This window comes from Colossoma macropomum, unplaced genomic scaffold (genome assembly GCF_904425465.1).
Source record: "Colossoma macropomum unplaced genomic scaffold, Colossoma_macropomum, whole genome shotgun sequence".
NCBI classification, from domain to species: Eukaryota; Metazoa; Chordata; class Actinopteri; order Characiformes; family Serrasalmidae; genus Colossoma; species Colossoma macropomum.
In genome coordinates, this window is record NW_023494791.1 from 14,812,610 (window position 1) to 14,871,846 (window position 59,237).

Sequence of the window (59,237 nt, forward strand, 5' to 3'; positions counted from 1 at the left end):
CAGATCCTACTCTGTCAAGTCTTCCTACCAGACTGCAGCGGTGAGGCCTCAAAGAAATGTTCAAAACCTCAGTTCCAGTAATTAACACCTCATCTTCCCCAGTCTTCCTCATGGTTAGAGACAGTCCATCACCCTAAAGACGGGGCTACCAACAAGACAGCTCCATGCTCAATTACAGCACCTGTCATTCTAGTGTATGTGCACTGGTCTTTCTAAAGGGTGCAGGCTTGTTGGCTGTTAGAGAGAGAGACAGAGTGAGGTTACCCTGCAGTAGAATGAACACTCCAGTCAATCACCATTTGGACTCAACTGATAATATAGTGTGATACAGAAAATGACTTTTATTCTCATGTTAATGTCTTTAACAGCTCATACAAATCACATTCTTTTTTTAATATTGAAAATCCCAATTGTGACAGTACCTGTCTTCTAGTCATTGCTCCTAAAACAACAAGCATGTTGCGTTGAATCCCTCTCATTTAGATCTTTGTTATCTATTCAGAAAACAGTTAGACGTGAAAGTCACTCAAACAAAATGCCTAATTTCAACCCAATAGTCAACATATGGACTGATTTTCCTTTGAGAAAATTGTGCAATAAGAAATCCCTTTTTAAACGAGAATGTAAATAATGCAGTGTTTCTTTTTTTACTCATTTAAGAAGAGGCAATTAATGAAATGTACGGAACATGAGTGATACACTTAAAAGAATATTAATCTTAAAGTAATAAGTATAGTACCTATTTTCAACCTCTACTGGAAACCTAAGAACAGCTATTGTTTAGGGTCCATAACATTGCAAGTGCAAAACAGAAATAAAAGAAACTGACACATTGAATTTTGGCACAATAACTGGTGGGACTACTGGTCTGAATGAAGGACATGACTGTGCCTGCTGAATAAAAAAAAAAAAATTAAATATACATGTAAAATGACTAACATTTCAACAGTTTTAGCCTAAGAGACCTAATTATATTTACCCTGCATCTCTTCCTTCCATGATGTTTTGCAGTGGGTACATATAAAAGTGACTGACGAACAGAGAAAAAGACAAGAGAAATACAGAACATGCTTATATCTGCTAAGACCTGACTGAACACCTGCTGCACTCTCCTAGGCCGGTAGCCTAGTCAAAATACATTTAATATATTTATATTTATATATATAGATCTATATATTTCGATGAGTTTGCATACGTACAGGTTTAGTGTGCCTGTACTTCAGTATTGTATGCATGAGTACAAGTGTGTTAGATTTCATGTTCTCTTTAAATATATATTCTCCTCTATGAGAATGATAACACAGTGGTCTGTCTAGCCCTGGAGTGCAATCTGAGGAGTTTCAAACATCAGCCTTTCACCTCAATAACATGCCATTGTCATACGCTCAGTAGATCTCCAAAGGCACTTCCATTTGGCCCGTAAAAATCCGCTTAGTTGCTGTTCACCTCAACCCAAAATATAAGCACTATGATGCAAACCAACAGTCATTATTACATTTAAACAAACAATCTTACAACAAGTTACTCTTCACCCACAATGAGTTTTCAGTCCTTGAAGTGATGTGTAAAACAGAGAGATACACATGCCATTTTGGTAAAAGTGGGTTGAAATACAGGGCTGGTTTTAGGCTGGGTGGGAGAGGGGGTTGTGGGGGGTTGTGGGGTTGGACAAGGTATGACTTCATTAAGATAAGGGGACAGTACACATTCAAGCAGACATTAAATAACAAATCACGGACTGATTCTTCTGTAAACAAGTGTCTTAGATGCAGCATTACTAATCATTAGATGTCTGTCAGGAAGACCAAAGGAAAACAATGAAAACTTCAGTGCTATAATCCTGCATCTGCACACACACGGACACATGCGCGCACACACACACACACACACACACACACACACACACACACACACACACAAATAAGAGGCTCTGTTACAATTAAACATAAAATGTTACAATTAACCAGAAAATGAATCATGAGAGAAAAACGGAGGATCACTATATATCCGCGATGCTCACTGTAGTGTACCTTTGCGTGTAGTGTGAGTGTAAAGCATAGTGTTTGTAAGCTCAGGTGTGAGAGGCAGTAAGCGGAGAGCACGCGCTCGGCCACCTAGGGAGAGCCCAGCGGAGTCCACAGGACTTTACTCTGCTCTTGATCCACTATAGTCACGATCTGAGTGCAAATGTAGGGCAACGTGCCTCCTTGGACAATACCTGCAAGAGAAACCATCAGCTTATAAAGAGTACAGCTATTCATATCAAAGTTAAAAATAAATAAATAAATAATAAAAAGCTAGAAGAGAAGTTCATGAACAATATGGAACCAAACCCAAACCTGTAAAGAATTTGCTATACTCCTGCTCTATCTTCTGTGCAACCTCAAACTGCTCCTTGGAATGTTTTTGAGAGACTTTATCCCGCAGATATACCGGATCTTTCAGCTCTCTGCACAGGACACAGACAAAGAGGAGATGCTGTACTGACATGTCCATGATTTTAGTCATTAACACTAACATCAATGCTGTTAGCACTCAAAACAGTTAAATAAAAACGAAAGCTTAAAGCTGTCACAGTGGAGCAGAGACAGTCTTTTGAAGAGAGAACATGTGGCTGGAGTTACAACACTTTGGACAAATGATATTACATAAAAAAGACTTGTAAAATGGACCAAAATTCCAGCTGTTGGACATTACATAACTTTGTGTGTGTGTGTTTGTGAGTGTGTGTTTGCGTGTGTGTGTGTGTGTGTTAGGTGTTTCCTAAGGTCAGAAAGGATTACAAAAATATATAATATAAAGTCTGCTGCGTGGCTACACATACTCTAGCTTTCAGTAGCCTGTAAGGGCTGCTCTCCTTTAGTGTTATAGTTAGTGCTATTTAGCGGGTCATGAATGACAGGCATTATTCCCAAGTTCAATACAGTGAAGAGAGAAGGCTCCGTTTTTCACCTCCTGAGAATTCTCCAATTTGCGCAGCTCTACTGGGATGATTTTTCACCATTAGTTATCTATGTCACTGTGTATGGCCATAATAAAATTGAAAGGCACACTTATAAGGGGTGTATAACTTGGCTTTACATTCATTAAACTCCTTGAGTCCTGTCTATGTACTGTGCAGCCATGACACACATAGAAGCCCACAGAGTCAGCTTTCATTTTCTTCTCGGGATAAAACAGGCCCTGGATCACCGCAAAGCATTCTGCAGTGCACAACCTTGAGAGTGGCAGCCGCCCACTCACAGGCTTTGGTTTAGGAGGCAGCGTATATCTGTTTTACATAAAGAGCTAATACAGCCATCCACTTGACTGCAGCAGCTCCCAGTGCACTGCCAAGGAAAGCACAGTAGTTTCACACTGTACCACTGAAACTATCCATTTCGCAAATGACTCCCAGTCTCTATGGGAGAGTACAAAGCCTCTTTGGAATAAAATGCCCCAAAAGGGCTCTTAGCACCAACTGGGGAGGTAATTTGTCACTTTCTTAGGTCTTACGAAACTAACAAGGACATGTACTACACTCAGTGTCACATACAGACTAGCAGCCATTCTTATTGGCTCATTCTCGAAATGTAAAGACCTTGTTAATAGGAGTATGTAAGGGCCACTTACTTTATTTGCTTTGCATTTTTGTAGCGAATGAAAATGACGATTGGGTAAATGTGAACGCTGTGAAGCCGTTCGATGGCGTGAGGTGCAATGTCAAGCAAACAGTGACAGTCCTATGAGAGAGAACGACACAACACAGAGCAACTTCAAGTCATGTTACATGAACAATGAATGGCCGCAAACAGAGGAACAGTGGATGTTAGAGAGAATAGAACTGGCACACTTAAAACCACAATCAGGAGCTTCAGAACAGCCAAATGGCACTCTCAGGACTACATGTTCTAACACTGAAACGGGTAATACTCTTGAAACTCAGACCTTTGAGACAAGAATAAACTAAAATAAAGATCTAAATTTAAAAGGTCAGACGTTTGCTTATATTTTAATTAGGGGTCGACCGATACATTTTTTTCAGTGCCGACACTGATATTTGATGTTTGCAGTGTGAAAATTTACAAAAATTACAAAAAATGAAGTGCTTTGAGCTAAAATATCTTAAAAATAAATATCTTAAATAGCTCTGTGATGTTCAATAATGACATTTGAAAGAAAGTTGGAGCTCAAAAAAGGGGCTCAAAAACTTTAAACTCAAAATTATAAAAATATATTTATATATAGTAAATATATATATATATATATATATAGTAATATATATATATATATATATATATATATATATATATATATACATATATATATATATATATATATATATATATATATATTATTTATATTATTTATACATAAAAGAGATATACAGTATGAGTCACTGACAATGATCAGTATATAGGAGCATGTAAGAAAGCCTAGATACAGGCCAAAAACTACAGCCTACACTGACCAAGTACATAGAACTGTAAATGCGACACCAGTAAAAATATTACAGTAAGGATCTGAGCAATCATACAGTAAAAACTGTTGCTACTTTGTAAAAAGCAACAGCATTGATGGTATATGAATGTTAACATTATTATTTCATTTTGTGGTTCTACCAAAAAATGTATTTCATGTGATAAAAAGCAGGACTTGCTGGATGTGTCAGTAGTGTCCTGATTGGCTCTTAAAAATGCTCTGCATTATTCGATGGTCTAAGCAGAGCAGTGCAATCTTTGGAAGTAGGAAGCTGCAGCTGTCTGTACTTTTAATGAGCAAAAATAGAAATTAAAAAAAAGACAAGAAATAATGTATAACTTATTTGTTGTTTATTTGTTTACTGCTTTCTGGAGGCTTGTCTGCATAGCTATAGCTCTGCTATAGACACACATATTCCGAACGCTGTGGAAGCAAAGGCAGCGCTGATTCTTTCCTGCGAAACTCACAAACACTGAAAAGCACTGTGGGCGAGACATAGAGACAGACCACAGAAGTGCTGGTTGGTTGTACTCAATACGTCATCCACATATCAAGTAGTCCAGTAACACTGCAGGAGTGTTTTTTTTTATTTTTTTTTTTATTGTGGTTGTGTCAGATATGCGCATTTATAACACAAACCTCTTTTATCGGCAAAGAAGCAAGTTCAAGTGCAGATTCTGATAATCAGAAAAATGCTGAATATTGGCTTTGATAATCAGTCGACCCTTAATTTTAATTATTTGTATCATTAATACAGTTTATATTAGGGACCTCTAAAGAGTAGGGCTTGGACCACTTATTGCTTTAACAGTAAATGTTAAATTGTAAAAATAAAAAATATATATACTTAGCATTCATTTTGTCCCAATTTGCAGGTATTTCATCGTCCCAGCCCAGCCCTACTAAAAACATGCATACTTGCAGAGTTTGTTAATACTGCATTTTTTTGGATTCAGTGAGGGTTAAAGTAATGCCCTCTAAACCTCAAAATCCAAAATCCAACAACCTCACATTTCAACTGTGCACTATATCGTTGTGTCCATCAACACTGTGGCCTTGTGAGAATACAGACGTGTAATATTTTCCTGGTGTCTGTATCAGAGATTTTCTGTGCGTATGTAAAAAATTACTGTCAGAATCTGGCGGAGCCCATGCACTCCATTTTTGTGTTTTCAGAAACATCTGGTAAGCTAATTAGTTGGCTGGGTCCCTAAGACATGGATTTAGAACCACTGGTCTATCAATATTCAAATTTACCAGTCTGATTGCTGCCATAAGTGCCTCAGCTTACTTTGATAATTAGGCTATTACAAGCACATATCACATCGTCTACACACACAAATGTTATATGATGACCCGTTTCTTTTTTTTCCCTCGACATGATGGGCAGTCATGAGATTATATCAAGCCTGTGTGTGCAATGCATTTTACATAACATTCCATCTAGATTACATGATTATATGGTCATCTACATTTTTTTTTTATATAATGAAATATTTATGATCATCGATTCATGAGCAAAATGCTTGAGTAAGGCACATGCGTTATGTTGTTCAGCCCTGAAATCAAAAACAAAAAGATATTCTAATTCAGTTTCTTGGTAGACTAGTGGTTCTTAATCAGTGACAAAAAAAGTAAAAAAAAAGGTTTTTTTTTCACCATAATACATTTCACTGTAATAGAAAGCTAAACTGAAAAAGACTAACTGGACAGACCTTGTCTGTGATCTCCTTGATGGAAGCAACTGTTGTCACATCAAAGTGGCCACTCCTCCGTTTGTAGTCAATGAAGAGGCAGTCCTTCACCCCACGTTCAATGGCTTGCTGAGAGGCCTTCATCACCTCTGCATCACCACACATGACAAGGTCAGCTTTTGGTCATACTGAACATTGTAAGGCTAATAAAATCCCACCATAAGAAAAATCTTAAGACCGGTATTAGTGCTTCTATTGTGGGCACTCACCAAGTATACATCTGCTGAATTTCCCTGGAGACTCTTTAACCAGCATGTCTTTAACAGGATCCACGAGTGGGCCCAGGATTAGCACTGGCCTGGGAGAGGTGCAGTCTACTTTCTGCACCCTCTGATAGGCTAGGCTCACACATTCTGACCAAACAACACAAAACAATAATAAATGAAAAAAAAGCAATAAACAAAGCGATAAAAAAGAGATTAAAAAATTAGAGCTATAAAACTGACTGAAACAGGCAAAAGAGCATAACTCACAAAAACATCTTCAGAAACTCTCTGAACTAAACCTGAATTAGTGTGTTACAGTGTCTGAACTACAGCACATCATTGTTGTAACCTACTGCTGGGGATACAGAAGCTTCTCTCACCCTCTAAAAATGGTATGGAGTCTGTGCTAATGGCATCCAGGGCTAGCAGGTCTTTGCCATCTTTGGAGCTACTGCGTTTGTGCTTCTGTTTCCTGCGGAAGAAGGACCTGCGTGCAGCTGCGGAGAGAGTTTTACTGGAGCCAGCCTCATCCTTCAGTTCTGTCATGCTGTGCCTGCGATAGAACTCCTGATCCATCCTACACATTCAACCAAATGCAATTCAGTCCAAAGACCCCAAAGAACAAAGATTACCACCACCAACAAATTATTAGCAATATTTTTTAAGATCCTACACATAGCGTCATATGCAAGTCACGTCTGTCAAATTACATGTTTTGTTGATTTCTTAGGGAAAATAATACATCATCTACAGGAAACAAACCTAAATACATTTTTTCTCAAATTTTACTGCACATTTTTTGCTGCATTTAACATATTTAAAAAAATAATAAAAAATAAACTTTTGCATAGATTTTATGTTTTCCTCCAATATGTTACATCCAGCAAATAAACAGTAACTCTGCATTCAAATGCGCACAAGTGTGTGCTCTATAGAGGATGTGTTAACTTATCTTCACTTAGAAAATAAACAAAACATGTAATTTGACCAAGGGTGCCCAAACTATTGCATATGACTGTACTAAACGAAATCACATGACTTCACTCACATGTATTTACTTGGGATTTGACCCCTTTGCATCTTTTGTGCATTTTCATCAAGTTGCCAAGCCAACCAGGTGCCGAAGTTGCCCTTCGGGAGTGTGTCGTCCACATAGAGAATGTCATCCTTCTTAAAGGAGAGATCCAACTCTGTCTCAGCCACTCGGTCATAAAGTGCTCTAAGAAAGAGGGAGGAAAAAAAAGAAAAATACAGAAAGAACAAATAAGTGTTTCATGACAGTGTAGCAGCTTTCAGTGGGGGTGCTATGACTCCTCAGCCCTTCTCATTTCAGAACATATGGACTGGCAGAGATTATTTACTGCAGATGACATCATGAGACAGTGGGCAGGCAGAGTGCCTGCAACAGCTGCACAATGAAAACTTCCATTTGCGAAGACAAACCCGGCTATTTCTGAACACCACGCTGCCATTCTTCTCATCACCGTTGTACTCACACAATGGCTCTGTCTCAGACCGTCTCATTATGACAGCCACTATTAGAATCTACATATGGCAGACACTTAGACCCAGCCTTTACAGTGGGATCCTCAGCCTTACACATAATTGAAAAGATTAAAAGCTTTCCATATAGGCGAAGCTTCAGCGTACTGTACCCATATTTAGACCGGTCCACATGAACAGAGACACTGGCATTTGTCTACAAAGAATTCACTAGGGGTTTTATAGTATTGTCACATAGGGAAAAGTAAACATGCTTATGTGATGATGGTCTACTGTACCTGATATAGAATCCATCACAAGCAGTATCCTTCAGCTGATTCAACTCATCCACACAATGCTGGACTTTAAATGTGATCATTTCTGATGGCTTGAGCATTTCCAGGTAAGCCTCCTCTGCAGTCTTATTCTTCATAGCCACCGAGTTATACTGGACAAAAGGAATGATGGACACATAGACGGACAGAGAGATAAACTGGTATGGCGGGTGAGAAAGAAGACAGACAGCTTTTTTCCTCCCCTTCACTAATCTCTGAACACATTTTGAGACAGACACCAACAGAATGAAAACGTTTGCACTTTGCTCTCTGGTACATTAAGTGCCCCATGATCGATTTCCATCTGAGGCTAAATTGAATGTGTTTTGAGATGAGATGACATTTCCCCTTGTCTGGATGAGACAGAGCTGTAGAGTATGCGCCACTCATCTGGCAGAGGGCTGTGGAAGGCCATGCCAGGGATGGGATATTGCCAATCCCCTCTCCTAAGATAGATTACCTGGGCCCAATGAGCGAGCGAGAAGGAAAAGACATGATCAATGGAGAACAACAGACAGACAGAGAGGTGTGCTGGGACGAGAGCAGAACAAAGCAGCCTCTGGGAGGGGTAAGAAGGGCTCTATCATTCACTTGCTATTGATCAGAGCACTACATACTCAGAGCACATGGCAAGACGAGAACAATCTGGTGCAAAATAACAATCTCCTCCAAAAATAAGCTACATAAGTGTCAATTCTAAAACATCACTACTGAAGGTTATAGAATATAGAGTAGAAGGGAGTTCATATCAGGGCAAGCATGGGAAACAGCATTATATTTAAAAGACACAACAAGTCAAAGAGCTTTTCTAGATTAATAATAATCATATTTTCTTTAAAAAACTCTTGGCTGAAATAAAGCTGACCCAAAGCCTCAAAGGTTCAAAACACCAGCTGTTTTTACTTGGCAAAGAAAAATAGTGAGCCACTCTTAGACTTTAACTATAATTCTATATTGTTAATTATATAAGTGCTGCATTGGTAATAGAATTTCTAATTTCAGGGCTGCAGATGTAATAATGCAGTGCAATTCCCTGGATCAGGAATCATACTCATTCACAAAGGACAAGGTCATGTCTTTGTCACAAACCTCAATCAGCTTAGAATCTGTTCAGTGGAAAATCATACAATTTAGTATCACATTTGTTACTAACTTTCAAATGTCAATAAACATCCACTTGTGATAACCAATGATATGTGCCACAGGCCCTGCAGTAAGTGTTTGCTCCCTCACCTCCACGATCAGGTCTCCAGGCATGAGGCCATCTGCCCCCCTGGCAGGACTGTCCTCCTCCAGCCTCTCCACAAAGATCCCTCGCAGATTCCCCCCACAGATCTGAACACCGAGCTCTACCTGAGTCTTCCTCACGGATACCACGCGAGGATCTGGAATCTTCTTAGAGCCTTCTGATGACATCCTGAGAAGACCATATGAATTTAACAACTTTTAATTGAATCCACTGAGGATTAGACATCTATTAAATGGACTAGGGATGTGCATGGGTACATGAGTCTTCACTTAATCGTTCCAGGTCCTGGTATTTGAATACTGAAATCGCTGCTTGGCCATTTATTACACTGCATCCCAGAAAGTCATGGAGGAAATATACAAGCAAACAATTCAGAGAAATAACATCAAGTTTTAAAAAGCATGTAAAGTAAGACAGCTGTGCTCATATTGCAATAAAGCAAGTATATTACATTGCATTTTGTTACTAGGAAACATGAAGGCCTTAACTTAAATAATGATAAGTTGTTAATAACTACATTGAGAAGGCTGCGGTGGTGCAGCTGCATCTAGGCTAACTATTCTAGTTGGTGTTATCGAGAACTAAAAACAGCTATTTCTCAACAAGCTAACTTGATGGCAGATCATTCACTGAGGACAGAAACTGTGTAGTCCACATCACCAGCAGCTAGTTCTAGAATTCACTGTTAGCTCATCTGAAGCAGCCTTCATTACTAAAACTTATCAGACACAAAAACTGACCGATTCAGCCTGTAGTGACCAAATTATTAATATTTTCAAGAATATAAAAGATTTTTTTTTCAAATGTACACATTTGCTTTTAAATATTCCTTCATGTTATGGCAAACAGTAGTGCACGAGTTTGCCCTGTTTGTGTATTATAAGAACAAAAATACATCAGCGTTTTTTCCGTCCCTCTCCAAACATATTTGCATTTCATTAGACTGATATAGATGGCATACAGTGTATAGCAGATGTCTGACTGAATCGTGGCCTTGAATCCAGTTTCCAGTCCTGGAACCTCATTTATAAATTTGAATTTCGTTCTCTCTCAGCATTTGCAATTGATTTACAAAAACAAATTGACACTGGTGTTTACATCAGTGTGTAAACTAACATTTTATAAGTCAATACTTTCACTTATCACTGGTTAGGTCGCCAATCAGTAACATTAACTGTTGGATTGACTGATATTGCTGTTAAAAAAAAAAGTAACCCTATGGTGACAACATCTAGTGTTACACACAGTGATGCATGGATAACACTGCACCTGATGAAGCTATGCGGGCTTGTGGTGGGTGTAGTCTGTTTTGATGAGGGAGTGAGGGTGCCTTCATCCTGCTCACTGAGGGTGTCGATGGTGGAGTGGTTATCTGGGGTGGTAGCACCACTGCCCTGAGGAGTGGACTGGGTGCTCACTGGTTCCAAACGAGAACTACGGCATAACAGACCAAATGAATTAATTGTGTCCCAAATAAAACTAAAGGAAATTTAAAAGCAGAGTTCATACCTGGAGCGGGAGTGGTTGCCAAGCTGATACATGTGGGGGTTGTACTGGGCCATGATGGTGATTGTGTCACACTGCTGGCCAATGATAAGACGTGCCTGTTGCTCAGTTGCATTACGCAGGTTTATCCCATTATACTAAAAAGAAAAAAAAAAACAAACAAGAGCACGGACAACAGGGTCACACAACAGCTACATATACAGTGCCAGGTGGTATCAACAAACAACATCCACACAAACAAAACTGATGTCAGTCAGTAGTGAATGAAAATGAGACACTCACGATGACTCAACTCTTGACAGATAAATTCAGAAAGGTGTTGCTGTTGGTTCAGGCCCATTCAATATATAGTGTACAGATAAAATCAGCCAATATTAAGATGCCAAAGATTTACTGGCATCAGCAGAAATCCCACTGATAAACCACTGATATTGTCGCTCTTACAAAATTCAAAATTCAAATGTGAAGCATATCAGATAGTAATCACTGTTTAACTAAATCATTTTATTAATTTTTAATCTTTGATCATATAAAATATGGGCTGATATTAACACACAACATTTTCATATTGGTTGAACGCTGTTGTTGAGACTGGGGCACTGACCTCCAGCAGCTGGTCCCCATACTCCAGGCCTGCCTGGTGAGCGATGCTGCCTCCTGTCACCTTAGACACAAAGATCCCTCCATTTTCGCCACTGACGATTGAGATGCCAAGAGGTTCGGCCCCTTTGTGCACAATGACGTTCCGCGGCTCTTCCAGGTATGGCCTTTTAAAGCACAAACAATAGGTCAGTCTCCCCTTCAGAGATCGACTCTTACTTCTAGAGCAGTGAATCCAAATTCCAGTTCTGGAGAACTTTTGCGTTCTCCTTGCCTAACACAGCTGACTCAACTCATGCTTATCAGCTGTGTGCAAGCAGGAAAAACACTAAAGTGTGCAGAGCAGGAGTACTTCAGGACTGGGATTGGGAGACACTGTCAGAGAGAATGTGGACTGTGCTGTCTACTCAGGACAGATACAAAAATACTCAATCAGTGAGCACCTTCATGCAACTGAACCGAAGTGGGGAGAGCATTAAGCAGACTAGACGTCTTACAAACTAGGGTAAGACTGTGCTGTAGGTTCAGGATCATTAACATTAACGGCACAACAAAACAGAGGGTATGGGCATGGGGGAAATAAACAAAAGATCCAGACAGGTGAAAACTTCTCATGTTAAAAAGACCTGAGAGGACATCCATACAAAGCTCAAAATGCATTAACTAAGAGTCAGCCTACAACACGAGTTAAAAGAGGTCTAAAACTCACAAGCAGATTATAGTGACAAAAGATTTTTTGAAAAACAATCTCTGGTTAAAGATAACAATAAAAAAAAAACAAAAACAATAAAAAGATTATTCTGGATCTTTTCAGACATATGCAACCAAAACACATGCAAAACCTACATAATTAAATGTCATTACGTATGAGTTCACTTTTATGAGAGAGGTTTTTCAGAATTCAACAGCAAAGTCCTGAAAAAATTAAGTTTTGAACACCATAAAAAGTAATGCTAAACTACTCTAAATAAGAGTTCCAAATTACATATGACTTCACAGGTATGTAAGCAGGTAGATTTAATGCTTAAATCATAACTTATATCAGGTTTGGACTTCATTTTCAAAATGTGTGTCGATCTCAGGTCATATTCAAATTTCATATTCAGGTTCTTACAGTATCACAACAGATTTTACCCTTCATTTCCCCTGCTTTAGTTTATTCCTCCTCCCCTCTTTCACAGTTTTCACTTTCAACAGTTTTTAATATTGCATGATTTTAAATTAGCACAGAGGTCCGTATCCACACTCATAACAATGGGAAATAAACAGCAAATCAGTTAAGGAGAGTACAGTTTAGAGCAGCCAAAAAGACGTTCAATTTGTTTGGCCAAAAATACTTGTGTTATATGTTTAATATGTTATCTGTAACATGTTCTATGTACAGAAATGGAGTTTTAGGATTAAACTGGTGAAGGCTAACACATGTCAGCACCATACAGAGTAAGAATAGTGCAGTATGTTTATCCAGACTAAAACATTTGAGTTGTTCAAAAGCACTGTTTGATAAATTACTCTATTAAAGCAGGATTTAAATTGTATTTTGCACAGCTGATTATTTTCTTGCTGCATATTATTTTATATTTTATTTAATCATGAGCTAATGACGGGTATTCTTGTCTCTACACTGTAACCTGATCAACCTAATGCTGATCAACCCATTTATATGAATTCATCTGATAACTATTGGCAATATCAGTCGATCCATTTACTATACAGTCTACCCATAAAACAAACAAACAAGGATTTCCACAGCCAGTCACTCAGAATGCAGCTCTGTATTGACAACAAGCAAACAAGCAGGTCTGTTGAGCATTCCCTATGCGTGACTGGCAGGAAACAAACCTCAGGCTTCTGAGAGAGGAGAACCTAGGCCTAGCAGCCAGAGGGATTCTCAGAAACGATCTGTTACGGTACAGAGATCTGAAAGATTCACAGGAAGCAAAGAACAGGGGCAGAAGAGACAGCTCGTGAAAATCTATGGAGAGGCAAAGAGAGACTCAACAGAGTGAAGGAAGACAATAGGTACAGATGAGTGTAGAAAGACATTACGAGAACAATGCAGAAATGAAAATAAACATGTTAGTGAAAAGAATGGCTGAACCAGATTAATGGTCACCTTTCAGTTCTGCTATAAAGAGACAGAGAAAAGATTCTCTTGTTTTGATCTCTCCTTTCTGATCCAGTTTCAGGGGGCCTGAGTAAACTGAAGGAAGAGCTGTCTGAGCTTAATACGGCTGCTCTAGCTGCGTGAGACGTTCGCTAGAGAGCGAGCTGTTGCTTGGCAACCCTGCGGAAGAGCTGGCAGGGGGAGCGACGGGGGGCTGAGGTGGTGGGGCGGTACCTGTCTTTCCGGCGCTCTCCCGTGGGTACGGGGCTGACGGAGATGCGGGGCAACGTGGAGATGGAGTTCTGTGACTGGCTGGAGGCAAATGAGGACGTCTCCAGGTTGAGTGGGGACAGAGGTGGCGTGATGAGACTGGGACTACTGCACTCTGAGTGGGACAGAGATCCTAAGATACACACACAAATACATACGTACATGCATGCATACATATATAACCATTCCAAAGTTTGGAGTCACTAATAAAACATTTAGAAAAGCTCTTTTGGTTCAGATAAAACTAATGTATAAAATGATTGTAATGTGCTAGTGCACTTCACAGGTTCCAAATAATTAGTAGAAAGCTGCAGAATATATAATTGCCAAGTTTCAAATAATTAGGAGCCCCAGATGATTCTAAAATGACTAAGAAAGCTGTTTACAATGAAATTAATTTTAGGAATAGTTGTGTATTATTTGTCATTTAATAATTTCTGCTTGTAACCAAAATACTTGAAATACTGAATAAAACACCTTATGGTGTCTAGTTTAGAATATTTCAAATTATGCTGTTAAAAAATGAATATGACAAACTAAACTTTTGAACAGTAGGATAAATGTTTTAAAAATGTAATATTTTCATTTATATGACTGACTTTAATTATCAACATATTAAACAGCACAAGTAAGTGTCCTCAATATGACAAACTCTTTACAAAAGACCCATAAAATGACAGAAGTAGTACCTCTATCAGAGCCCAGCACAGAGCGTGGGTAACGGGGTGTGGAGGGGATTTTTATCCTTTCTGTGCGATACTGTACATTATTGGATGAGCCTGCAAAAGAGACAGAATAACTAGTATTATATGAGGCACCTGGAGCACTAATGAGACAAGATACCAAATGTGTGTAAGGGCTGGCTCAGATAAAGGAGAGCAATAGGAAAGCGAAGCGGAGGCTGACCGAGTCTGGCACTGGACGGCAATGAGTTGGTGCCATGAGAGGCTCGGCTGCTGCGGGAGGAGTCCGAGTACTCAGCAGAACGCTTCTGCTGGCTAAGGTCCAGACTCAGACGCCCTTGATGCTGGGGACTGAGAGAGAGAGAGAGAGAAAGAGAGAGAGAGAGAGAGCGAGAGAGAGAGAGAATGACGCAGAAGCTACAAACAGGAAAAAAGGATCAACACTGAACTGCACTGTACAAATGAGAACAGGTCATTTCAGCAAACACTTATAATGAGGGTTGCAGAATTTTTATGCCGACTTAGGATTACAAACTGTCCACTGCTAAAACTTTTCAATGACCAACACCATACAAAGTTAATTTGTTTCCACACTATGTAGGTAAGAGTGCTAGAGGTCATTTAAAATGTATCTAACAGTTAAATACTTTGTTGGTTGGTAAAAACCAAGAGGACCAGAACTGGAAGAAGTGTATAAATTTGTGTACACTGATGCGGGAATCCTCCAAAGACCATGCCTGAGACATACAGTGAGAAGCAAAAATACTGGGACAATGAGGCAAACGGGGATGTTTACATTATTTAGTCATAACATTTTTATTTAGCATGAAACTAAAGCACACAATGTCAGACCGGTGATTCTGAACATTCAAGTGTTCCATATTCTCTTAATTACAAACACATAAAGAGCTTTGAATATGTAGAGTTGGTTGTAGACTTTGGAGTTTGCATTACAGGCATTGCAGCAAGCACTTCTGAACATGAGATTAAAGGGAAAAAAACTGGGCACTCCAAAACAGCATGGTATGTTTTGCAATATTTTGAAAATCAATTTACAACTATCAGGCCCTCCCAGGTAGACCACAGCAGCTGGTGACAAGAACACTGTTAGATCTGTGAAGAAAAACCCAAAAATAACATCCAAAGAACTAAACTACAGTCTACAGAATACAGGGTTGGAAGTGTCAGTACTCCCTATTCACAGAGAAGGGATACAGAAGCTACAAGATGCAAACCTCTCATCAGCGCAAAGAACAGACAGGCCAGGACAGAACTCGTAAAAAAGTACAAGCCAGAAAACTTCTGGAAGAAAGATTTATAAACAAATAAGGTAAAAAAGACAATCTTTATCAAAGTGATGGAAAAGGACAGAGTAAAGAGAGAGAGGAACTGCAAATGATCTTAAGCACACCATTGCTTTTGTGAAGCATGTTGGAAGCAGTGTCATGGCTTGTGTATGCATGGTGGCTTCTGGAACTGGCTCACTGATCTTCGCTGATGATGTAACTGGTGAGGGTTAATGAGAATGAGTTCTAAAGTGTGCATTATTACCTTGCCTAACTATGCATAAGCAAAATCCTTCAAACACATTGGGCAGAAGTTCATGATGCAGCAAGACAATGACCTGAATAATGCAAACTTAGCCGAGGGGTTCATCAAAGAAACTGTGCAAAAGTTATAGACTGGTTAGGTCAGTCTCCTGATTTGTACACAACTGAGCATGTATTTCACCTGTTCAAGATTAAACTGAAGTCAGAACACCTGCAAAACAAGCACTAACTGAAAGAGGCTGCCGTAAAGGCTTAGCAGAGCATTCCAAATGAAGTTAGCAACAGCCTGGTGATGTCAGAGGGTCTCAGCCTTAAGGCAGTTATTGCATGTGAAGTGTCTGGGACCACTCACTAAACATTTAATTTTGCTTTAAATATATTTGTCCTAATACTTATGCAGAGTTGAAATTAGAGGAGTGAACAGAGCAAATGACAAAGGCCACTGTTTATTTTTTTTTCTTTCCCAGTATAATCTGCCAGTTTTCTTCTACTATTTCCTCTTTCTCACATCCCACAGTATTGAGCACAGACCGTATCTCTCAAAAGGAAACCTTTAAGCACTGTTTATCTAACGGTGACAGTTTTGGTGGTCTACCAGGTCTTGCATGGTTGTTAAGAGTCTTTTTATCTCTTTATCTTCTCCAATTTTGGAACATCTGATTTTTCACTAGAGGGGGGTGACATGGCAAAAATGTAATATCACAATACTCCAGAGAGTTTTCAATTACATGATATGTGGCGATATTTATTTTTTCCTGACATCTGACAAGCCGGAACAGTGTCATGTTTAAAAAATACTATCAAAAACTGACTTTTTGCATAGTCAACATTTTGCACACTGCACTGTATAAATGCAATTACATAGGACTATATCATATCTATTTACAATGAAACATACAGTTAGGAAGTGTTTAAATACTCAAGATATCTTTGATACGCTCAAATATGCATACTGTGACGTACTGAGAGAGAATTTATTATGATATTATTAAATACTATCATACTGCCCAGCCATATTTCTCACTTATTTTCCTTTGACATTTCCCTTCCTTCTGCAAGTGTATATCTTATCCCCAAAGAAATATCCCCTGAAAAATGTATAACATGCTTCATATTTATATTATAATTACTGTACGTGTACTTGTATTTGTATTATTATATTATAGTTACTGTACTTGTATTATTAATTAAATACATATAATTAAATAAGTAATACATATATGCAGGGTCTCTGACACTCAGAATATCTACTTATGCACAGTATTGCATAACAAAAATAACATTTCCTCTCAACGTCCCAACATTTTTGATTCTCACTATATTTCAGCAGCATGGATTTGTGTTAGTTCAGAAACATGTGTACAAGTGTGTGTATGTGGTTATTGCAATACCTGGGATGTGTGTGCTGATGGCAGATTTGGCTGGAGACAGAGGGGCAGTTGCTGGTATGCACTCTGTGGCTGCGGACAGTGTAAACAGGGTTCCTCATAACGGCTGTCACTGCTGTGCACGGGGAAAGACCACGATGCGCCGAGTCTAAGGTTTCAACACAATCACACAAAGAACGAAAAAACGTATCAATGTAAAATATAATCTCCTTCTGTTGTTCTGTGCAACTCTTCTATTCTAGCAAAAGCCTATCACTGCACTCTGGTTTCCTGGCAGAGTTAGTTCTGTGTAGTTTGTGATTGTGCTCTGAACTGTTCATGTGTGCTCCTCCTTTAGGACTGAACGCGGACCCAGCTGCTTCGGGCAACAGATGAGCAGACAGCGGGGAGACTCGGAAATCAGCTTCCCCAGCCAAATGATGAATATTCAAATCAGGTAAAAATAGATTTAATTATCACACAAACCCCATGCATACTGTATGCGCATATGTCACCAGAGGCAATGGGTGGCACCCTCCGTGGAGATCCAGCCTTAACATAAAACCACAGATAAAACTACAGCCCTCAAATCTTCAGTCGTGACCCAAAAAATGGAAGCCTTAAAACGATGTGACTTTGAACTAAAACGGTTTTGTAAAGAACTGAGTTTACAATAAAACTATGGTCCTCAAATCTTCTCTCTTCTTGTTTTAAGTAATTAAATTAATAAAATAAAATGATTTCAACTTTACCTGAATAGCCCAATAGATTATCTTCAGATGGTCAATTTATTAATCTACCATTTGTTTATTAATTAACTATCTGTTGAAAGTCAGTTGATCCTAAACAGTGTTAGGGTTAGCCTTAGGATTAGTACCAGGGTTAGGGTTAGGTCAAGGTCTAGGGTTAGGGTAAATTAGGATAAATTTAATAGATAATTAGTAGAATGTACGTTAAATGCAAGATGAGTATCTACAAAGCATTTACAGTAGGCTGTCCAAATAAAGTGTTACCATTAAAATGAGTTTGAATTAAAAGGGAAAAAAATAGATTGAGGGGAGAAAAAGAAGATGAACCAATAAAAACACTGCTAACATGATTTGCATAAATTTAATCTTTCTGAATTTTCAGTACAGCCAAACATTCAAGATCACATCATCCATGTGATACACATCATCTCCTACAGTGCACTGATAAAGTACATCACATAGAATAAAAAGCAGAGGTAGAGCTTGGGGCAAAGTTGAGATCAATTCAGAGGAGCTCTGGAGTTGGCAGGCACTTCATTAGAACAAGGTGTGTAACTCACTGGGTGGCAGAGTTCCGTTATAGACTGTAGGAACGAAACCCACGCTGTGCCTGTGAGGTCGGCTAGGAGACGAGCGCAACACCTCCCGCTGCTCTAAACAGTCCCCATCATTAGAGTAGCTCTGTTCAGCACACACAAACATGCACACAGAAATGAATTACATGAATTATAAACTTGGCAAGTAAAAGGAAAAAGAACAAAAAAAAAAAATCAAAACAATTCCTAGTACTTCAGATCATCACGAATCTCAATATATAAATCAATAATGTCTATTACATAATGTTACGTAATATCCCGCATATCATCGGGAGGCATGCCTCAGCATTTCTGGATTAAGCTCTCTGCTCCCTCCCCGCCCAGCACGGTGCAGAGAGAACTCAACCTCAGACTGAGATGCTAATTAAAGTGGGCAGTAGGGCTAAATAATATGGGGGGGGGGGTGGTTCACCATATTGCCATTGTAATGCTACATATTCTGATTCATGAAAATGTGCCTGCTGCGATATGCTAATATTTCCTTTTGGAGTTTAATTCAACATTTTGTAAGTGCAATTTTTGAAATAATTGTGCCTTATTTTGTCACAATCAAATGCTAGCTACATGCTAATTTGTTAGCCCCAAACTAACACCCAAGCCACAATCTAACAGGAGAGTCACGATACAATGATCCAAGATGATACGCTGCAATACAACTCAATACAATACATATATTGATGCATTAACCACTTTCTGCAGTCCTACTAGTCATCATCCTGCCAGCGGAGTGGAAATCAACTTATCAGATATTTTTAAATATAATCCAATAAAATATTTAATTTAAAACTACATTAAAAACACTAAAATTCTGAAAGTGAAGGGTCTCTAAACAGGCTTTGCATTTTATGGCGTCTGTGAAAAAGTATAAATCACACAGGTACATCTAGATGTGGTTAGAAATTGATGTGCATTATTTTTGACCAAAAATGTACGTTTGTTGTATAATGTGATTTCCTTAACTAGTCCAATTATGCACAGGAACATCTAATCATGAACATCTGTTACTGGCCAATTTGCTCACAGCATCCCAGACCCAGATGGCTGCTGTACTGCCGGAGATCAAATTCCCTTGTTTTCCTGCCCACAGGGTAAATGCTTAGGTGGCTGCAGGCCTTAAGAGCCACAGGGGTATTCCCTATTTGAATTCTGAAAAATAATTCTGAAGTAAACAGTAATACCATTTTCAAAACATGGTAATGAGAGTTCAAGACATGCTGAATCACTAATTTAACATATGTACATGTAGAGCTCCAGTGGCCAGCATTTCAGTGTGAGCCCAGCAGCCCTCAAAAACTCACCTGAAAACTCTGGAGGGGGATGGACTGAGGAGTCATCCTGCGTCTGAGAGCTGGGGCTGATTTAGGCCTTGGCCGCTTCATCTCAGGCTCCTCCACCCGCACACGCCCGATGTCCTCTTCACAGGACTTCCTGGAGCTCAGAGTTTTTCCTTCTGTGAAGTACAGGTTCCCGTTGCGGTCCTCCCGTTTGGGCTCAGTGATGGTAGAATCCGAGGCCGAGCCGCTCTGCTGCTTGGGCTTAAACTTGAAGGAGTCACTCCGGGTAGGAGGGGTTGGGGGCGCAGCACTACTGTCTGTCTTGGAGGGTTGTGGCGAGTGCCCAGCCAAGTACTCTGTCTTGGAAGGTGTGTCTGGCCTCTTGAAGGTATCTGTGTCAAAGATGGGCTTCCTCTGTTTGGGCGATTTGTAGATGGAGAGCTGAGCTGGACTGTCTGTCGTCATGGCGACTCCCACCACCATCTTGGGCCAGGTGCCACCGCTGTGCTTCTTATCTGCCGCCATCTCCAGGGCAACGCAATCAGGCCCGGTGGACTCGGCGCGGGTGTAGCAGACCTCCTGGAAGTAGGAATGTAATGATTTTTTTAAAAACTGCAATTTGCGATTTGTCTTTTAGAGTTTAACGTTACAGTTTGACCAGGGTCATTTCTGTGTGGAGTTTGCCTGTTCTCCCCGTGTCTGCGTGGGTTTCCTCCGGGTACTCCGGTTTCCTCCCACAGTCCAAAAACATGCAGTCAGGCCAATTGGACGTGCTGAATTGCCCCTAGGTGTGAGTGTGTGTGTGACTGTGTATGTCTGTCTGTCTGCCCTGTGATGGACTGGCGACCTGTCCAGGGTGTATCCTGCCTTCCGCCCAATGACAGCTGGGATAGGCTCCAGCACCCCACCGCGACCCAGAAGGATAAGCGGTTTAGATGATGTATGTATGTATGTATGTTACAGTTTGATTTGAAGAGCAACAATGCCTAACAAAAAAGTCACAATAAAAATCATGCATGGGAGCATTTGTCAGACGAAAAAGAAAAAAAAAATTCACAATAAGAATTCTGACAGTATTACAACAGGTTTAAACCTTAACACCACAAAGAGCAGATCTATTTATTGCGATAAAATCACAATCAGCAAGTTTTTACCTCCACATATTGTTAGTACAGAGCAGGAGCTGCTCTGCAAATGCTACACCACCAAGATCATCACATTTTCGTAAATTATTTTTAAATATAATTTAGACCACTATAGAAAGTCAGAGTGTGTGATTTAACTGGATCTGTATGGAGTTTATGCTTCACTCGCACATATATAGGCTTGATACAGGATGTAAGGCACACATAGAGCGCAGCTGGCGTGGACTGACATACTAAAAAGGAGGCACAACCGTTCAGTTTGGAAATATCAATGAGTATTCAAAGCCTGTTTAAAGCTATTTGGGCCAACCCTAATGTGTAGTTTATCCATCTGTTTTAATGACAAAAATTGCATTTGTTTATTCTTTTTTATTCTTTTCTGACAATGCACCAATATTGGTGTTAAGGTAAACTGGAACACTGGTTTGATGAAGGAAAAAAAAAAATAATGTTGACATTGTGGTGTCCACTCTGCTTTTGAAGGCTGAATTTAAAGCCCCTACCTAAAGTCCCTATCCTACCTGGAAGGCGCTGCCGCTGTAGCGGCCCCCCCAGCTCTGAGGCCGGCCGCAGGCTGCTGGGATGCAGGGTGGAGCTGGGGAAAGGTGACTTCCTCTCAGAGAATCCGCCTTCCTCAGACTCGGCTCTGGCCTTCCTCCTCTCTCCTCCAGCCTCGCTACTGTAGATGTCCGTCTGTGTCGAGCTGTTGTGTTTGAGGTTCCTGCTGTTGCGAGAGTGAACCTCAGACATGAGCGTTCTGCAGTTGGACTTCTCAGCCTCCCTCAGGTTCTCAAAGATGTTCTGGCCTGATGTACTCTGGGGAAAGAACTAGCCAGGAGACGGATTTAGATCACTAGATGTCGCTTTTCAGGAACTCAATAGTTGGCAACTCTGACAGAAAAAAAAAGTTTCTGCAGTTCTGAGAAATGTGAGATGTTTCAAATGACACCATCCAGACCAGCCAACTGCCTGGGATTACAAAAGCCTGCGGTTGAAGCAACTACTCTTTAATACATCAAAGCTTGTGTTTCAGTTCAGACAGAGCTGTCACAAATGAGTTGTACATAAAGTGAGAAGAGGATCTCCACATTTAGAAATGAGAGCATGGCGCACGCACACACAGCAGCAAGAGACTCTCACCTTCATGAGGGAGAGGCTGAGCGAATCCCTACAGCCCCTCAGCAGAGCCTCACATTCCGTCACAGATTTGTTATCCACAGCGATTGCATTTATCTGGGAAGGGGAAATGTAGGTCAGCACTTCACCAAAGAAAAGGCATAAGCAGAGTTTTCAGTCCTTCTATTTCCGTCACATTATGCATGTGACGATTCGTGGTACAGGAGTACTAATATATGCACATCTCGGTCTTGCTGAAAAGGTGGTTAAAGACAGTGCACCCTTAACATCCTGCATTAAGATAAACTCTCTGACATGCGACATTCAGACTCAACACTAAAATATGAGAAACGTCAAATACAAAGCAGTGTGCATTATAAATGTCTCATGCACAATTTTACTTTTTTTACATTTATAAGCCCAATTCCAAAAAAGTTGGGACAGTAGGTAAAATACAAATAAAAGCACTGTTTTATAAATCTGCTTTGTCAAATATTTGATCGAAAACAGTACAAAGATAAGATATATAATTTTTTACCATTACCAAGTGATTATTAAATGCTGTTAAAAAAGGTGATCTGTCACAGTGGTAAACATGCTCCTGTCCCAACTTTTTTGGAACATGTTTCAGGCATCAAATTTAGAATGAAGGCATATTCACCAAAAACAATTAAGCTTGTAAGGTAAAACATAAATTATTGTGTTTTTGTACCATTTTCAATGTACTACAGGTTAAACAGAATTTACTAATCACTGCTTTCTATTTTTATTAGCATTTCACATACCGTCCCAACATTTCTTTTTGGAACCGGGTTTGTAAGTAAAGATCAAGTATTTTTACATAAAATTAGAAGTGCAAGTTGTGTAAATTATAACCTAGTTAAAATGCATATATGTCAGAGCAGCGACAAGAAGAAGATCCAGTCTTGATATCAGAGGCTACAAAACCCATCTCATCTTAGCATTACAAATCACTACAGTCAGGGCCATCATTTTGCATATGACCTTACTTAACTATCGCTATTTAAGGTGAAGTGGAGGATTTGAATGACAGTAGGTATAATTACGCTCACGAGTTTAAGATAAGTAGCGGGATTAAGAATCTGCTTAAGTCGAGAGATCATGATTAGGGCTAAGGTCAGGGAATTATGAAGAGCAATTCAACTCCCCAGTATAAATCAAAGAGCAAGCTCCATGGTTTAATTTCTTAAAGGATTGTATGACTGCTTGCAGACTCACAGCTATGAGGCGATCTCCAATGGTAAGAGTGCCCTCTCTGGCGGCTGGGCTGCCTGCTGCTATAGCCGTCACATAAACTCCACCCTCCAGACCAATGCCGCTGTCTGAAAGAGACCATCCATATGGACCAGGAATTATTGATAAGACAGCAAGAGCAGCAATACATAATCAGCCTCATTTTGCTTTGTGTTAAACTAAACTTTCCCAGCCTGAGAAACAGGCGGAAGTCATACCTTTGTGTCCAATGAGATTAATGTGGACAGGAGTAACTAGTCTTCCACCTAAAGACTTTCTCCTGCGCACCACCATATTGATCACACCTCCTCCATTAAGCACGGCTTTGATGACCTGCTTCCTGTCTTTGTTAGTCAGGTCTATGTCATTTATCTTCAGCAGCCAGTCATTCACTCTGCAAGGAGAAAGGCACAGATGGTTAGACCAAAGCAATGGGCAGTGAAATGAGCAGGTACTGATTCCCTGGGCCGTTGTTGAGAAAGTACTTAATATCCAGAACTACCTTAATCTTCCGTCCGCGATACTTCCTTTGTCCACTCTGGTCACAAAAATCCCACAATCCCCGGGTAAATATGGATCATTTACCCCCTCTGCGATATCAAACCCCAGTGCCTTCAAATCCATGTCATCCTGCATGGTAAAAAAAGGAAAGAAATCACAGTAGCTGTTAGAGATGTGATGTGATATGATGTTACTGATGGACCGAAATGAAAATTCTTGCCCAATCAAAATTCAAAACAGGCACAAGAGAACAAAGCAAACAAACAGTGTTTTTAATCACTATTTCTCATTTTCAATAGCACTGAAATTATTTAAAAAGTGATAGATTTACAACTTTGTTGTAGACCTAGTTAATCTTTACATATATACATACATATATATATATATATATATATATATATATATATATATATATATATATATATATATATTTTGTCCAAAAATGCTTTTTTTCCCCCCTTTGTCCAAAAAAAATCCAATTAAATTTTGATGCATCTCTACTTGATACCACCACAATGATTTAACTACAGTGACAATAAACTCTTCCATATCATGAATATCACCAATACCTAAAGCGGAATTCTATCAATTTTTCAAAATCTCTGCCTAGTTCAACTGTTGGGATGTAAACAAAGTCACTGTTCTATGTAGATTAACACACTGACTCAGGTTTCTCTACAGTGGTGTGATGAGAACCAGGGGTTGTGATGTAAACAAAGCAAATATAGCCATTTGCGTTTTCATGTAATATAAATAATTGTAAAACAGTGGTAAATCTGGGTTTTAGTTTTATTTAAGTTTTATTTGTGGACTATTTTTCCTGCCCTGCATGTTCCCCTCTGCCATGAATGTACTTCAAAAATGCATGTGAGGCCAAAACTATATACCACAACTGTCATTAAACAATGTCTGTGGCATGGGGAAGTGTATTTGTAACCATTTCTTATAGGAGCCTTCTATGAGGTAGCTTTCAGAGCCATTAAACTCTTTGGACATCAGGTTATCCCCACTAATGTTGCGAACAATTTGGACATGGTCATTTCTGTCTAGAGCAATTCACATCTGTGTGAGTGCAATATGGCAAAAATACAAATATGCTATACCAACTCCCATTTTACAATATACCGCACATATTATGATATCAATTCCCAAAAAGTTGAAATAAGTTGGAACAGACACAAGGCACCATTAGTGGCACATGTATTATATATACATATATATATATATATACACATATATATATATACTGTCGCAAACTATGAACAACTATGAATCAACTAGGCTTAGACAGCTATGCAAGCTGCCACAGAACCTCTTTTAATGAAACACTCTGAGGGACTTTGTTTACATCCTAACCATTTAATTAGGCAAGTTTTTCAGTGGAATTTCCCTTTAAAGAATACTGGAAAAACTTCATCTTTCATTAAAAAGGGATTCACTGGCAGCTTGCATAGCTGTCTAAGGTTTCGCCTACTTGATTCATTGTGTATATAGTCTACGATAGTATTTTTACATGTGGCACTACTGGTGCCTTGTGTCTGTTCCAATTTATCAAATCCCAGAATGTTGAAATATTATATTATGTATGGTATATCTTGAAAAATATCAATATTTTATGTATGCCATATTGCACACACACATCATCGTTAGAAATTCATCATGTGTGCCCACATAAAGCCTTGAGAGACAAGATACAAACAAAAGAGAGGAATTAAGTGTTCTTTTCTCACCTTTCACACACCTGAGCCCAGAGACAATGTGGTGTAAAGTGAGAGACTCACCCTGTCCTTCTCAAACTCCACCACTTCAGTCTCCCACTCCAGCGAGTCTGTGTCTATGGCTGAATCATGCGAGCTGTGTGCTATCAACTGGCAGAAACGTGCCTCCTTCTCCAGCTGGCTCTCCATCTTCTCCCTATAGCCCCCACAGAGCACAACCCAACACATTTCAACTCTGTGCAGACACAGTGACACGCATCATTCAGCTTGTTTCCTCTCTCAGCGGACTCCAGAGATGAAAAAGGGAAGCGAAGAAACCTATATGTCTGGAAAACCCTTTTACATTTTCTTGATCGTGAGAAGTGGAACATGTATCCAAGAGACGGCCGGAATCATATATCCTGAGTATGTATGTTGACTATTTAAATGTTTTATAAGATGCTTAGGGAATAAATACATTCCAGCAAGAAAAGTGATAAAAGCAGCATCAAGGTCACACCTCCAAAGTAGGTGAAAAGAACAGGATCAAGTAGTATGGGAATTCTGGCAAACTGTCACTAAGATACATGGGCTCAGTGAGAGAAAAGCCTGGAGGGCTTCACTGACTTTAAAAAGTCTGGAAAAGTCTTTCAAGTAGTTCTTTATTATTTTTTAAGGAGAAGGAGAGGCCTTGAATAGCTGGCATGCATTAACTAGCCACTAGAGGGAGCTTGAGGCAATGGAGCAGTGGCCGACAGACAGCACATGTCTATTTCAGGAGTCCACGTTTCATGAGTATGGGCATGAGGGAGGGAGAAAGAGCCAGAAAGAGAAGAACGTAGAAAGGCAGAAATAAAGCAAAAAATGCTCACTTTAGCTCCTTCAGCTCCCGAGCAGCATCATTCTTCTGTTTTCTCATGTCGTCCAGGTTGCGCAGGGCGTCCGCCAGGTCGCTAACTGCACGGTCCCTTTCTCTGCGCAGGTTATCACACAGGGTTCTGCCACACAGCACAAGAAAACAACACTGAAAAGACCCTACAGGAAAATCTCCTAAAGCTATACTAACTAATAAAAACGTACACGACTGTCTTCATTTCAGTAAGGCATTTCGTAGTTAAGAATTCAGTTAGAGAAAACGTTCATTAAAGGGAATTTTGTTTACAATATAAACAAAGTCATCAGTAGAGTAGTTTGAGGTGAAATGCTCTGAAACCTGCAGAGTCAGAATTAATCAGTGTAGATAGGGAACCAAGTGAGTTAAATGCCTCTGAAAGTTCCACCACAGAAACCTACCACAGGAAATTATAAATACACAACTAGATGCCTGAGACTTTTATTATTATAGTGTTGAGAAGGTTTTGACCCAAAATGTGTTTTTTTTTTTTTTTAAATGCTTTTACATGCAGGGCATTGTAAGGCAAAACAGTCTCCAAAGAAAACAATTTTTTTATCATCAACATCACATACAACAACTCAGCAGACATGTAGGTTAACTGGTGGTTTGGGACATAAAATAGCCATATTTCTGCTGTGGACATTGTGACCCCTGGTTCCCATCGCCACCACTGTAAAGAAATCAAAGTCTGTACGTCTCTCTACAATGAACCTTTTCACATTAAACCACTCTGAATGACTCACTAACTGAGTTATGCAGAATTATTGAAAAATTAGTGGAATTGCCATTTAATCATGCGGAATTTGTGGCTCTGGGCTCGCTCCATTGACATAATGTGACTGTACCGGATGCTTTCTCTTTCTGCCACGATCTTGTCTCTTTCCTGGAAGGCCCAGTCCCGGCGGCACTTTGCAACCTCAGCCTCCTGCATGGCCTCCTTCAGCTCCTGAGACATAGCCTCACACTGCTTCCTCAACACCTCGATCTCCTTATTGGCACGCTCCATGTCCAGAGTGGCTGTGTCTTGTTTCTATTCATGTCAAGTACACACAATAGAAACAACACTGCAGGTCAGAAAAGCTGATGCCATCATGTAAGTGAAACATTTATAATTATCTTGTTCCTCTGATTAGTGCTATTCTTCATTAGACATGTACAACACCTTGGATATTGAGAGTGGTTAGAACCCTTAGGGTTCCTCAGACTAAAGCCCATCCACATGGCTAAGCTCAGAATCTAAACAGAACAGCTACAGCGCCCTCTGGTGGAGCTGAATGAAAAATGTTGGCCCTTTTTTGGCAGTAGAACTGAATAATGCACTACAGATGCAGAAGAATTCTGCTATGAAAATAATCCAGTCGCTAGCATCAGATTCTAGGGAGGGATACTGTGTAATTAAGTATGTATTTCTTCATATGAACAATATGCTATGGTGAAAAGTCAAGAAAGAACAAGGAGAGAGATGAGAGCGTAACCAACCAGAAATCTCAAGTATTCAAAAAGCTCTTCAAGCATTTCACATAGAAGCAAAGAAGTAAATACTTACGAAGGTCATAACAGATAAACAGCAGAAATCTCTCTTAAAGAAAACTATAAAACTTAGAACACAATTCATAATTCTGGCTCAAATAACTTGAAAACAAGGTTATCTGAGACGAACTCAATGGAGTGCAAAGCTGAGCAATTTAATTTTGCATTATTCAGCAATGTCTGGAACAGGCATCGCTGAAAGTACAAGGCACTTCTGCATGGTGGAAGACAGAAAGAGGGCTGCTAAAAGTTTCATCTGAGAGGAGATATGAGAGGAGCACGAGAAACAGAGCTGTCTCTTTATCATTGCTGACAGCAAGCTACATTAGCCCTGTTGCCCTCATTTCCCTCTGCATTATTACGCAAAGCACTACTGTATAAAACCCAAAAACAATGAAAAGCCAAAAAGGGTCCAAATGCCCTATAGGAAGTTAGCAATTACACAAGTCAGAACGAATGCATAAGATATGCAATATTCTTTAATACTTCAAACAGTGTCTTAATTTAGTAACTATTAAGGAGGCACTTATTATTATTAATATATTTAGTATTATATAATAAGTATTAAATGCTTATGACACACATGCAACATCCAAGTTTGAAGGCATTCAGGCAAGACAAATAACATCTCAAATGCAAAATAATTTCAGTATTCATATACTTCAGTTCAGCTCTGCGAGTACCTGTCTGGCTTGGTAGTACTCCCGCAGTAGCTGGTCCCTCTGGATGATGGCTTCAGTTCTCTCTTTCCTGGCCACATCTCGCTCCTCGCGCACAGTCTCGATGTCTTTACAGGCCTGACTCAGCTCTTTCTGCGCCTCCGCTTTGTCCTTCACTTCATGGCAGTATTTCTCCAGCAGCTCGTTCCGCTCACAGATGGCTCTGTCTCGATCCACCAGCGATGAATTAAGCTCCTGTAAAGCACAATACTGTCAGTAAATGTCACATCATACCCTGATGAATATATATGCTTGGGATTTTACTCATCGGCCTGGCAAGTCATATCAAGACTTTTATCATCAAAGACCTTACAGTATTATAATAATACAAAGCAAGAAAATACATGCAGGTTATCTCGCTTGAGTTATTTCCCAAATGCTAATTTCAATTTCATAATGTCTGTCTGTTTATGTTCCATCTTAGATCTGCAGGCATTGGCCTTCTGCAAATAGCCTCCCAATAAATAACTGAAAAAGTGAAAAGGGCTCTTTCTGTTATTATGTTTTAAACTGTAGAGCTCAGTTCCACCTTTTATTAGGCAGTCAAGCACTTTTAAGAAACATTTGAAAATGTATCTCTTTAATGCAGCTTTTAATTTAGATTCTACCTTTCTTTTTACACTACCTTTTTAATATTATCTGTTATTGTCTATTTTAATGAATACTCTTCGCTGTCATTTATTTGTTTTTTTCTTTTATTACTGTTACTTCATCACTTTTCTATAAAGCACTTTGAGCTGCTGCTTGTACGAGATATGCTCTGTAGTTGTTGTTGTTGCTGCTGTTGTTGTCATGTAGGCATATCATTTATACAACAGATCTACAAGTATTTTTGCTATTTTACACCAGGGCTTGTAAAGTCATAATCTTATTTTACATATCAGTACAGCTTGTGGGCTTCTAATCAAAGACCTTACAGTACATACCACATTAAAAAGCCAAGAGCATCTAGCCTGACTTTTCACATCTGCCTTTTACTAAGATCTAAAGGAGAGCAACTACAACCTACAGATATTTCTCATTAGAAACTACATACAAGTCCCTAGACCTCTCCTCACTGTTACCTGTCTGAGTGCTTCTAACTCTTCGCTGGCCACCATCCTCTCCGATGAGGTGTTTTTCAGTCGAGCCTCGGCTGCTTCCAGCTCTGTCTGCAGCTTGTCCACCTCTTTGATCACCTGGTCCCTTTCGCTCATGATCAGCCTGTACTCGTTAAACACAGAGTCCCGCTCCTCTTTGTACTTCTCAGCATCCTTCACTGCCTTCAGCTGGAAGTTCTTATAGCGTGTCACCTCCGACTGCAGCCTCTCCATCTCTCTCTGCAGCTCCTTATTCTGAGAAGAGGCCTTATTCAGCTCCTGCTGAACAGAATCAAACCTGAAATGGTACACAGACACAGTGGTCAGAGCTCCGAACATAATGTGCTAAGCTCACTGCTTATGTTTGGTGACAGACTGTAACTTTTTTACTCTTAACTTACTTTTTTTTGTTATAGGTATCTGTTAGATTGAGGTATTGAGGTTTCAGCTGCCAGACAAAACTGAGATTTCAGTCTCTATATTCAGTTATATTATTGTAAACATAAACAATGGCAAAGCACTGTAATGGCCAGCACATATTAGATTTCAAACTCACATGTATGTGCAACTATAGTTACCACTGCTTACCTCCGAATTGAGGCGGAGTACTGTTGCTGATAGTGGATGGCCGTGTCTCTCTGCTTTATCAAAGTTTCAAGCTGTTTCTGCAGCCGCCTGTTCTCCTCCTCCGCGTGCTCCAGTCGACTCAGGTCCGTGTTGTGATTGGCTACCTTTTCGCTATACCGTTTGCTCAAGCTGTCGTACTCTTTCTTCAGCCCCTCCAGCTTATCCATGGCTGTGTCATACAGCTTCAGAACCTCTGATGATCCATTCTCTCTAATAACCTAAGCAGGAAACACAACAATCGCTCAACACCTCAAATAAATAAGCATAAAATTTCTTTTTAGCTCAAAAGCCAAAATAAATTACATAATACAAACACCAGAGGGCAACCATGCATCAAAAAAGAGCACAGTGACTCCACAGCACCAGCACTACAGCAATTGATTTTGTAATTCATTTCATGTTAATAATGATCAATCAAAATGAAATGAGTGATTATCCCATGGGAATATCAATACTTTCAGAAAATCTATCAATATACTGAGCAAATGAATTCACATCTCTGAACTGCACTGAACACCTTTTGCAGTAATAATCATAAAGGAGCAACATTTTATGTGAACGCAAATTTAAAGCCAAGTGCTTAAAGAGGCCTTTTTGTGTTTGAAAAAAGAAGACGTCACATTGTGCCTCAGGTCAATCTGAAGCGGCCACTCTTGTTCTGATTCGCTGCAACTGGATCGGACTATCCCTAAGGCCATGTAATCGTGCTTACAGTATTGACTAACTGTAAGAGTCTTGGAGTCTGCTCCCATCAGTCAAACAGCACTTGCCCTTCCAGGCTGCCCTTTTCACAGTGAGTGACGCGTGTGCTGAGGCTCCTGAGGGAAACAGGGCAGGGTAAGCACTGCTGACAGGTCAAAAGCCCCCTTTAGTCCCTCTCCAAAGTTCTGCTGCTGCCATCACACAAACGGCACAGGCCGTGCACACACAGCAGCTCTGCGCGCTACTGCTGATACTGTGAATCTCCTGTTAATGCTTCACTGCAGGATAAAGACCTCTGCAAAAGACGCCCTGCCGACAGTCGAATGTTTCAGGGATTTAATCTAGGAGGAAGTCTGATAAATCAGACAGCAAGGGGGAAAAAAAAATGAAACGAGAGTTCTTGTGACAGGGGCCCAATATGACTGGTGTAGCGAGACGTGTTCGTGTTGACACAGTTACATCTGATCAAATAATCTCCAGGCTCAACAGCTTATGATTCACTGCATGTCAAGGTCAGGTGAGAAGGCTGGTGTTCAGGTCTGCCCGCAGTGCCACAGGCTGGGTGAATCCAGAGAGAAAAAAAAAAAAACAGAAAAGCCATTGCACATGGGCATGTTTCAGCAGGACATTTGGCCAGGGATGTACTACACACATTCATAATGAATTTACATTCACTAATCCATAAAAGACAAAGTGAAGATAAATGATTTGCATTCCTTGGTGGTTTCCATGGCTTTTTTGAAAATATCTTATTTCATAGATCAATGTTTAATAAAGCACCAGTGCAATCAAACTACAGCTTTTTGCAGATGCTTTTTGATATTCCCAAAGACTCTTACACTGGATATAAAAACATTTTTCTCTTATTTTAAAGCCAATAACAGAAGACATTTATAAGTGTCTCATGCATGTTTGGGTAAAAGCAACCTATACAAATACCTGACAAAATAAAATGAAAATAAAAAGGCTTTGATGTTTCACTCAGCAACCAACACCAAAGAGCTGCATGTCCACAAACTAAATGGCCCTCAATCACACGGTCCGATTAAGATCCTAATTTGCTTAATATTTGCATGCTTATGCAAAGAAAAAAAAGGTGTGGTGCAAAAAAACAAAAGCATGCAAGAACTGCATCATGAGGACACATGATAACTTAAATAATTCACTTCCTAGGTCAGGGGAAGAAGAGGAATGTGTCTGTACCACCATGGTCAGAATGGCCATCTCTAAACTAAACATGTAGGGGACCAGTCACGCTGTTAAATAATTCTGATCTATTTTCCAGCTGCTGAACAACTGGAACAAAAATCCAGAGTTCCTCTGCATAGCTTCAGTTAGTGGGGGTGTGTCCATATAGGCATTGCACTAACATGGCCATGCGCCCTCCCTCTACTGCAAGTCACTAGTTTAGCAGTGAAATTTTACATTTTCTGTGGAATTAACAAACTTTCTTTAGTCTTTACTCTGAGTTGACATGCCAAACTGTGTTGCTGAAGTGTGTGTGTGTGTGTGTGTGTGTGTTTAGAGGGGCTGAGCTAGTGGGTGACCATGGACAGACTGGCCATGTTATGCCACCGCACTAAATCTCTTCATCTGATACATGATGAAAGATGTCACTGGTTCCTTTTTTTCCTGGCTTTCGACTCAAATGGTTTCTCACAGTCAAATATGGCCAAAAACTGAATAACTTAATTTTATTCATGGAGACTTGTTTCACATTTCCTTACAACCAAACATTTTACATCCAAACCTCTTATTTTAAATGACAACAGTAATCAGCATTTTTTCTATTCACACTTTTTTTTCTTGATTTAACAGTGCCATCATTTTCCCTGAAGTACACTTTGTATCACTGGACATGTGTAGTTTGTTACAGCTGTACCTGTTGTTGCTGCAGTCTCATATCAGCCACCTCTTTCTGGTCCTCTGAGTGGAGTCTCTTGAGTTCTTCACAGCTCTGTTTCAGATGGTTGTGCTCTCTCACAAGCTGAGCGTTATCTCTCCTCATCACCTCCATCTCCTCCTTCAGCTGAGACTGATCACTCAGTAGACGACTGTGCAGCATGCTGAGACAGAAAAAAACACAATTTTATTTAGTTTGATATGTTACTAGGGCTCTTTTTTAGAACAAGGTACAAGAGATTTTCACTTACGAAATTAACACACACTAACACATGCTAATTAACACATAGTCTGAGGCTTTTCTGTGTTAAATGTAGCACAATGTCCTGGAGTAACGATATTTCATTCCTCACTCAATACATCTGTGGTGAAAAATTCAAAGTTCATTTTGACTTAGTCCTTTTTGAAAAACTCACTACAGATTAATCATCATAACAATTGGTAGCCATTATACCAACACCGTCTTATTTTGAGGCACAGTCTTTCTCTCCTCTTGAGTCACGAGATGCATGTATGCCTCATTTACAAGTCTTTAAAACCCACCGGTCTTGCTCATAAAGGTTGAACGGAAAATTGCAGAAAATAATAATCTTCGTCTCCCCCATCCCGCCCTTCTGTGTGCATATTCCAGCAAAGCAGGCATGTTGACAGGAGGCCTCGTGTCCTTACATGACTAGATAATAACCAGAATTACTGTAGCTGGCACATCTGTGTGTATATGGCTGTCCGTAGGAGAACATGTCAGGATTATGCACAAACTACAGTATGTTTATGACTGAGATTACAGCATATACTGCCCTTCCATTTGGTGTAAAATATAAGACTTTCCCCAGCAACGTAAACGCTATGGATCTGACTCGCTACACAACATTTTTATGAGAAAAAAAGTCACTAGAGAACACCCAAAAGGCATTGGGCAAATTAACAGCATTGCATTCATCTTCTGTCTTCAGACATTTAACAGAGCTTTAATAACACTGCTGAGTATTCCGGCTTTAATTAAAACCTCTACTACAAACATAGCAGATGGCTCTTAGCACCCGCATCTCGCTGTGTCGGAGCAAGGCAACCTGCCCTCCCCTTCCTCCTGCTCAGCGGGAAAAGCCCACAGACTCCCAGCAAGCGCATGGCCTGCAGCAAGCAGCATAACACTCACTGGTAGAAGTCAGCTTCCTTCACGGCCTCTTCACATCTTTTCAAGGTCTTGGTGTGCTGGTTCTGCAGAGACTGCAGGTCCGCCATGGCCTTCATGCATTGCGTCTTGAGTCTCTCGTAATCGTGACCAGCTTTGGAATTTGGCCTTTTGGAGACAAGAGCAATACATCAACACAGTGTCCATCTCCATCTGCAAGGGCGGTTCAATGTTAACACTGATAAAAGAAACTGGGATGGCTTCTCCATATCCTAATACATAATTTCAATGTGTGTCCAAAAGTCTGAAAAATGCATGTTTCAATGCAGCGGTCCTTACTGTTTTTCCAAAGGAATTCAGGAGAGTGTTAAAGACAGGCACATTTACAGCAACTCACCAAAGGCATATACATTCAGCAAAACTGTCTGCTAATTTGTCTTCCCACAAAATGCAGCATATTTTTACAATGCATCCAATACAAGGTCATATTTGTAATATGCCTCATGTCAATCAATATAGCCTTTTATGCAGGCAAGCACTGCAGTAGCACAGACAAAGCACAGTAGCTGTTTGGTTTTTGCTGCATTTTGCAAGCAGCGTGCCAGCATGCATATACAGAACAACAGTGACCGATTTAAAAACAAATTCCTAAAATGTTCCACTTCGCTGGCCATGCTGCATCACTTATGGTATAAAACAAGTGTGCCTAATTAGTGCAAATAAAGATCAACAATCTTCAAGATTATCCACAGATTACACTATTCCAAGGAGAAACTAAGTAAGATTTATCTTTCCTTTTCTAAACTGCATGACAGACGTAAAGCATTTGATGGAACCTTGGGTCCTACCTTTTGGTTCTGCCCCAAAACGTCTTCTTTTTTGGGCTAACATATTTAACTGGTTTTCCAAGATGTACGACAGAGAGATTTCTCCTGACCCAGTATTGGCTCTGATTGGTTGCTCGGTTACCTCACTTTTCTTACCATATAGACAACAGCAGGCATTAATGTTTGGCATTGGTTTGGCAAAAAGGATTATTTCTTCCTTTCTTCCATACACTTGGCGAAATTACAATGAATCAATACAGGTTCCATCAAGAAGTATAAAAAGGTATGGGACCCTTTCATTGAACACCTTCAATGCTGATGACTGAACTGTGGCATCCCACTTGGTAATTTAACTTCAGTCCAAACTGCCAAGATTAACATCAACAGATCAACATTATCTTTTCTGCATTATGCTATAAACTAAGCTAATATTTAGTAACTGATACTTGTCACAAGAGCTGCCAACTCAATGTTGAGGTTTTTCCCCAGCTAAGAGTCCATAGTGTCAATAAGTGCAGGGGTGTGGACAGTACCTGCAGTCATCGAAGGTGGTGCCTGGAGACGCGAGAGCAAGGCGTTTTCGGAGCTCGTCCCGTTCCCTGGTCACCTGTCTCAGCTGGAACAGGATGGTGTCCAGGTTCTCGCTGGCTGGCCGGTTGTCATTGAGTGCAGGTGGAGGTGATGAGGCTTTGGTACCTGCAACAGTGAGCAAGTCACCGGGGCAAAGGCACCTTCACAAAGAACTAACACTGCGGTACACACTAGGAATGTGTGTGGTTATCTGGATATTTAACCCCACCTCAGTACTCTTTTACTTATTTGAGCATTTAAATAAGGAATGTACAGTTGTGAACAAAAAATTAAATAAATCGTAGAATGCTTTGTAATTTTTACATAAGGTTTTGGCTGAGCGTGTAACATAGAACCACAGAGAATGTCAGGACACAAACGATACATAAACATTTTTAAAATATAGATATTAGGACTAAATTCACCTGGAACTGAAATGTAAAGCCTATTTGTAGAGTGTTACAAATGCAGTATAATAAAGAAAATGCAGACATTTTAGCACAGTAGCACAGTGTTTGTACGATGCCAATCTGCTGATATCGATATGATTCCAATATCATTGTGCTTCCCTACAGTTAAGCTGTATATAGAAACATTTCAAACAAAAAAAAAAGACAATTCTTGCCGTTATCGTTCTGTAGGTCAGCTAGTGACATGTTGAATTAAGCGTAACCTAAAATACAATTTTAATTATACACAATATAATAAATCAGCCAAACAATAAGGTATAGTTCACTTCCTATCTTAGCTACATGAAACAACCAAATGTTAATCCTAGTATTCTCGTTGGGAATGCTATTCGTTTAAAACCGCAGATATTCAAATAGCTAAAATGGTTAAAATGCCCAATACAGCCAGTGGAAAAGATCAAAACCATAGATCAGAATCCTCAGTCCTAGAGAATTATACAGTCTGAATTATTGCACTAATGAATGGCTTGATAATTAGTAAATCCAGTGTGTACAGTGCAGAGCCGAGCCCTCTTAGACAAGAACAGAAAAACGCTGCCACTGACAGACATTAAGGTTATGACACACTGCAAAGATCCTGAGGCAGACAATGAAAGCAGGGAGATCTGATGATTAGAATTGGGGGAGAGCAATTCAACAGTATACCATTGACAAGCCTTAGACAACCAACAAACCCAGACCTAAAATAAATTCCAACCTTTAAGGGATGACTAGGTCTATAACCCTCAGGAAAAAATGCATATAATTAAAAATATAAAAATAGGTCAAACAGCAGACATTCTGAACACTTTATGTAAATGATGACCTTAAAAAGATCAGACTAAGATTCCTCTTTAATCTTCTGGTCTCTGGTATGACAATCTGCTGCAAATATTCAGAGAATTATTTCAGATTAATGTAGCAACAATGACAATAATCTCCATAAGAGATAAAAGCTGAGCAGAGAGCACAAGATTTGATAAAAGACTATTTCACCCTCTTTCTAGGGACCTTTAAGAATTAGGGATGCACCAATAATGGATTTGTGTTGTTTTTTAAAATGTACGTCTGTACCGATGCCCACATACAAATCTAAATCTAAACATCTGTCAATGATAACTGTCGATAATTTTTAAAGAAATTAAACGCCCATACCGATATGTTTCCAACAACATTGTGCTCTCCCATAGAGAATGTTGGCCCAGCAATACCTGCTCTGTGCATTCATTTTTTTAATGCCTCTGAACTGAATATCTTACGTTAGATTTCTAACTATGCCTACACATACGTGCTCTCAGCAATGAGGTCAAACAAGCTTTATACAATGTTAGCAAGCGTCCCACTTAACCTACAGAGAAAATGTATGTTTTTATTGATACATGTAAATTGATGCATGTAAATTATTCACATTAGCCTGCTACAGTTTTTTTTGTTTAGAATTACACCAAGCGATTTTCTATTCAATAATGCCATACTACTGAGCTGGACTATGTTGCTGTACCACAACAACTAATTTGCCTCCATGTAAAATTAGCATGGTTACAAAACAAAAAACTACACACATATAAAGAAAATAACACACTAAAATAGGGAATGTGATGATATGGGAGTTGTGAGCCGATGCAGATATCTGATATTTTTCATGTTCATATCAGGCGATGCTTGCACAAACATTTAGAATATGTGGACATTTCGATTAGATCCATCCGCATTAGCATTACAGAGAAATGTAACACTTATTTGTACAGGATTACAAATGTAGCATCAAAATAAAAGTTCTGTTCTTCCAAAGACAACCAATACGTCATCGCCTTCAGCTCGTGCCTGCAACCAAATCACAGCCGTGATGGTATTCGCAATAACACGACCTCGAGTGTTCTATTGCTTTTATGCAACAGTTAAATAAATGAAATAAGTAAGAAATTAATAAATTGGGCTGTGAACGTGGCATTTAATATGTTTAAATGTTAGCAATTCCTTCCGCTTAATTATAGTTCCTTAACAAGCAGCTTGTTGCTACGTCAGAGTAATGAACTCGCTGCACAGTATGCTGCAAGCCTCACCTTTTGATTTACGGACTGAGCCATAAAACTGCCACAAAATCACCTTTAGCTCAGTTCTGTCAATTTTTGCTAGATCAATATTAAAGTTGTTTTGTTTCAGCCACTCTGTAAAGCATCTTACAGCCCATTTTGTTTGGCGAATGGTATTCGGTTCATTTCTGGCTAATTCCAGGTTGTTTAGGTGTTCTTCTGTCACAGCTGCCGACTGACAAGCTTGCTCAATGGTGATGACAGTTTCGGAATTTAGTGTAGTCTCATCTTCAGAGTCTGACCAAATCGGTTGAAGGTCAAATGTAATCCTAAAAGTATCCATTTTCCAGTTTGTGGCAAAGTAAGAAGTAAAACGTTCAAATGGCTTGAGCGTCTCCTACAGCTGCCAAAGCCGTTGCTTAGCAACGTTGTCTCAGCGACGTGATACAGTGTTCATGAAAAAGCCGTGATGTTATGGCAAAATAACATCACAGTTAGAACACTTCTCAACCAATCAGCTTGCGTGGCCAGAACTAACTGTTTTGTGTGTGTGTGTGTGTGTGTGTATGTGTGTGTGTATATAAACGTCTGATATCATGTATCCCTAGTTGTGAGCAAATCTAAGTGTGCTACCCTCTTCACAACAGTAACCACTTGGGAGATAAATAATTATCTGATTGATTAACTGTTAACTGACAAATAAGCAATTATTCAACCAATGCTATTAGTTAAAAGAAAATCTTCATTTTTTATCAATTTATATCAACAACAACATATTTGAATAGAATATATGAAGGCTCAACAGATGACTAGTTACGTTCAATAGACCTACTTAAAATGAAGTGCGTAGCTCAAAACAGACAACTATTTTGTCCATGTTCTCTGAGAGAAAGTGTGATGCATGGCAGTGTGAGGAAATCACACAAGGGTGTGCAAATTGATAGAGAAGGACGTGGTGGAAGGTGACAGCTTTCGAGAGCTACTGAGGTCCACTGAGCCAAGGCTAGCCCTGGTCATGGCATTCATGTTTGTTTTAACTCGAGTAAAAGTAACGAGCGGTAAATATAAATTTAGAACGTTCAGTAGGTCATCATTATATATATATTATATATAGTAATAAATCAACGTTTTAATTTTTGGTTGTATCTTCATGATCATACTATAGTTGTCAGCTCCTTGGTTTATACAAAACCAGGTTCTTACGTATCGTTTGTTTTAGCTTTCCGGGCCGTTTACTTTTTAAACATGCTGATGCCTGACCACACCTATCAGTACTACGCTCCACAGCCCATATGAGAAACGCTTTTTAATATCTTGGTGCATTAATACAGATGTCAGCTGAAATGTACATTTCTCAATGGCTTCAAACGTGGCTCAGCCAGTCATTGATTTTTGGTTTGCTGATAATTACCAACTAATGATGATCGGTTATCAGTCAAAAGAATCAGCCAAAACTCGCATCCCTAATAGCCGTATAATTGATCCATATAATTCAGCCCTAATGGGTCGATTAGAAGCACAGGTTACCGCTACTTAATCTATAAACTTAGACAATTATTTTCTGAATCAAGGCTCTGTGGTTCACTGAGAGAACCAAAGAGCAGCTGTCCTTAAAGGAAGTCGTACAGCAGGCTTCATCCCTGTTCCCTTTTTCTCACTGCCTTGTCACTCTGCTTCTCTCACAAGACTTATGCAGGCACAGGCCATTGTAGGTGTCTCTGGCAAAACTTTCCGGCTCCTTCAGAGGTTTGTGCTGAGTCATTTGGAGAGGAGGCATCCACAGAACAGCAATGAGTGTGCACATTTTCTTCTTCTGGCACTGAACCAGTAAACTGTGTTCTGCCTCACAACACGCTTCAGCCTGGACTTCGCCACCATTCATTTTGCCAAGAATAAACTGGTGATTTGGAGGAGGTGAAGATAAATAAACAGACACAGACATGCATATTTACACACACACAACCAAGCATCAGTGTGTCAGTTTGCATATGGGGAAAAGTCTAGGTGATAAGCCTCCAACATACCAACACTGCTGAGGGAACTGCTGCTCTCGGAATCTGAAGGCATAGTGGACAGGACGCTGTAGGTAGACCCTGTACAGGAGAGATAAAAGCAGAATATGTTTAATAATGCAACAAAGAATAAATGCTAACCAAGGAAACACTTCTATGCAGAAGAAGAAATTCCTTTTATCTCAATAATAGTCATGTGTGTGAAATGGCTGTGCACTGACAAACATTCATTTTGACACCGTCACTATAACACAGGGATACAAAACCATTTACAGAATGCAGAAACTGGGACTAGATTCACCTCGGACCAGATGCACAGCAGCCCAGCATTGCCTAAATGTTTTGCAGATGCACAGTACAACAGAACAAGTCATCAAATATTGATTTGCAATATCAGCCAAATCAAATGATCTATATCTGCCAATACCACTAAAAATCCAGTCTCATTGTGAATCCCTGGTAGTACACAAATAATGAGTAAAAAATAAGGTACAAAGTAACCTGATAATGAGAACATTCATGATAATTAGGACATATAATTAGGCATACATATACATATTGTTACTGTCAAAAAAATTGCCAATGGCATTTCTATTGTAAACCAATGAAGAAGTTCAAGAGATTTTATTCCAAGAAATTCTGGAGCATTCCTATTGATCGATTCATCATGAAAAGTTCACACAATGTAAAGAGCAGCTGCTGTGCTCAAATGATGTAGAAAAAGAAAAACGAAAAAATGAAGAGACTTTTATTTGGACAGCAACAATATTTGTACCAACACAGATCTGTGCAAAGTGATGGCACCTATCCGATACAGCATTGGCACTGGGCCGACATCCGTAGAAAACTGCTTGTAGCGTAATAAGATAAAGCAAGCAGGTCAATATAAAGACCTACAAAGATGTACGTTTGCTTTGGGCTGGGCAATATGACAACATATATTGCTACTGTGATAAACTATGTCACAATACAATACAATACAATACAATACAATACAATACAATACAATACAATATGCTTTTCTAAAAATACTGTGCTTATGGTCAGTACTTGTAGAACACTGACCATGTCTGTTTCATTATAAAGAGAGCAAAATTAGTCCTGTTTAACTGGATTTAGTGCAACAAGGTATGGCAAATTTCGAATGAGAATCACTGTATTCACAGTTTTTGATGGTATTTTTAAAATGCAGCATTAGGGCTGTGATGATAACTGCACTACCGCAATACCGCAGTCATGTGGTGCCTATCGCAGGGTTGAGCTCGTTACTATCATCACCACAATTTTTTTTTTATGAACACAGTAATTACTGTTTAGTTATCACTGACTTTCACGACTGTCTTTCATCCTATGTTCAAGGGCTTCTAGAGAAACAAAACATTTCAGTTGCTGGTCATTTCAGCTTCACACACGAGGGGGAGGGAGAGTCTATTAAACATATGGGGGATTTCTTTTGTGTGGGAGTGATTATCATTAATTACTTCTAGGATTGAGTACTTGCAATATCTACAGATAACGTTCAACTGAACACACACACACACACACACACAAAATACACAGATATAAAACACAGACGCATAAACAGTCGTAGTTAGATTTTAATTGCAAGTGTTTATAGTGCTTAAACCTCCAAACCACAGAGATATGTTGCTTTTTCACCACGGTAAGAAGAAAAAATATCCATACCATCACAGCCCTATGCAGCACTACTGTTTTTTTCTCTATTCCAACTGATCAGATGTCCGAAAAAATAAATACTTGTGCCATCATGTAATGTGAAAACATCTTAAAATATTGCAATATTACATATTTTTCCTATCTCCCACCACTATGTTTGCTATTGTTTTGTGCAAAGTAAAAACCACAGTGTTGGTGGTGTAAAGTCAGTATTTAAAAAGAAGTGGCATATTCATACATACTAGTGTTATAAAAATACAAGACGCCCAAACCATCTCATTTATCCCAACACCACCCCCCGGCACCCCCAAAGCTCTACATAACACTCAGAACATGCAGGCATTATTATACATCCATTCTTCAAAAAGGTTCTGAACGTGACTGCTGAGTGAAAAGGGAAAAGAAGTCATTAAATCCTCCTGATTACTGCAGCCCTTCCACTCCAGGGTCCTTTCTCCTCCTCCTGTTGCTAACGATGAGTGTATAGTGGTCACAAGGCCATGTCTCATTATCAGAGTTCTCCCCAGGCCTCCACACTGAGAGGCAGCAGCCCTGCCTAGAGCAGAGCAGAGCAGCAGAGCCAAGCTCCTCTCATCTGCTTTCACACACACAGTCACTCAGTAGTCAGCACTCTGCTTTGATTTCACACCATCGTCGGATGAGGAGCGAGAAATACACACCAGACAAGCAAATTTAGCAGCTAGGATGAGACTATCTATATCTCTGTGTTGTCAGTCCTGTGCTAGGTCTTGAGGTTTGACACACTGGTAACTGCAATTTCTGTGGAGTTTTGGGAGGTGATATTTCGTTATCTAAATGCTGTCATTTCAATTTGATAGTTTGCCATCTAGATATTAAAGATACTGAGAATCAACAGCTTGTTAGTTTATCACTGTATCAATAAGTTGAATTTCTTGTTAATTAGCCTACTAATTAGAAATGTCTCAGTTATTACTAGAGACTACCCCAATACTAATCAGAGTCCTTTAAGATTGAGTATTGAGTCCCAAGCCAATGTAAAGATTGAACTTTACCCTTTAAAATGCATCATCGACATGGATCTATTAAAAGATCCTATACCTATATCTATCAGATTGGATCAGGACATCCCCATTAATTACTTATGGCTTTAATAGAGGCCTTAATAAATACCTAATAATAAATAATAATAAAGCATCCAAAGCAATGCTCTAAATTTGAACAGCCTCACAGGTAGGGATGCAAGAAAATAGCGATACACTTGAGTATCACAATATTAATGTTTTGCGATACTCTATCGATTCTCAAACAGTATTGATTTTTAATGAATAGTTTACATGCAAAGAATCGCAGTGATTCATTTTGTGTTTTGTTTAAACCCCCACCGCTAGATGGCAGTGTTGCAATCTATCTTCAGCCATTAGACTCTTACACTCCAATGTAACCAAGTAGCGTAAGGGCGCATGACTAACGTTAGTATTCGCAAACCAAACTGAGCAGTAACGCTACCACTGACGGCCGAATCCAAAACACTTAGACTGGTGCTCTAACAATTTGTCCTACCTATCGAGCGAGCAAGCCCATATCACTACTATAGTGTAGTAATTTGTGTCTTTAACGCTAATGCCACTTTACTTCAAAACTGTTGTACAGGCTATTATATTGTCCAGCTTAATGTTACTACTTACACCCTGATAAGGTGATTTAGGCTCTCAAAATATCCTGTTCTGATTGCATAAAAAGTAGACTTTGTCTTTTACTTAAGATTTTATGCATATGGTCATGTGTTTTTTTATACTATGACAGTTTTTCTAAAATTATACTTAAAAATCGCAATGTACAGCCTTGCTTACAGAATCGCAATATACTGAATCGTAACTTCTGTTTTATGATACGTATTGTATTGCCAAGTTCTTGCCAATACAAAGCCCTACTCATAAGCCAGATTTCTGTGTCGTATCATCAGAGAGTCTAGCACTTTTTGGCGAAGAATCCCCTACCTTGACAGAAAAGGCCCATTTGACTGACAAACAAAACAACCAACCACAGACCACATTTTCTGTGCAACGTATGCGTTATAGATTTTAAAACAGCACTGAAAAAACACAAAACAATAAAAAAACAGCACACACTAAAGTGGTATGTGCCAGCAAACATGAGAGGATATCTTGTTTACCAGCTACTACATGCTTCAAATGATATATAATGGATAATATTTTTAAAAGCTTTATTCAATCCAGCAAAAAATCTCGCTATGAAAGGCTCTTTGTCACAGCACATACAGCAGGCAACTGCAGGCAAAAGAGTGTTTCCCATTGGTCTGATACAAAATGCTGCACGATAGCCAACCAGCATGCAACAAAATCCTGATTGCTGAGGCCAGCTTAACGTCCAGTTAGACCTGTCACAATTGCAACATATTCTCATACTTGAGCCGATCACAATTATTTTCCAAATTTGCTAGCTTTCGAAATTACACTGTTCCACATTCTCATGTTTGAGCTTGAGCTGCGTCTTTCAAACAATTTTGAGCAGTTTCTGTATACACCATGGTACCGGTTATTTAAACTTTTTTGCCACTGCGTACTTACTCTTGACACATTTTGTTTTTTATAAAATAATAAAAACAGAATGGGACACCAATTACTATGCAGTGGCCTGTCTGGGCCTGGCAAAAAAGGTGCTAAATGTTTTGTTCGTCTCATACATAGGCAACATAACACTCACACATGCTTATATCTACAGCTGGCAGAAACTAGTGGAATTTGGTAAATATTACAAGTCATTCATGTTTTCAGAATTAGATAAGAAGCTGCTTGTTGTGAGGACCAGGTCCAGAGACCATGGCATTGCCTGATGCAGCTGTCTGAAGGAGGCAGTGCCACATGTGTAAGGAGAAACAGAAACACGTCAAGTGGTATGGCGTCTGTGTCAAGCTAGAGGATAATCGTAAGAGACCCAACGTTTCTTCCATATATGTTTGCACCCTTGATAATAACAAACTGAACTACCATTACCTCAGACTGCAACTGACTCTGCAGCGGGAGATGAGGGACAGCTGAAACATCCCTTACACGGTCATTCAGTTAAATGAGTTAACCTTAGTGCGTTTTGTATGTACATCGTGCTGTTTGTGCTCATTTTTGTCATACCAGTATGAAGGTTATGACCAAGGTATGCACAACAAACTGGCAACTAATTTAATAGTCGATTAGCTGTTGACATCATTACGCGTCTTTCTCAAGCTCACTCAGAATTCTTTGACATTATCACTTACTGGATAGTTAACAAAAGCGCGATGGCAGCCTCAAGAACAAAAAGTGTGGGAGCATTTCACACTAAACTCAGAAAAAAAGGTTGTCAGTTGTGCTATTTGTAAAGTCGACCTTAGCATGGGAGCACGTCCTCCATGCTGGAGCATCTGAAGAGAAAACACGTCTAGCTAGCTAATGTTAATGTTGAAAGCTGTCGTACTTCCTGTTATGAGCGGAGCTGTAACAACTATTTTGAAATGCATGTTATCTGGAATCGTTAATGGTGTTAAAACGGAGAAGCAAGTAGCTATTATTCACAAGGACCCTGTTCACATTCCAAGTAACGTTAAACACTGCATCGCTGTCTTAACATCGAGGCCACAGGGGCCAACTTCGGGGAACACAGAGTACGTTTGCAAACAGCTGCACGCAGTTTTCTGTTCTCTGTAAACGTTTGCCACGACTTGCAAAGTTTCAGGAAGTAGTTCTACGTGAACCTACAGGGCAGCTGGGTGAAGGGTTACAGTTGAAATGAAGTGTTTACACAAAATCGTTCAAATTTAACTCTTCATAGAGAAGAAGTTCGCCACAAACATTCGCTACAAACTTTTGCCACTTTCCCATCCACTCCATAAGAGCGCTTCTCCTCTGCAGCGGGAATATCTGCTCTCAGAAGAGAGCGAGCCTCTAACAAGACCACGCAGAGATGCTGACCTTCCTCCGTTTCAATAAAGACCTGTGATAGTAAAATGTAGCTGTAACAGAGCGTAGACAGACAGCAGAATGCAGCAAGCACAGACTGCACTGTTTATATTCAAAATTTAAATTTAGATCGATTTTTTATTTACTTGATTAAAGGAAAACTGATTTAGTTTTGTTATATTTTATTGCTGCAACTTTGCAGATCCCTGGTTTTAAATGATGACAGGAAAATATTTTGAAGTTTTATTTATCTTTTGTATTAACAGGAAAGTTCATTAAAACAGTGAATTTTCTAAATCAGTTATTCATCTTTATTGTCTTCCTTGTCAGTTAGCAAATGCATAAAACAACCCCATTAAATTTAAAAGCTGACAGCTACATAAGAGTTATTAGGTAATTTGTAATTAATTGGTAATCAAATAGACAAATTTGCTATACCAATCAAATTAGTCATTTGTTAGTCGTTTGTTGCTGCCCTAGTGTGCACTGATAAGGGAACTGTGGGCCGCTGATATCCAGTGTTTTGTGTATGTGTACATCTGCGGATGGTGATTACAATATAGAAACATTTATAAACATAGAAATTGGCACTACATGCACACGTATTAGCATTACTTAGAAATACAACATATATTGACATATGTTCAGTAAAATGAACAGTAACTCAGCGTCACCTAAACGTTCTGCTCTTCCAGAATATGAGGTATTATTGTATTATATAAATAGAAAAGACAGTTCAGTTGTATACAATAAAACAATAAGCAATTTAAATTGTTAATGGCAATAAATCGTCAGCTAACATTTCACGACTTTGACACGCCTCTTTGCAACAGACATCAAATTCCAGGTACATCTGTAGGTGGAGCATATGACACTGAAACTAACCTTCGAATGACTGATGGATTTTAAATTCAATCAAATTTACACACGTGTCAAAGACGCAGCTATAACGCAAACAGCCATTGCCAATAAGTGAGAGGACATCTTATTGGAGTATAGGTTACAGGTACTAGCCTTTGCCACAAGTCTACTATGTTAATTACCATCAGCCAAATACTCAATCAAATTGCATCAATAAAGCCTGTATCTGTTTAAAGCTCTCTGTCTTTTTCTACAGATTCTAGCTGGTTGAGCTTAAAGCCAGCCTACATCACATCTGATGTCCACTGCAGCTCTCCAAGTCAGTTCACTGTTCACAAATAGCAAAATTCTGAACACTGATTTTAACAGGATAATTATTTTATGTCAATATGCTACATATACTGTTAAATAAGAGTATTATTCTAAGGGAATGGCTGCATTTCATGCAAAGATCTGAGATTAGATACAATGAGGAAATGTTAGTCACGTTAAAGATATGATAAGAACAATAACAAAAGCCCGTCTCCGTGTATTAAGTAGGTCAGCAAAGGCAGGCCTTGCCTTGGGCCACTATGTTTTTTTTCCCCCCTGTTGTACATACTCTTTGTCAAACAGTTGTTTCAGGCAACTTGGTGATTAACCCCCCGAAAACCCACACCAAAATCACAAATAGGGGAAGACACGTGTTGCCATGGCAAACCCTGGTGAAATTTAAATCCTGCTAATCAGAGGCAAAGAAAATAAAAATACACTGTTGGAAGAGAATGTATGTCATTTTGAAAAACAAAGCGTTTTCCACAAAAAAAACTGCCTTAATAACGGATCTCCAAATATTTCACCCAGAGTTTTTCCAAAAATACATGCAGGCCTGTGCTCAGGGCTTCAAATCAGAAACTGTTTTTTTTTTTGAGATTTTGATTTATCTGTGGATCTCATCAAGCCAGAATAATCTAATTCAAACATATGGCTTCAAAGGGAGAGGAGTGAACTTGGGGCTCTTGATGATAATATGCATTCCAAAAATAACAGATTTGATAAAGCCCAGCTGCTATTCTGTGTTAACTACTGTCAGCTTCAGTTATTGTCAGCCGGTCCTGTTCGTCATGCCGGGCCTGCAGAGAGGGCTATAGAGAGAGCCTGACAAACGATTCTGTTTACCCACATCTCAGGCCTCTAAATCAAACTGACTCTGGCAGTGTTCCTGCTTTGCTGTAGGAGCCACTGCTGTTTGATTAAATCTGGAGTGAGCCCAGCTCAGAGTCGCCCCTTTTCTCCTACAGACAGCTGAAAGACAGAGCGCAATGTGCCTCAGGAGCAGAGGCACCACACGGCCCAGGAAGCCTTTGTTCAGTCAGCCTGCAGTTTCCCATGAGGCCGTATGGCAAGGCTGTGGCACCGAGGGCAAGGTTCAGAAGAAGCGGCCAATTGGGACCTAGCGTTGGTCATGTGATGTGGCAGTGTTTACAGTAGTTGTGATGAGAGGGGGAAATGAGGAGAGCCGGCGGCGCTGAGCTCTCACACTATCAGATGACGTCACGCAAATTTAAGGGGCATTCCCACTTTTGAAAATCAGGCTAGGCAGCAGTGTAATCTAATAGTCTCCAATTACAATAATGGATGAAATTACATCAGGTAATCCTTGGATCATAGAAAGCAAGTGACACTGAGAAGAAAGATGAAAAGACAGAACTGGAGATGGAAGCCAGTACGAAGAAGCAAAGAATGAGAGAAAAACTGACACTCAGCACAACTTCACAGAGCTTCCACTATCCCTCAACCTCTAACCATAGTCACCTCAGTTGTGGGCAACTTCTACTTTCATGCTCACCACGTCCTGTGCAGACCTGAAACAAATCTGTCCACAAAACCATTTAAGCAAACCAACAGATCTCTTCATTCTTCATGAAGCTGTAAAGATTGCTGGTACCAAATAGTAGCACTCAGAGCCTATGCAAACTTGCACATTTAAGAAATATCCAGTAAGTAATCTTGATAGACTACATAGCAAATAACGGAATTCAGCAGTAAACCATATAGCTCAACTACTGGGCTACATAAAGGTTCCCTCATTCAAAAAGCAGTCTGGGCTCAAGCACAGTTCAGACCTTGTAAGCTGAATAGGTGGACATATATGCAAAGAGTTTGTTTACTTTCCATATATGGACTACAGATTTATTAAAAGCAAGGGAAATTTTTAAGTTTTGCATATATATATCAAAATATAAAAGCATGAGACACATGTTCAGATTTAACCAATATTTTAAAACTGATCTTTGACTTCGTATTTATAATACACTGGAAAAGCTGAATGCTGGGCTACTGTGCCAAAATACCTGCATTTTATTCACTTTACTATGTTACTTTTGTCTGTCATGCTAATCCAGGTAGATTCACTCCAGATTTCTACATTTAATAAACATTTATGCATCAACATCAGTATCAGCAGGAATGTACACCTAAAATACTGGATATCAGCAGTAGCCATATCAGTGCATATCAGGAATTCACAGTCTTTAATAAGAAGAAAAAAATAAGAACAGACAGTTATACAGAATAAAAAACTCTCACTCTTCTAATAGCAGATATAACTCTAACTCACTATGCTAACTTTGTCACCTTGAGCACAGCAACAGCTCACAACAGATCTAGTCCTTCAAAAATGCTAACTGGCTGCATTAAAATATGCCCTAGGTAGCTATATAGCACAATCTATTACAATCCAAGTTTACATTTTACAAGTCAGCACGAATAAAGGACAGCCATATCAAATGCTGTGTGTATGGCAGAAAAAGTTCTAAGTTAGGCTGAGCCTATAGGGCAGCAGCGATGTTTCAAAGGCATGGAAACATGAACCTCCCTGCAGTGAGCGTTCTCACAGTTTCCTGAACAAGTTTAACGTGCCCAAAATAAGCAAAACACATCCCACCAGGTCACCGTGTCTCACTCCGTTCTTTGTACTACAAAAGGCTCAGCATCCTAAAATGTATTTCTCTAAGACTGCCTATTGTTTGGCACTCCCAGCAGTGTATTACATGTCTCTTCCACGCTTAACAACAGCTCTCAACCTCCTAAAAGCTGCATGTGTCAAGCCAATCACTCTCATGCAGATTAGTGGGCCTGTTTAAACAAAGCCTTTATTAGAGGCTCGGATGTAGCCAGCTATCAGTTCTGTGTCAGGCTTTGGGTCCGGACTACAGCACTGATGGAGGTTAGTGCTGCACTGTTTGTTTCCATTACTTCACAACCAGTATTTAGACTGTGGCATTTCCTGTGCCTTCCTCGGTAATTAAGAAGCTTGGGAACACTTGAAAATGGTAATGAAGTCCTTTTTGATGCTACTGCCTCATGGCGGACAACGCTAAAAGCAGGCAAATAAATAAATAAATAAATGAAGCGGTGAGGGATGCTAGCAGGCTCAAAGCTTTGCAGAAATAGTCTAGGAAGGATTAACACTACTTCAATGTAGCGCACACACAAAACATGGCTTTTAACAATTTCTGACAATGCGACACTCCGTGGTGGGGGGGTGCTTTTCAGGATACAAATGTGCTACAGTAACTAAAGTAGTATCTTTAGTTAGGGAAGATAATTGCACCATATGTACCATATTCTGTTGCCTCTATACACTCAGGCACGACTCAATTATTACACAGTCACCTGATGCCAATTATTTGAGCTGATCATAATTACTTTTCACGCCAACTTTCACAAATATTTACATTACAACAAACAGAATGTGAATTGATGCAATTTCATCAATTGGGTTGAAGCAAACACATGTAAATAAAAGAAAGCAGAAAATGCATTTATTGAGACACAGTATGGTTCTAATGAAACAAGAAAAATTCTAGCCAAAGCACCTCACTGGTGTTATAACACTTTGGAGGGTGGTGGTAAGTAATGTTTATTTATTGGAGCTCAAGCTGTATCTGTTAGGAGCTGCTGAGTATCGACAGCTAAGTAGTAAGACAGCTAATCAGCCACTTCGGCCATTTGCATAGTTGCACACAACAAACAAAAAAGACAATTAAATTGCTAAGAACAATTATTTATAATGGCAATGAATTATCAGCTAAAAGTTCATAATCATGACAGACCTCCAATCACCCCATCCTGACTCCAGGCTTTTTAATTTTGTTTTTAGGCCTGTCACGACTATAACGTAATCAAGTAATCAAAATTGATCACGATTATTTGAGATAAATCTCAATTATGTAAACTGACTGCAGTCATTTTCCATAGTCATTATACTTCAGTCACGTTACGCCACAACAAGCAGAAGAGGCTTATGAAAACAAAAAAAGTTCTAGCTTCTAGCTTACAGCGTGAGTAATGTTTGTTTATTTGTTAGCTATGTATCAGCATGTATTTTTAGCATGCATGCTAGCAGAATGAGTGTTTCGTTTGTTTATGTTTTCCCCTCTCATGAAAAACATGTAGCTTTGTTTGTTTCTACACATAATTTTGTGTAACTGTAGACATTTAGTATGCTTGTGCACACAACAGTGTACCATTTAGCAACTGGGTAAATCGGCCAATTTGGCCACTTTAGGTTCGTACTTTAATAGCTGCATACAATAAAGAATTAAATTGATAACTGTAAGCTAAAATTTCAAGGTCATGACAGTCCTGTTTGTTTTTCTATCCAAAAGGTATAAAAACATGCCCCACCCCCTGTGAAAGTGAACGTAATATACCTAAAACACATTCTAAATCCATTTAAAGTACTAAATTTTACCTTAATGACCATGAAAGGAGAAGATTAGTGTCGAAAATGGGCCTGAAATCAATACTGCTCAAGCTGCATAAACACAACCAACCAACATTAGCAGCATTTTCGTTTTGCCAATTAGGTTAAACGTACTGAGTCACATTAGTCACATCCAGCTAGACAAAAAGAAAGTCATCTTTGTGAATTCCAGCAACTAAAGTAGAAGTACAACAGCAAAGCAGTGCTGCATCCACTGCATTAGGCAGAGCTGAACAGGAAAGTGAGTGTGCATTACAGGCAAAGCTAAAACCACAGAGTATCCAGTCCTTAAAAAGGATGTTAGGAGGCAGCGATCCTAAAAACCCTTTTTTTAGATCTGAAGCGACCTTGAATCAGACTGGGATCTGTATTAATATTTCATAGTACCCCAAATGAGTGTCAGTGCTTGACTACAAAAGCAGTTCAGACTCTCAGCTTCACTCTTCTTTTCAAAACCAACTGAACATATTCTGACAATCAACCATTTTGGCTAACTGTACAATTATACTGAACACCAACACAAAACAAAGCAATCCATCTTAGGAGGATGTTTCACTAAAAAAAAGTGTTTCCGCACCTCCAAGAACACTGTAAGACCACACAAAGTGTTTGACAAGCTAAAAAAAAAGTAATTCCTTTGTAGAATCTACTGCTGAACCCCATTACAGTATGTGTGTTATTGCTCAGTTGCTGTCTAGTGAAAATGAATAAAGGGTTGATTTCATATCTTTCCTAAAGTCATTTAGTTTTATCAACAGCACACATTCCCAATATGCATATAGATATGATTGCCCTTGGTTGATTAAGCCACACGTTTGCTTTCTGTGAGCTTCCTATCTGTTGTAATAGCATTGTAAATACACAGTGACTGATTTTTTTCCTAGTTTAGAAAATAGCAGGACTGTGCTTTGTGGTCCCAGCTATGCCACGCATTTGGGTGGGACTTTTTTTAAATGACAGTGTTGCTAGATTTTAGGAGTCTGAACGAGTTTGTGATCCTTTGATCACGTTTTTAAATTCAGCCACACTGCGTGTATGCACTTCTAGCGGTTGGCCACTAGTATCTGGAGACATCTCCTACAGGTTTGGCTAACCAATAAAATATCGCTTCCTCAGCCTTAGCTTTCTTTTAATACAAGCGTCTAGAAACTAAGCACCACACCATAGCAGCAATGGCTGATGTTCTGCCCTGAAACTGACCTATGGCCAAGTGAGCTAGCTGGCAAACTCGAGTACACTAGTGTATATCTTGCATGAATTCAAAGTTCACATGGGTGGTCTTTTAACAGCATGAATTTACGTTCTTTTATAATCATATCATGCCTATGGAGAAAAACTGCTCTTTAATTAGTAGCTCACATTTTTACCCAACTTATTTTTTTTATATATTAACTGCAAATTTTGGCAAAACTCATCTGAAACAAAGTCAATAAACTCTAAAAAACCAAAAACAAATTCAGGGGACACATTTTAAATGGACTATAGAAGTATACACTATACAAGGCAAGTGCGGCTTTATAAATCATGAATGTATCCATCTCACAGACTCAGAGAGAAATAGAAAGGGAGAGAATAGCCAGCTATCTCTGAGTGAAGAGAGTGTTTAAGAGCACTCCTTGTGACATACTGTCACACCATAACTCACTCTTTCCACAAGTCTGATCTATTGGGACCCAAGCTGACAGCCCCTACGGTCCGTAAACAGAGCAAGCTGCTGACTGTGCACTTCGGGGTAGCTCTGCTTAAAACAAAAGGGCTGTTGTCTCTGTCCAGCCCTCTGTTTGACTGCATGGAGGAGTCACCCTTTGGCCTGCTATGGACAAAACATTTTAAAGGAAGCAACCACTTCATATGTAACAGGGAGAGACTACTACACATGGACCACTTCCAACAGAAAAAAAGTGGTAGAGGTCTAGTCCATAAGTAGGATTGGGTGGTATAATGGCATACAGCAATATTTAAAAATGATGTCAGTATTTTAAAAAAAGGATGACGATATTTTAAAATAATGATGTGTAAATTTCTTTTCCATGTCTGAATGGCAAAATAAACACACTGCACCGATTTACACTTTAAAGTGGCTCACTGATTGGCAGTATTCACCAATGGGTGGCGCTGACAGAAAGAGACAGAAAGAGCCAGGAAAAACCTTAGAATAACTAAGCATTACAGTAGCTCAGCGACAGCTACACAACTACAAACACACACACCTCAGAACAAGCTTGATTTCGACCACCAGTCGCTCGACTTTGCGCTCTCAGATATTACTAGCTAATGGTACGTTAGTTGATCAGGCTGCAGATCCAAACCAAAGAACGTGATCAAGTTTACCCTTCTGTCCCTGCGTCGACTTCACTCCCTCAGATTTGAATCATTACCATTTAAACTTGTGTCGGTGCTTTAATTAGCCAGAATCAAACATGCTAGCCAAGCTAATGCTAACCAGCTCCTCTCCTCTAGTTAACAGAACTGTTTACATATTTTGCAATTTTTATAAAGATGGTTTGACATTTATTGAACCATTTCTTGGAAATGATGCACTTATTTGTTCACTTCTTTGGTGACCATGTGAGCAAACAAAATGTTTGATTGTTTTCAACTTTCAAAAAACACGAGACGGCAAAAAAGCGACATAAACGCTCTTACTTACAACGCCTCTGTGCTCTCCTGCCCCAGCAGTACCGTATACAGTGGTAATATCTGGAGACAGTTTGAGGGTATGAAATAAGTGGATACAGCCCAACTCTACCAAATGTAATTATTCTGGGATGAGGGATCACGGATGGGGCTAATCATAAATGCTAGCGTCGCCTTTTCCCCACTGCTGATGTAAATCAATGTCATAGTCTAGCGTACAGCACAGAGCAAGAATCACACACAAAAAAATATACATTCTACTGCTGTGGATTTAAAGCAGAACAGTAAACAGAAATTATAAGTTAGGGGTTACAGTAACCAATTCATTTCAGTCTTGGAAATGTACTTGTATTGCAGTGTGACCGTTCAATTATCATCCACTGCACATAAATCTCATTCCTCTACTCTTTAAGAGACTGATTTGCAGCATTGATCTTTTGTCTCCCCATTTAAGTTGATTTATGACTGCCTATGGTGTTCAATATAGGCACAGTCACATGCGCTCTGCAGTTTCTCCAGCCTGCATGCGGAGCAGTTGGAGCTGCCGCTACATGGCCCTGCTCTGAACCAAACCTGCCCCTCCTCCACAGCTCCCAGCCTCAGCCTGTGTGTGTGCAGAGGCCTGGCAGTGAAAAGAGCTGAAGCTCAGCAGTGGCAGCTTGAGAGAATGACTTCAGAGCAGGTCGCTATCAGTGTAACTCATCACACACACATGCGAGAGAGAGAGAGAGAGAGAGAGAGAGAGAGAGAGCATGAACACAAGTCAGCAAGAAAAAAAGAATGAGAGAGAGCAAGAGCTCAGGCTTTCATCTGTCTGTTCAGAGTCTACAGGAGGTCGAGGACTGTCTTAGTCTCTTAACAACATACCTAAATTTAATACTCGCATGATCTAACTAATTTAAGTAAATATAAAGCACATATATACACACACGTATTATAAATATATACATGCATACACACACACACACACACACACACACACACACACACACACACACACACATATGCTTTAACCTGAATCAGTGTAAGCTCAGTGCAGGAGCTTTAATACATACTGTTGGAGAGGCAGGATAATGCATGTTTCAGAGAAAGAGCTTAAATATCAAAGAACAAAGGTAATCCGCAGATGAATAACCATGGAGTGTCTACAGGAAATGCACAGACTAATCCAACATTTCTATAGCAGGTGCTCATCAATGCACATTTAGAATCAGTGTAGCGATATATGATAGGATATCTCCAGCTAGGACTATAGGGATGTGGGGAAACGTGGTCCTCTGTTACAGCACTTTGTGAGTGTGTATTTGGGGGGTTATTTGAATATTATCACTACTTAAGCTGGTGGGACTGTGCCTGCATGCACTAAACACTGGATGTGCGCATGAGCCGACAGCGCTCCTTTCTTCCCCTCTCGATATGTCATGGAGAACAAAAGTCATACTACATAACATATTGGAATTCCTTCCAATCAATTTTTGAAGGAACTTAAAGCCCCCAACTCGAGCTCACTCTCCAAACTAAAGATAGATAGTTTTTATTTCAAAACTGAGATGTAAAAAGAGCACAATATTCCAATCGAAAGTGCTGCCATTTTAATTTAGCCAACATGTCCCGAGTGGGAAATTGTCTACCTAATAACCTGGAACTTGCGAACTGCCTGCAGATGAGTTAGACCAATCAGAAGCAACTGAACATCTTTATAATGCATGCAGGACAACAAAACAATAACTAACTGACCCCCTGGCACATTACCGCTTAAGAAAAAGTGAAAAAGCCAGAAAAGTGGATATGCTGGTTTTCTTAGCCAAAACGAACAATGACAACAAAAAAAAAAAAACAAATGCAACTTCAACTACAGTCACAATACTGGTCCGAACAAATCCAAATGAGACATGTTCCCTACATCATTTACCCCTTATTAAACCATGTCAGTGCTCCTCTTCAGAGCATCCTCTAAGCCAGCAGCAGCAGCATGGCGAACCACTCTACACACAGCAAGCATATATCCCCCCGCCCCCAACCTTTATTTATGATGTATACTCCTTTAAAATAGACTCCACCACTATGTTTCATCACAGTCAAACCTCAGTACACTCAGTCAAGGTTCAGTGAACATTTTGTGAGACAGCCAGCGGTGAGGCTGGAAATCTTCTGCATCAGAACAAATCAGACAAATGGCATCAAAATGATAAAGTATGGGGATTAAATAGTAAATTACAAGCTCGCCCTCAGGCTTAGCTCATCCCTGTTTCAAACAAATGTTGAACAGCAGACTAAACATAAACAAAAAGCAGCAAAGCAGAACGTGGCCCACATGATCACGTATCCCAACTGGAATATGAGGATTTCTAGAGCCATTTTATAGGAACGCAGCACATGCATGATCAGATCGATTTGCCATGGCACCATGGCAAGGGTTTCCATGGAAACAGTCAGCCTCATTCCATGGATGTGCAGAGGGAGCACATGGCTGTGAAAAAATGGCAATGTAAATGGCATGCTTAACGTCACTGAACGTGATATGGAAGAATGCTAGCTGGGGAAGCAGTGGGAACCCTCATAAGTAATTCCTTTTTTCCCGCCACATTGCCCTTCCTCTGACCTTTTTTCTTTTCACCATGCTGAACATGGAGTAAAACAACTGAGAACTAAACTTGCCTATATTGAGCTGCACACTCAGGCCATCTCCATCATTTCTACACTTGGACTCTGAGAGTGAATCACCAGAAAGGAGAACAACTCTCACTGCTACCTACTGACTGGTTGAATTCAGAGGTTTATCAGAGCTTAGTCTTTCAACACATCTTGCAAGTTCTCTTAATACTGGCTGTAATGTTGCTTGACTGCTCTGACGTTATGCTTAGGGGAAAGTTATCTGCATTGCACTGGCCAGCAGAGGCAGAGCATCCGAACAGAGACAGTAACAAATCAAGCAGGGCTGAGTTTTAACACATTTCACCTGACTTTCATTGCACACAGACTGACGAGTTTTCTCAGAGATTTCTGGCCTTTAATGCTTGTGAGCTTTGTTAGGCTGTCTATGCGAAACAAGTCCCAAATCAGAGTTTTCCAACTTGCACACACAGAGGCTGAAAGGCACATGCACGGCGGAGGAGGGAGAGAGGGAAGAAGGGCGACCTCCCGGTCTGATCTCACATTTTAGGCGCTGAACCCTGAACCCCTGAAGACTTACCGGAGTGGTCAGCGGGTCCTCCGCCGTTGGTGAACAGGGCAGAGTACAGGTGAGGGTAGGTTTTCTCCAGTGCCACACACAGGTCCAGGAAATGGTCGCTCTCCTTGCTCATCAGCATCTTCAAAAGCTGGTCCACTTTCTCCGAGCTGGACGGGCAGTTCTGATCCAGCTCGAACCTCTCCCGCTCGCTGAGGGTCCCCGACTTGCTCAGCAGCTCGATCAGCTGGTCTGCATCCGTGATGGACTCCAGTAAGTTCTGGTGGCACTGGTGTAACAACTCTTTGTGCTTCGGCTCCATTGCAGTTCGCTGTAGTTCCGTAGCTAACTAGCTAGCTCCGCTTGCTACTACGTCGCTGGAGACACTGACCTCGACTCGATTCCGCTACAAGCCCGAGAACGAAGCTGGAAACTCCCTCCCTTATGGTCACTTGTACGATTTGAGCGACGCTGCCATGATATACGATGGCTTAACACAGCAGGTTTTCCTCACTAATAGCAAAAAGGCACACGAAGCCATATTTGTTGCCTGAGGCTGTTGACTGCACTAAACAGCGAAAGCTACATACATTTGCCCAGCTCACTTACGTCCAGCAACTTCTTCCATTTTTCCATACAATCCCGCGGAGACCGTATCTGTGCACGTTTACGGTTTCTTCTCGGCCATTTATTCTGCAACGTGCCGACTTAACTGCAACCAAAACTAACGTAACTCTGCTGCCGTTCCCCACTCAAACTGTAAGCTCCGCCATGTCTCGGCAGCTCAGTAGCTGCTGCCTGCTGTCAATCAACTCCCCTTACAATAGCCATGTAAGGTAAAAGTGGGCGGGACTAACGCTGACACACCTGATTTTTCTCAAAGGGCGTGTACCAATAATTGTTCGCTTCGGCATTGTTTTAGTCAACATTTCATAGTTGAGATGCGTTGTACTGTATTATGAAAGCGTTTGAATTGTAAAGAGTAACTCAGAGCACTTCAGAACAGCTTTTTACTGTGTATATTTTCATTATATAAAGTTACAGTGCGCGTGCTATGCGTATGTAGGCTACGTGTGTTTAATGCGGTCATTATACTGATGGCACTGGCAGTTTTAGAATTACAGCATTGGACTTTTAATATGTAAATATCACTCAAAAACCTCATTACAGGACATGAGTGTCTGAGAGAGGCCATAAAAATATGCTTTTTTTTAAAAAGTGTCATTCATTGTAACATACATGCTTTAAAGGGCTCATATCCTACATTTTCATGTGTTTTGTTTTTTCCTCCTGAGGTCCACTTATAACGTTTATGTGGGTTTACTGTGCCTTTAAGACCGATATATGTAAATGACTATATGAATTAAATGTTCTGATTGGCTGCCCTTTATTATGCCTCGTTTAAAAAGCAGTCCGGCCTGAAACACTCCTTGTAACTTTGATGTGAATGGACAGGACTAAACTGCTGGTGGATATTTGTAAATGTTGTTTTTTGTGACAACACAGAAACAATAAACTCAAAACAGACTGTTTTGGCGGGCTTGTTTACATATGTGGACTGTCTGGACTAGGGAGCAAATGATATTGTGGAACCAGCATAGAGTAAAACACAGAGGAGGCCATGATTCTGCTGCAAGTAGTGCTTGTTTATTGAAACACAAATACAAAGGCACACAGACAGCCAAACAGTGGCCAAACCCAAACACACAAACAACCTGCACTCCAGATACAATAAATAACACATAACACATCTTTTAATTGACTACATAAAAAACATGTCCCTTTTCCAGGGGGTGTGCGCCTCCTATGAGCCTCCTTGCATGGCCACG

General features: G+C 39.8%; 1 protein-coding gene across 1 annotated transcript; it reads right to left on the bottom strand.

The window, feature by feature from the left end:
- Positions 1–316: 316 nt before the first annotated feature.
- On the bottom strand, positions 317–57,730 carry dlg5a (discs, large homolog 5a (Drosophila)). The gene is given in 35 exon segments (XM_036574034.1): positions 317–2,218; positions 2,340–2,449; positions 3,613–3,722; positions 6,177–6,304; positions 6,425–6,568; positions 6,802–6,998; positions 7,470–7,640; positions 8,203–8,351; positions 9,472–9,655; positions 10,757–10,921; positions 10,997–11,130; positions 11,598–11,760; positions 13,935–14,103; positions 14,660–14,749; positions 14,877–15,004; positions 17,595–17,739; positions 18,880–19,000; positions 20,214–20,768; positions 21,856–21,883; positions 21,885–22,162; positions 22,475–22,567; positions 23,690–23,793; positions 23,923–24,098; positions 24,207–24,334; positions 25,987–26,119; positions 26,775–26,900; positions 27,643–27,827; positions 29,011–29,241; positions 30,111–30,423; positions 30,714–30,970; positions 33,337–33,520; positions 34,513–34,656; positions 35,849–36,011; positions 40,392–40,460; positions 57,433–57,730. Coding segments are annotated over 35 exon segments (5,877 nt in total). The 3' UTR covers positions 317–2,114.
- Between the last annotated feature and the right edge of the window lie 1,507 nt (positions 57,731–59,237).